This window comes from the organism of the source record quoted next, unplaced genomic scaffold (assembly GCF_019419815.1).
Source record: "Pyrus x bretschneideri cultivar Hongxiangsu unplaced genomic scaffold, Pyrus_bretschneideri_v1 Contig42, whole genome shotgun sequence".
Classification (NCBI taxonomy): domain Eukaryota; kingdom Viridiplantae; phylum Streptophyta; class Magnoliopsida; order Rosales; family Rosaceae; genus Pyrus; species Pyrus x bretschneideri.
Window position 1 is genome coordinate 76,771 of NW_025999746.1, and position 72,089 is coordinate 148,859.

Consider the following 72,089-nt stretch of genomic DNA (forward strand, 5'->3'; position numbering starts at 1 on the left):
TTAGAAGATATGGTTGTAATAAGATCTCCCTATATATGTGGGATTGTATGGATTACTATTACTAAGAAATTATATACAAAGATTTCTGTTTCTCTCTCTAAGCTATCATATCGTCTTCTCTAAGTTTCCTTTCTCTACAAACTGTGTTCTTCATTTCTGCACTATGGTTTACATGGTATCACTCGCCGAATTAGCTTAACTGCAAGCTTCTTTGATCTGGGTTTCTTACTTCCGCTACCTAATTTCTCTTCTTTGTGATTGTTTCTGTTTATTTGGGTTTTCTCTGACTACCCATTCCTCTCTTCTCTCTTTCTTCGAATTTCTGCACACCAAGTGTTTGTTGTTGGGTCTCAACAAAAGCTAATTAAGATGGTTACAGTGAGTCAATTGCAAATTTTACAATCCCCAATTACTGGGTTGATTTCATTGGTTTCTTCATCTGTTTCTATTAAGTTGGATGATACCAACTATCTTCAATGGCATTTTCAGATGAAATTGGTGCTCGATGGGTATGGCATTATGAATTTTGTGGATGGATCACATCCTTGCCCCTCTCAGTTTACTTCTTCAAGTTTTGCAGATTCAGAGGTTCTATCCATTAGTTCTAATTCCAGAGTTGAATTTGATGAGTTTAAGGTTCGGAAGATGCATGATAGAGCACTAATGCAACTTATCACTGCTACTTTGTCTCCGCTTGCAATTTCTTGTGCAATTGGAAGCACCATTGCAAGAGATTTATGGGTGCGTCTTCAGGAACAATTTTCTACAGTTACAAAGACTTCCATTTTCCAAATGAAGTCTGACTTACAAACTATCAAGAAAGGGGCTGATTCTGTGAGTCAATATCTTCAGCGCATCAAGGAGACTAGAGATTACCTTTCTGCAGTAGGGGTTACTTTTGTTGATGAGGATATTGTTATCTTGGCTTTAAATGGTTTTCCAGCTGAATATAACACGTTTCAGTGTGTTATTCGTGGTCGTGAAAATGTGATTTCCCTCAAGGAGTTTCGTGCTCAATTGCTTGCTGAGGAAGCAACTCTTGAGAGTAACTCTTCTGTTAATTTTCCCACTGCTTTGATGGCTCAGAATCAAAATTACAATGGCAATTCTGGGTTCCAAAATGGCAGTAATGGTTTTACTAATGGGAATCACAATGGTAATTCTGGTCATCAAGGTAGGAATTCTGGGCAATCCAATTTCTTCAATGGTGGCAATCGTTCCAAATACAAAGGCAAAGGGAAATCGAATAACAAGCAGGGCAACATATATTCTAATAATCACGGCTAGTGGTCCTACCATTCTAAACCTATTGTTCATGATTACGCTCTTGGTATTCTTGGAAATCCTTCTCAACAAGGTCATTCAGCTGTCAATTGTGCTTATAGAGATGTTGAACCTTTTGAGTTCTGTCAGATTTGAAATAGAACCAATCACACTGCCAAGAAATGTTTCTATAGAAATAAAGCCAAGACTTCTAGATCCTAAATGACTGCCATGAATGCAATTTATCCTTGTTCAATGCAATCTCCTCAGTTTATGCATACTATGCATTCTATGATGAATAATATGCCGTCCATGATGAATATGCCATCTTCTTAGTTGCCAGTTTCTATGAATGCCTCATCTTCTTATAATATGTCATCTATGCCATCATCTTCATCAAATTTAGCTTCACCACAAGTATGGTTGATAGATTTTGGTGCTACCAATCATTTGACAAATGATTTGCACAATTTATGCTTGGCTTCTCCATATCCTCAGAATGAGACAGTGCAAAACAGCAAATGGTGAAGGTTTATCAATCACTCATTTTGGGCATTCCATTCTCAAAACTCCTGTGCAGTCTATCAAATTAAATTCTATTCTTTATGTTCCCAGAATTACTCATAACTTGTTGTCAGTTCATTGAATTTGCTTGGACAATAATTGTTGTCTCATATTTGATGCATTTTGTTTTTGGATTCAGGACAAGGCCACAGGGAGACACATATATAAAGGACTATGTAATAATGGACTATACCCTATACCTTTTGTTCCTGTTCTTTCTCATGTGGCTGAAAAACAAGCTTATCCAATAATTGCATGCCTTGGACACATTGTCAAGACTACAATTTAGCAGTCATTTAGGTCATCCTTCCAACTCTATAGTATCTCTTATGATTAGTAAATCCAATGTTATTGTTGTAAAAGATGTGAACCCTATTGTTTGTCAAAGTTGTTTAGAGGGTAAGTTTAGTAAACTTCCCTTTTATCCTGTCTCCTCCAGGTCTGTTATACCTTTTGAAATTGTTCATAGTCATTTGCGGGGACCTGCACCATGTACATCAATTGATGGTTACAAATACTATGTCCTATTTGTTGATGATTGTACCAGATTTTCGTGGATTTTTCCCTTAATAAATAAATCAGATCTTTCTTTCATCTTTGTCTCATTTTACAATTCAGTGTTGACTTAGTTTTTTGCAAAAATCAAAATTTTGCAAAGTGATTTAGGGGGGGGGGGGGGGAATATATTGGCAAATCATTACAGTCCTTTCTTGTTGCCCATGGTATATCTCATCATAAGTCCTGCCCTTATACACCTGAGCAAAACTGTTTGGCCGAAAGAAAACATAAACATATTGTTGAAACTACAATTACCCTTTTGCAAAATGCTCATTTACCCTTAAAATTCTGGACCTTTGCTTGTAACACTGCCATTTACTTAATTAATATAATGCCCTCGTCTGTCATCAGCAATAAGTCTCATTTTGAAATGCTATACTCTACAATTCCAGAAATTCAACATCTTAGGGTCTTTGGGTATGCTTGTTATCCATTTTTGAAGCCTTACAACAGTAACAAATTACAACCTAAGCTTGCTAAATGTGTGTTTTTAGGTTATGCCTCCAATTATAAAGGCTATATTTGCTATGAACTGAGTCATAAGAGGATTTATATCTCTAGGCATGTGATTTTTAATGAGAATGATTTTCCGTATGTTACCTTGGATACTAAACCTATATCTCATCCCAAACCTGATTCCCATACTTATCCCTATGTGGTTCCAAACCTTCAAAATATCCTAGTAACACCTCCTACATCACTGCCCTTACTTCCATATACTACATTATCCTCATCCTCACCTCAACCAGCCCCTCACTCATCATTTCAGCCCTTATCTCAACCAACCTCCCAACCATTATCGCAGTCCATTGTTGCTCAAGGATCTCTAGTCTCTGTGGCACCTGAGTTTTGTCCTGAGACCTTATAAGTGGTTCTTACTATTCCACCACTGAATTTGCATCCTATGCAAATGAGGTCCAAGAGTGGTATTGTTAAAAAAAAGGGTGTTTTTCACTTCTGTTGATACTGCAGCATCTGTGGATTTAACAAAGACTGAGCCTGCCAATTATAAATGTGCTTTAAAAGTTCTTGTGTGGTATAAGGCAATGCAGGAAGAGATTGATGCATTGTATTTGCAGAAGACTTGGAGTTTGGTTGATCTTCCAGCACATAAGAATTTGGTTGGGTGTAAATGGATGTTTAAAGTGAAAAGAAATGTTGATGGGACTATTACTCGGCACAAAGCTCGATTGGTTGCCAAGGGGTTTAGTTAAGAACAAGGGTTTGATTATGGTGAAACCTTTAGCCCTGTTGTGAAGCGCACAATTGTGAGATTAATCCTTGCCTTAGCAACTCATTTTAATTAGCCATTGAGACAATTGGATGTCAAGAATGCATTTCTTCATGGCATTTTGCAAGAAGAAGTCTACATGTCTTAACCTCCAGGTTTTGAGGATTCTAGGTATCCACATTTTGTTTGCCGGTTACATAAATCTCTTTATGGCCTGAAACAAGCCTCACGGGCCTGCAATGATCGCTTTACACAGTTTTTGCCTCAGTTGGGATTTAGTAATACTTACTCAGACTATTCTCTCTTTGTTAAGCATGTTGATGGTTCAATTGTTGTATTGTTATTGTATGTGGATGATATTATCATAACTGGGAGTGCAACGTAGCTATTCAACAGGTTATTACAGATCTTACCAAGGAATTTGATCTTAAAGATCTTGGTCCACTGCATTTTTTCTTGGGTATTCAAATTACTCGTACTTCACAGGGCTGTTCTTATCTCAAGAGCAGTATACCATGGATTTATTGAAGAAAACTGATGGTCAACCATTTAATAATCCAGGATTATACAAAAGCATAGTTGGTGCATTACAGTATCTTGTCTTCACTTGACCTGATATAGCTTTTTCCGTTAATCAGGTTTGCCAGTTTATGCAAGCTCCTATGATTGCTCATTTTACTGCTGTGAAACGCATATTGTGATACTTGAAAGGTTTAGCTTTCTATGGTGTTACGTATAGCTTAGGAGATTTGATGATTAAAGCCTTTAGTGATGCTGATTGGGCTGGTGACCTTAATGATAGACGTTCTACTACCGGCTTGGTTGTGTTCTTGGGAAATAATCCTATATCTTGGTCTTCTAAAAAGCAACAAACAGTCTCTCGTTCTTCAACCGAGGCTAAGTATAGGGCATTGTTTTCAACAACTGTAGAGTTGGATTGGATTCAACAATTACTTACTTTTCTACAAATTAAGCTTTTATATACTTCTATATTGTTTTGTGATTATTTGTCCGCTATAGCTCTCTCTTTCAATCTCATTCAACATACAAAGCACATTGAGATCGATGTTCACTTTGTGCGACATTAAGTTGCAACAAAGAAGCTACTGGTTCAGTTTGTGTCTTCTTCGGAGCAGTTTGCTGATATTCTCACAAAGGGTCTCAGTTCACCTATTTTCCACACTCATTGTTCCAACCTCATGCTTGGTTTCTCCAAACATGAGGTTGAGGGGGGATGTTAGAGTATATAAATGAATGGTTAGGATTGTGACACTTGGCAATCTATAAGAGAGGAAATTAGTGAGTTTGTTAAGATTAGATAAGGATGTTGTTAGAAGATATGGTTGTAATAAGATCTCCCTATATATGTGGGATTGTATGGATTACTGTTACTAAGAAAATGTATACAAAGATTTCTGTTTCTCTCTCTAAAAGATCTCTTTGGCTTTCTCTCTAAGTTGTCATATCTTCTTATCTAAGTTTCCTTTCTCTAAAACTGTGTTCTTCATTTCTGTACTATGGTTTACACTACGGTGGTCCAGAAACATGGCTAATACTCTACTAGGTTGATTTTCCATAACTGATTAGGATTATGTTGCCTACTTTACTTTAACTTATTTTGTTTCTAGTTTTTAGAAAACCTTTTCTAGGAAAGATTTTATTTTATAATAGTATAAATAAGGCTATTTAGCCATTACGGTTCTCTACGTACTACTTTGGAGAACTCTGCTTAGAGAGTTTTTGAAGATTCAACTTTATTTTACAAGGTGTTTTCTATCAATTTTTAATGATAATTTTTTAATTATGATTATGCATAACTAATTCTCTTTTGGTAAGGCGAGGCCACAAGCCTTCGCAAGAATATGTAGTTTCTTTTTTATTTACTTATGATATTATGCATGTTGGTTTAAAATTATTAATCACCGTGTTTGAAACTATCTATTTATTTTAATGCTTAGCTACCATTAGGATATTTAGAAAAGTAATTTTATGTGGTTTTGGTTGAAGGGTTGTCCCTGAAATTAACAAAGGCTTTTTGTGGTTAGCAATTGTAATTTCACTAAGGATGAATACAATATTTTAGGAGTTGCATGGCTTTTCAAGGGCTTTCATAAAGCTTAATAAGTCCTGATATTTATATTTGATTTAAATACCACAGATGGATTGTATGTTTTATATACATTCTAGATTGGGAGTCCAAGCAGAATATATTTAGGAAAACCTAACCTTCAAAATATGAAATATGCATGTATAAGTCATAAGTAATTGAGAGAGTTACGTAGGATTGTTAAGGTGATGACGGAACCCTAGTGCTTTTACAACTTGATTTTCACAAACTATTTTCTTTTAGTTTCTTTAATCTTGCCTATTTCTTTAATACTTTTAATTAAATTCGTTTTAGTATTTTAAGTCATAAAATCCACCTTTTCTAAACTTTGTTTAAATAATTAATTAAGATTTGGTTTTTGCAAAATTGTTTTAAATAATTCATGTGGGAATTGACACACCCCGACCCAGAAAGTCCACTTGGACCCTGAATCGAGCTGTGCTGGCCGACACCTGGAAGGTGACGAAGCCATAAAATGTGATAGTGTATAAAAAGTGAATGAATTTGATTCCAAAAGTGTCTAAATACCAGAGTGCGCTACGAGTGGGAGCGAACCCATTTCACGCGCGATGTCAGAGCATAAGTAAGGTACAGTAATGTGAGTAAGAATCATACCCTCAAAAATATCCATCAATACTAAGATTCGCCACAGATTTTTGTCGATACAAACTCAGCAGCTAAAACCTGGAGGGCACCAAACAGAAGGTGTGAGTAAGCAATAAAACCAAGCTTCCCAAAGTTACTACCTCTCTAAAAGTAATGCCCCTAAATGTAAAACCCGTATCGTTTTCCGTAAGACAGTACAACATATATACATATATCCAAACCATACTCGGAAATGACCAAAACCACGGTTTGCCATCAAATCCACCATACATTAATAAGTAGGCCAAATGAACTAGATCAATACAAAGTGATATATCAGTCAGAGTCATCTAAAATGACATGTACAACTTAACCGTATCTCGTCAATCATGGCTAGTATATAAGTCGGAGTCACCTATAGTGACATGTACGACTTATCCACATCTCGTCAATCCTGACTAGCATATAAGTCGGAGTCACCTATAGTGACCTGTACGACTTATCCACATCTCGTCAATCCTGGCTAGCATATAAGTCGGAGTCACCTATAGTAACCTGTACGACTTATCCATATCTCGTCAATCCTGGCTAGCATGTGAGTCGGAGTCACCTATAGTGACCTGTACGACTTATCCACATCTCGTCAATCCTGGCTAGCATATAAGTCGGAGTCACCTATAGTAACCTGTACGACTTATCCATATCTCGTCAATCCTGGCTAGCATGTGAGTCGGAGTCACCTATAGTAACCTGTACGACTTATCCATATCTCGTCAATACTGGCTAGCATGTAAGTCGGAGTCACCTATAGTGACCTGTACGACTTATCCACATCTCGTCAATCCTGGCTAGCATGTGAGTCGGAGTCACCTATAGTGACCTGTACGACTTATCCATATCTCGTCAATACTGGCTAGCATGTAAGTCGGAGTCACCTATAGTGACCTGTACGACTTATCCATATCTCGTCAATACTGGCTAGCATGTAAGTCGGAGTCACCTATAGTGACCTGTACGACTTATCCACATCTCGTCAATCATGGCTAGTTAATAGCTCAATAAGTATACCTGCACACGAGTCGGAACCACCTAAAGTGGTCTGTACGACAGGACTGTGCACCTAACTTGTATTCAAGCTGAGCGTGTGGTGCGGGAGGTGAACAATACGTGAAGGACTATGCCCTACTCTGGGCGGGAGCACTAACACCGGGGTGCAGGTTTATGAGCTCTCAATGCATCTCAATATAACATGTGCAACTCATGGCAACCAGTACGACAATATCGAAGTTGCCTAACACATAACTATAGTCATGCTAAAACGCAATCGATTCAACTAATATCATAACTCACCTGAACTTACCTGGGTGTCCTGCGTTCACCTTTGCACTTGAAAGCATTCTCAATAATTATATGCAAGTAATATACATATGGATATACCATGATGCAATCTACTACTCAACCATGCCGTAGCATTTTCAATTATAAACAATATAAGGTGAAGTGTACAATCAATAACGCTCTACTCCCAAACTACTTATTTTCAAGGATAATTATTCATGACAACCCAATTAACCCTAATTTAACTAACTAATTCATAAAACTAAAAACTTGCCTTAACCAATTTCCTTCGCATTACTCAATTTCCCAAGCAAGGCTTTTGTCTCGAATATTTTATGGCTGCATCTAACGTCTCGTTAGACTGCCTACGTACCCTAAACAGGGATCAAGCCATTCGTAGTTCACATAGTACTTCAAGCATTCGCAATAATTATACGAAGGTAATATACCTAATCAATTTAAAAGTGTCGATAGAATTCTCAACAATATGTACGATAAAAAGGAAAAGATCTACTCACCTGAAGTCCACGCTATACTACTCTAGCACGCGCATCGAGGCGTCCTGAATGATTGGTCCCTGTGACCAATTATCAAATCACATCTCAGAACTCTTATCTGAAGAATATGCAATTCACATAAAACACAACATCAACGACATTCTAAAATAGGTTGAGACCTATTGACCACAAGTCAACCGTCGATCAAAGATCGACGGTAGGGTTTACAACCCTGTATAACTTGACCCGGAAGATCCGCATATCAGATTTCCAATCCGTAACTCCCAACGATCCACAATATATTTCTAGAATAACATATTAAAATTTCATTACGATCCAACGGTCAGATCTCCGCCAATTGCCTAAAACAAGTGGCCGTGAACATTTATTTTACTAACTTACAAATCCAATTCAGGAAGATCCGTAAATCGGATTCCCGATCCGTAAATTCCTATGATCTTTAAATATTACGTATAATAATATATCCAATTTTGGTGACGATCCAACGGTCGGATCATCGATTCACATTTTTATCAAGTAACGTATCATAACGAATTTAGGTTCCAACTATCAACCTACGTCATTCAAATGACAAAACTGAATTCAAAACATTTGACATAGCCTAAAAATAACATTGGCGGCCCACTGGCCACGCGCCGCCGCACGCGCCGCCGCGGGTGGCGGTCGGCCGCCCCGACTCGCCGGAAAATCCAACTATTTTCAAAAATTCTCAAACTTCACAGAAATGAAGATCTCAGTGAGTGGAGCAACTTTCATACCTGCCACGAAGTCCAAAAGTGGACGGAAGATGGTCAATTTTGCCCACGAAGCCGGCGGGTGCCTAAAACTTCCCGACGTCGATTCGTCGCCTACGGTGGTCCAACGGGGTCAAGGTTGGTTGGGTTTTGCTCCTGGGATGATGGGCTACAAAGCCCAAGTGGTGGCATCGGCCATTGCTTTGCCGATTTGCCGGAAAATCGAAAAGGGTGGCCGGAGTACCATTGATTTTCGTCAACTTTCGCGGCCTCAAACCGCCTCATACCATGGTTAATCAAGGTGGTTCTTGGGTGGGTTTTGTAGAGGGGAATGAGAGCTTCAAAATGGTGGTGGTGGCATCGAAAACGTCCACCGGAGTTGGCCGGAATCGGCCTTGGAAGGTGGCCTCGCGGTGGTGCGGGTATGGGTGCACGGGAAGCCTTTTTCCCTTTTTTTTTTTTTTTTTTTTTTTTTTTTTTTTTTTTCTTTTCTTTTCTTCCTCCTTTCTGATTGGCTGCAAGCTTCACTTTAAATGTTCTAATTGGTTCCTTGTCCCTTTAATTTAATTGGTCCACTAATCCCACAAGGTGGGAATTCAAATATTTAAATAACCAATTTCAAACGTCCATAAGTATACCGTTATAATTCGAACTCGCAAACGGTTTTCGCCTATACGTCCGTACCAATGAGTACTACGAGGATATGCTAAAAGAATAAGGCCCACATCTCTCGAGTCGATGGTCAACGGAAGTCAAAGTCCTTGCCTCTAGGGCAATTTTGTAAATTCACGCTTTTAAAATAAAATAAAAACGTAAAATTTGGAACGGGTTGTCACAGGAATGACCTGACATGGGTATTCTTACTACAACTACCTTGTTCTCTTGTAAGTGTTTTTATCTCTCCTTTTGTAGGTGGTAAAATTCCTATCACACATCTCTTGTTCCAAACGATGAGTTTTAAACTTAGCCATTAGTTTCATAGTAATATTAAAATTAATTGGACATACCATGGTCTTGAAAAGAAGACAAATAAAAGAAATTTGCCCTGCAATTGGAGGTATATTTCGTTCTGTCCACAACATAAATATATCTCTGGTCACAAATTTTATGACCAGTAGGCTCATTCTTATTGCAATATATATGCTTACAATTGCTGTCATGACAGCCATGACCATGCTCATACATTTTCGCATGAGTAAATTTTGTTCGGGTTTAAATTGTAATAATTAGGTTAATTTATATCTTCAATAATCTTTTTGTAGTCCCATTGTATTCTTTTTGGTATTACTTGTATAGAACTCCATATAATGTCCTATATATATTTCCTCCACCATGGAGAAGAATACATGATAGAACATTCCTAAATATTTTGTTCATACTATATATTTACTTCTTCACTAACAAATCAATAACCCCCATACATATGCCAAAATTCACATTGGAGCAACTCCACATGCTATAATTTAAAAGTAGTGCTATTTAGATTAAACTTAATTACCTTTTCTCTACTAGAGATGAAATATGCATTAATAAAACGCACCTATACAGGAAAGTGGCGAGAGCAACATGCATTAGTAGCACCCACCAAGAGTATCAAAATTAATGGTAATATAAATTCTGAATTTTGTTCAAGTATGATAATTGTATCGGCATGTGTTTTCCGTCTACTGGCTATTGGCTATAAGAAGACACTTTTGGTGTTCTGTTGCTATTAGTCTTAGCAGCCGATTGACTCTAATTATATGCTTTGACCCACCTCCATTACTTGATTTCCGTTCAATACTTATCAACTTATTTAAGCTTTAGGTACTTACTTTTCATGTGATTATATATGGTAGCTTAGCTATATTCTACATGCCCAGACAAATATGGGTTAATCTACAAATCCAACCAACTTTTTACACGACCAAAACGCACATTGGCCTTAGCTCTCAGTGATGATCACCCTCCTGCGCCACTACTTCACGTTTTCAAGTTTCAAAGCATTTCCAGGAGACTATAAAAATCAATATAAATCTAGTTTAAAGAGTTAAATTTATAAAAGTCATCTCCAAATTCCAATAGAGTCTATAAAGGACTCTATATAATAGCAAAGTGAACAATTGCTCTATAAGTTATAGTCACTTTTCAAATGCTAATTAACTTAAAAAAAATTAATAAAATTCAAGGGTGGAGCCGTGAGCCAAGGACAAAATAAAGAGCTAAGGTGGTTCTTAAAAATAATTGGGTTGAGATTTTTCTTTTTAAAATGATTAATAATAAAATATATAAAATTTGTTAAAATAGAGAGTATTAGTGAAGATGAAAAATTAAAGAAACTAAATAAAGTAGTTTTTTTGACATTGTTTATCAGCTAAGCTATCAAAAATTTAAAAGAACCGTTGCAGCTGCTGTTAGACCACTACCTCACGTCACTGACTATGCATGAAAGCAATAAATCTAATTTGGACAAAAAAAATACCTTCCCATATTTTTTATTCTTATTAAGTAGCACACCTTCTAGATTCTTAGTAAAATAATACTTAGCTCTCACTCTCCAAGATCTCCGAGGAGCACTTCACACAATTTGAAAGAAAGGAAACTACTTGTATTTATCTCATAGATGGACTTATTTGTTCACTGACTTGTGATTAACGCAAAAGAAATTACCTTGAAATCTATAAAAAAATTTACATATGTGTTGAGAGGGGAGCGTCTCCTCTCCTATTGTATGACGCATTTGTAGACATTTTTTTTTATTTTTTGTTTTTAATCAACTAAATGAAGAGGAATAACTCCTTGGCGAGGAAGTTAATAAAAAATATATAGCTACGACTGATTGAGATTCCTAAAACCAAACCGATCGAAGTTCCCATCAAAGCATAGACAATCAGTTAGATATGTCCCCTAGGGGGTTTCCTCTAATTTTCTTTATTGTTTATGTGTGGAAGGAAGTGATGGGAGTCTTGGGAGAGCCGCCCAGACGAGATGACTCAGATCATGAGATATGCATGCATGCACTTTAAGGCAACCGCGACGCAACCGCACGCAACCGCATATGGGACAGGATCACATCACATAACAGTGTTTAGGATCAGAGTATTCCGGCTGTAGGGCCTCTCCTGAGATATGAGTCACTACTAATTTGAAGAAAATAATAATACAATAGTTATATTATATAACTGGAGACTGCTACGTGCGTTTCTGCTGGTTTAACTCCAGTGACTTGGCATCCAGTTAGGTATCTTAATGTGGTAAATCTTTGACCTAATCTTGACTAGTAACCTAAGCAAATCTAAAGACTAATAAACTAAATGAAACGTGGTGCGAAAGTAATATTACTATTATTGTGCTTCCAGGAGTTCGCTTAATAATATTTACACTTACTATTTATTTGTATTATCATTTGTATTACTTCTTTAATAAAAATAAGACTTATCAATACATGTGAGTATCATCTCTATTAAACAAAATGATATATGATGGTACAAAATAAAAAGTAAGAACAACAATTTTGAATAAGATCAATCACGAAGTAGCTAGATATTATTCAACGGAAGAAAAATGACATGGAAAAGAGACTCCAAAGAGTCAATTAAGTGCTTTGGAGTTTGGAGACTAAGAAAAAACCAAAGACAGATGGTACAATATTGACCTATATTATGCAGATGATGAGGATGTTCAAAGTTTTCTGCCATGCACTTACTGCCTCTATTAAAAAAATGCTCTATAATCCTAGTATTCACATGCAAGTAGAAGGAATATCTCCCAACAAACATTCACTTATTTAATAGAGCGATTCAATTCAAATTGGTGTTTTCAAAATCAAGTTCTACTTTTAAGCTTCTTGCATGATTTCCAAAATTATTTCCAAGCATAAAATAATTATGGGTAAAAGATATTCATCTTATTGTGTCAATATTCCGAGAAATATATTTCCTCTTGAAAAAGATCAAAACATGGATAAGGGCCCAAATGGCCTCTCAAGGTTAAAAGCTCAAAACTCAAGTTCAATGGAGAATGCCTCAACAATCTTTTTGATAAAAAGTGTGAAGTAACGCAATGTAACTCCGCCACCGCATATTTCGTCTGATTTTAATTGGAACTCTCCTCCACTGTAACACAATATTGATTTGTATTGTTCATATATTTATGTATTCAATTTTTCATTTATTGGAGTTGAACTTGAAATATCTTACTTATAAATTAAGATGAATATTACTAGATTATAGTGTTAGTAAAAACCAAGTCTAGTGGTATTTCAGCCTTTTTGCTATTTGGTAAGATTATCAGATTCACTCGTCCGTTGGCATTCGACAATGGGTGGCAACCTAATGCTTAGAACATCTCCACCTGTTTGTGGAGAGCAGGGGCAATTGGAAGACAAGAGCAAACTATTCACTCTAAACAATAATAACCTTTGTATAAGAGCTTCTCCAGCAGTAGGGCATTTGCCCTACCAATTGGATTAAATAGCCTTTGGGCTGCAGAAAACAGCTTCAGCAGTTCGAAAACAAGGGGGCAATTGGGCAAAGGGCTTATGCCCTTGCAATTCTTGCCAGGGCTTGTGCCCTTTGAATCAGCGGGGGTGAGATGGAAGGCCCCACCCACGTGACTTTTCAGCCCATTGTTTGGCTCTACCGACTGTTGGATTTCCTACTGTTCTTCCATCTAGATTATTGGATTTTCAATATTAAAAAAATACAAAAAAATATAAAAAAAGCCAAATAAAATACCAAATTATTCTAAAAAAAAATTCAAACATGTTGTAAACTTTCTTGGTTTAAGTGTGATTGTATAAATCCTAAATTAGATTTGATTTTAGTTATCATTTCCTATTACAACTTGTATTCCTTGGAATGAAGGAATTTCTTCTTTCCTTTGACTACTATAAATAAAGGCACTATATAGGAGGGATAACACACACATTCCCCTACAATTTTACAAACACATCTATCTCAATTTCTCTACCCTTGCCGCTGACCCCCCTTAACCTTGTCAGATAAAATAGGTTATCAGCATGCTCTTACCACTGTGCTTAAGAATTTGACGAGGAGACTTTTTTTTTTTTTTTTTTTTTTTTTTTTTTTTTTTTTTGCATCAAACTAGTTCATCCATATTATCACGCAATCAGGTTCTTTCAAAACAATGGTTTTTATCTCGATATTTTTGCAGCCCTGATAGTATGAACATTCACCATAATTCATGACCTAACTTTACATTTTTTTGAATTTTAGATTCTACATAAATTGTGTATGCATTATATTCATAATTGTTGAATTATGTGAATTTGATATTTGCCATGAATTGCATCAAATATATGTACATGTATTAAAACTATTGAATTGCATATGCATTAAATTGAATTATATATGAATTGAAATGAAAAAAAAAAAAAGAAAAATTGAAATTGGGAAACAATAGGGTTCTTCGAACCCCCGACTTTGCACCGTGCAAGCTGTTAGCACCAGGCCAACAGCCTACGACGGCCTGGCAAGCCAAGCCCAATATCGAAACCCAAGTTGCAAGCCTGAACCAAAAACAGTTCGTTTGAAGCACCTTGTCCCAACCTAAGGCCTGAAGACCAGGTCCTCATCGTCGGTTTTTCCAACGAAACACGATTGGCAGTCGTGTAAATTGGACAAAACCCATCGTTTTCACCAATGATTTCTCGAAATTCTAGAAGAATTTCATGGTTTTTCATTCGAATTCGGTTGAATTCCTTTGGTTCCCCCTCCCCCAACGTCTCCGCCAACAAATAATTGGTTCTTCGACGAACCATAGCTTGCACCGACCATGGAAACGTTGCCTGAAATGACACCGTCGAATGAATCTGGTGGATCCCCACACCCAGCCCCGTTGGGGTGGCCTGGAAATCAGACCCGAGCCCTAACGGGCCTCAGTTTCCTCTCGGTCCATTCACATAGCACCCATGACGTTAGGCCTTGCCTGTGCCGCTAGTTTTTCGATCTACATCACTAGCTCGTTGGGCTTTGGTTATGATCTGGCCCACAGATGTAGTCAAGCCTACTGGGCTCCTACTGTCTCCCATGAGTCGCATTATGGGTGAGTCGTGTCCTTTACGGGCCTTCCTTTTATTTTTTTTGCCTAATTACCTTGTGATGCAAGGGCTTGCATGCTTGCTTGACCCGAGACCAAACCCAGCCCATCTTTGGGCCTGGGATGCATAACACCCATTTTATTAAGCCACTTGTGGGCTTAGGCCTTCTGTTAGGCCCATAGTTTATTTGCCTAATTATTTTAGGCCCAATGGTTTTTATATTTTTCACCCACACTTTAAAATTTGGCCCGAAGTCCAAATAATTAATTTAGTTATAATTGTAGACCTAAAATTCTATTTGCATATATATTCTTGTTGCATATTTCTGTGTATATATTTATGTTTGCCTGCAAGGACATATGAACCTGAAGTTCATAATTATTTCGAAACCTGAAGTTTCTTAAAAACAAGCCTTGTTTGAAAACCTGAAGTTTTCACTTAAAAACATCACCCATGAAAACCCAAAGTTTTTCCATGCAAAATTAAACCAATACATGTCTATTAGAACCTGTATATTCTACTCCTATATGAATGGATTGATTTTTCTCCATTACACTAACCACATATTGTTCATCTATTTTGTGATAGGAACATGTCAAATTTGAACAAACTCGACTTCACCCCTTTGGAGATCTCTGGAAGGAACTACCTTAAGTGGGTCCAAGATATGAAGCTCCACCTCATTGCAAAGAACTTGCGTCCTGCCATTGAAGAAGAGACGGACAACCCTATTGGCGAAGCTGAAAAAGCCACTGCTATGATCTTCATCTGAAGACATATCCATGATGCCTGGCAAATTGAATATCTTGCTGAGGAGGATCTACACGCACTATGGGTCGCTTTGGCTGATCATTTTGATCACCAAAATGACATATTCTTGCCTGAAGTAAGACATGACTGGCAACATTTGCGCTTCCAAGACTTTAAGGCTGTGAATGAATATAATTATGAAGTTTGTTGAATCCAATCACTTCTCAAGTTTTGTAAAGAAACTTTGACTGAAGAGGTCTCCTAAAGAAGACCTATTCAACTTTCTCTGCTTCTTCTAATATTGTTCTGCAGCAACAATATAGAGCTCAGAAGTTCACTAAGTTCTCGGATTTGATCTCTGTTTTACTTCTCGCTGAAAAGCAGAACCAGCTATTGATGAAGAATCATCAAGCTCGACCTATTAGGGCGATTGCTATGCCTGAAGCACATTATAGCACAAATCAAAGCCCAAAATGCCAGCTAGAAGCCACCCCGCAAAGGTCAACACAGTTAAGGCTCATCCAAGGGAGGAAACAAAGCCTAGAAGTGCTCAAACCTCGCTCCCAAGGCCTCGAACTTCAATAATAAGGGCAAAGTACTTGAAACCATGGATGTGGATATCTATTATTGCTGTGGTTTAAAGGACCATTGGTCCCGTGTTTTTCGAGCTCCTTAGAAGGTTGTAGCTGAATATCATTTTCGTCGTAAGAAGTTTGAATTAAACTTCGTGCAAGTGGACAAAGATGGAGGTTTCTAACTTTCAAGAGGGTACCACCCCTATGGAAGATTAGAATCTTAGACATAAACAATTTTAGTTTGTTAAAATTGCACAATGGGGCCGAATTCCACCTAGTGGCCGAACCCCCCCTTTGTTTTTGGTTGACTTTTGAACAATTTTCCTTTATATTTGGATTATTTGTTGGTGATTTGTTCTTGGATATTAAGTTTTAATTAATTACCAACCTTGAATAAATGAAATTATTTTGAACTGCTATTTGTTTTTAGAACTTTTATGCATGTGGCCGATTCAAATTAATTTTTCATTCTAGGTATGACTAGTGGGGAAGTTAGTTGTTTGGCAGATAGTGCAACCATGCACACCGTTTTACGTGAATGCATCTATTTCACTAACTTCATACCTAAGAATGCACTTCTGACAACCCTCTTAGGCCCATCCAACCTAATAGAAGGATACAGTAAGGCACTTATAATGTTGTGTAATGGTACAATCTTGACCATTGCTGAGGCACTCTATTCTCCACGTTCCAGGAGAACGTTGTTAAGTTTCAAGGACATTAGAGATATCAATTACCACGCTGAAACCCACATAGAAAACGGAGTTGAATTTCTGTGCATAACTTCCTATGAATATGGAAAGAAGTGTATTTTAGAAAAGATGGAGCATATTCCAAGTGGTTTGTATACTACGACCATACACCCTATAAAATGCCATTATGTGGCCGACCCTACCATTGGGACCACGTACAAAAATGCACTTTGGCATGATCGTTTAGGACATCCTAGACAAATAGCGATGCGCCGAATTCTCAAATCATTATATGGGCATCCACTAACCCAAAGTTTGGGTTCGATCCAAGGAATCACATGTCAAACATTTTCTATCGGAAAACTTATTACTAATGACAAGATTCATTTGAATCTTCCCATTTTTCTACAACAGATTCAGGGGAACGCTATATTCTCCAAACTATTGGCTTAGGTTATCAAGATCAGGGCTCATTACCCTGATTATCCGATCAAATCTATTCGATTGGATAATGGTGGAGAATTCACATCTAAAACTTTTGATGACTATTGTTAGAGTATGAAGAATGAATGATGAGGATTGTGCCACTTGTTAGTAATTAGAGAGATAGATTACATAAGGCAATTATAAAGGTTGTTAGGCTTAGTTGTAATGGATAATATTGTAATAGAAGGATAAGGTTGTTGTAACAAGATAAAGAAGGATATAAGTGTAAGATTGCACATTGAAGAAAAACAATCGAAGATTTTATGAGTATCTCATTTCTATCTTCTCTCTCTCAAGCTTTCTTTCTTCTCTCTCTATTTTCTTCTTTCTATTTTCTATATTCTTGAGTTTTTCACTATGCTTAGCATGGTATCACTCGTCTGTATAGCTTAGATTTAAGCTTCTTCGATCTTGAGATCTTTTTGCTTCCACTTCTCATCAAGATTTAAGGTTTTCTTTTGCTGGTTCATTTCTGATATTTTTGGGCATTTCTTATCAGCTTCTTGGTATTCTTCTTCTTCTATTTTTCTTGCACACCAGGTGTTTGATGTTTGTTCTCAGAGAGAAATTTCTTACAATGGTTACTGCTTCGCAATTATAAATTCCGCAATCACCGATTACTGGGTTGATTTCTTCGGTTTCGACGTCGGTGACAGTCAAGTTAGACGACACGAATTATCTTCAATGGCATTTTCAGATGAAGCTTATGCTTGAAGGCTATGTTATTATGGACTTTGTTGATGGCACCAACCCCTGTCTTTCTTAATTCTTGTCCACTTCTTGTGTTTCCGGAGTTACTTCTAGTAGGTCTAAATCAAGAATTGAATCTGATGCATACAAGGTCTGGAAGATGCAGGATCGGGCATTGATGTAACTCATTACTGCTACTTTGTCTTCAATGGCTATCTCGTTTGCTATTGGTAGTTCCAGTGTGAGAGAATTATGGGTTCGTCTTCAAGAGAAGTTTTCTGTAGTCAGTAAGACCTCTATCTTTCAGTTGAAGTCTGATTTGCAAACAATTAAGAAAGGGGTAGACTCAGTTACTCAGTATCTTCAACACATCAAAGAAGTAAGAGACTATCTTGCAGCTACTGGAGTCATGTTTGTTGATGAAGATATCGTAATCTGGGCCTTAAATGGGTTACTTACATAATACAACACATTCCAATGTGTGATTCGTGGTCGAGAAAATGTCATTTCCCTAAAGGAATTTTATGCTCAGTTACTTGCTGAGGAAGCACTTATTGAAAATATATCAACTACTCCATTTCTCTCTGCAATGGTAGTTAAGAATTCAGATATGGATCATAATGTTGCTGCATCTTCTAGTTTTCATGGAAATTCTAAATTTCATGGGAATCCTACTTATAACGGCACTTCTAGACAAACAAATTTCTCCAACGGTGGCAATTGATCTAAGTATAAAGGCAAAGGCAAAGCCTTTAATAATCAAGGTCAAAGGTACTATAACAATCAAGGTCAGAAGTACTATAACCTTAAACTAGTTATACATGATTTTTCGCCTGGAATTCTTGGTAGTCCCTCATAGTTTCATGATGGTGGATCTTCTTTTGCTATTATATGTTAGTTGTGTTCACAGTAAGTCCACACATCTGCTAATTGTGTTTATAGAAGTAATGATGCCTTTGAAAATTGTTAGATCTGTGATAGGAGTAATCACATTGCTAAGACATGTTTCTATAGAAATAAGGTCAAGGAGAATAATCCTTCCCACATGGTTGTAATGCATACCACATTATCTGGAGTACAACATCCTACAATGATGGCTTCTTAACCTATGTATAATGTTCCTGCTATGATGTCTCACTCTGTGATGCCTTATTCAATGATGAATATGGTCCTTAGTCATATGCCTAATCAAATGACAGCCTTTACTTCATATGCCATGCCTTCAGTGTCTGCTTCTACATCTACTGGAGTTCCTCAGCAAAATTGGTTAACAGATTTTGGGGCCACTAACCATATGACACATGATCTGAACAATTTATCCCTTGCTTCGCTATATCCCCAACATGATACTGTGCAAACTGCTAATGGGAAATGTTTGCATGTTATACATATAGGTGATTCTCTCTTAAGAACTCCAGTTCAATCCATCAAATTAAACTCAGTTCTTTATGTGGCCAAACTGTTTCATAATTTGTTGTCAGTTCATAAAATTTGTTTGGACAACAATTGTTGGCTAATTTTCGATGCTTACTGTTTTTGGATTCAGGACAAGGCCACCGGGGGAATCTTATTTAAAGGGCTATGCAATAATAGATTTTATCACATTCCTTCTTTAGATGCACTTCCTTCTGCACCAGTGTTCTCAACAAATCAAGCCATTGCCTGTCTTGGGAAACTTGTCACTTCTACCTGGTGGCATAACCAATTAGGTCATCCTTCAAACCCTATTGTTTCTCTTATGCTTCATAAGTCTAAAGTGTCTGTTGTAAAGGATACATCTCCCATTATTTGTCAAAGTTGTCTGGAAGGAAAGTCTACAAAAATTCCCTTTCAATTTGTGTCAACTAGATCTGTAATTCCTTTTGAAGTCATCCATAGTGATTTGTGGGGACCTGCACCATGTATATCCATTGATGGGTTTAGGTACTATGCCATTTTTTTGATGAATGTACCAGATTTTGCTGGATGTTTACCTTAATCAATAAATCAGACCTTTCTCTTGTCTTTGCTACATTTTATCAGTTTGTGTATACTCAATTTTCTGCGAAGATAAAAATATTATAGAGTGATGGGGGAAGAGAGTACATAGGACACACATTTCAATCTTTTCTCACCACAAATGGTATTGTTCACCAAAAATCTTGTCCTTATACCCTAGAACAAAACGGCTTAGCTAAAAGAAAACACAAACATATTGTTGAAACTACCATTACACTTCTGTAAAATGCCAAATTACCATCAAAGTTTTGGTCTTATGCTTGTGAAACAGCTATTTACCTTATAAATCGAATGCCATCCTTTGTTATTCATCATAATTCACCTTTTGAAAGTCTTCATTTTGCCATACCTGATAACCAGCACCTTAGAGTATTCGGTTGTACATGCTATCCTTTTTTAAAACCTTATAACACCACCAAATTGCAACCTAAGACTTTAAAATGTATCTTCTTGGGTTATGCAGCTTGTTATAAGGGTTACATATGTTATGAGCTAAGTCATAAGAAAATCTATATCTCAAGACATGTCATATTTGATGAGTTAGATTTTCCTTATGCTTCTTTTACTGCAAAATCACAACCTTCATAAACATCACATGTTCCAGTCACTTTCCTTCTTTAGTCCCTAACCTTCAGAATATTTTGGTATCTCCTATTGAACCATCTTCATCACTAAATATACCTATTTCTCCATCTCCACCACCACCTATACCTACCTCTCAATTCATTATTGCCCAAGATTCTCCTGCAGAAGTGGCAGCTAAATTTAGTAATGATAGTTTGCAAGTGGTTATGAGTATGCCACCTATGAATCTTCATCCTATGCAAACTCAATCTAAAAGTGGCATCTTTAAGAAGAAAGCTTTTATTGCCTCACTACACAATGACTCTAATGTTGATTTTACACAGAATAACTTATAACTTATAAAACTACTTTGAAGGTTCTTGTGTGGTTTGATGATATAAAAGAGGAAATTGAGGCATTGCATTCTCAAAAGACTTGGAGCTTAGTTAGTCTTCATTCTAAAAAAAATTTGGTGGGTTGTAAATGGGTGTTCAAGATTAAAAGAAATGTTGATGGGACAATAGCAAGGCATAAGGCTTGTCTAGTGGCAAATGGCTTTAGTCAAGAACAAGGTCTTGATTATCGAGAGACGTTCAGTCCTGTTGTAAAACCAACAACTGTAAGGTTGGTTCTTGCATTGGCTTCTCAGTTTAATTAGGAATTAAGGCAGTTAGATGTCAAGAATGCTTTACTACATGGCATATTACAAGATGAGGTGTATATGTCTTAACTACCTAGTTTTGAAGATGTTAGGTACTTTTCATTGGTCTCAAGTTACACAAATCCCTCTATGGATTAAAACAAGCTCCCTGAGCTTGGAATGACATATTTACTTAGTTTCTACCACACTTGGGTTCAGTAATACCTATTCAGATACTTCTCTGTTTGTGAAGCATGTTGGTAGCTCAATTGTGATATGGCTTTTACATGCCGATGATATTATAATAATTGATAGTGCCACTAATGCTATAAAATAGGTTATCTTTGATTTGAGAAAGAGTTTGATGTTAAGGATCTTGGATTCTTGCATTTTTTTTCTTGGGAATTCAGATTACCAAAACCAAGGCTGGTTTATTCTTATCTCACGAGAAGTATATACAAGATTTGTTGAAGAAAATAGAAATGTTAGACTCCAAAGCTGCTGCAACTCCTTGTCTTCCTTATAGTAGACTACTTAAAGATGATGGCTAGCCATACAATAATCATTCTTTGTATAGAAGTATCTTTGGGGCACTGCAGTATCTTGTGTTTACAAAGCTGAATATTGCATTTTCCTTTCATCAGTTTTCTCAATTTATGCAGGCTCTTATAGAGCCTCATTTTACAACAGTTAAGCGTATTTTACAATATCTTAAGGGTTCCTTATATATTGGGATTACTTATACCAAAAGAGAGATGGTCTTAAAGTCTTTCAGTGATGTTGACTGGGCAGGTGACCTAAATGACAGACGCTCTACAACAGGTTTGGTTATGTTTCTGGGTAATAATCCAATATCATGGCCATCTAAGAAATAGCAGACCGTATCCAGGTCCTTTACTTAGGCTGAATACAAGGCATATTCTTTTACAGTTACTGAGTTGGATTGGATTCAGCAAATACTTCACTTTATGTGGATCAAAATTCGATATACTCTAGTCTTGTTCTGTGATAATATGTCTGCCATCACTCTATCATTTAATCCGGTTCAACATCTGTGAACTAAGCATATAGAAGTAGATGTCCATTTTGTCCGAAAGAGAGTTACAGCAAAGAAGCTTTTGCTTCAATTTGTATCTTCTTCTGAACAGTTAGTTGATATCCTTACCAAAGGACTTAGCTCTCCTTTATTCAATACTCATTACTCCAATCTCATGCTTGGTTTATCCCACCATGAGCTTGAGGGGGGATGTTAGAGTATGAAGAATGAATGATGAGGATTGTGCCATTTGTCAGTAATTAGAGAGATAGATTACGCTAGGCAGTTATAAAGGTTGTTAGGCTTAGTTGCAATGGATAATATTGTCATAATAGGATAAGGTTGTTGTAACAAGATAAAGAAGGATATAAGTGTAGGATTGTACATTGAAGAAAAACAATCGAAAATTTTCTGAGTATCTCCTTTCTATCTTTTCTCTCTATTTTCTTCTCTCTGTTTTCTATATTCTTGAGTTCTTCACTATGCTTAACAACTATTGCATGTCGGTTGGGGTTGAAGTTGAACATCCCATACCTCATGTTCATACCTAGAACGTCCTGGTAGAAGCTTTCATTAAGCGCTTACAAATGATTGCTCGATCGTAGGTGATACATACCAAGCTCCTATTCGTTGCTTGAGGCCATGTAATATTGCATGCAACAAAGTTGGTCTGCCTGAGGCCTGTTGCGACACAACCATTTAGTGCCCTTTAGTTGGTTATCGGATACGAACCCGACATATCGCATCTGCATGGTTTTGGTTGTGCGATATATGTGCCGATCTCGCCGCTTTTACGTACAAAATGGGGCTTCAATGAAGGATAGGAATTTATGTCAGATATGAAGCTCCTTCGATTATTCGTTACTTAGAAACTTTGACAGGTGATCTGCTTATTGCTCGTTTCATGGATTTTCACTTCTATGAGACAATCTTTCCGTTGTTAGGGGAAGATAAGAATGTCAACGTTCCTAAAGAACGACGCGAATTATCATCGACGACTCCAACTTTGTCTCATTTAGATCATCGCACTGCTCAATCTGAAACAGAAGTGCAATGCATATTAGATCTCCAAAGCATAGCTTAGAGTATACCAGATGCTTTCATCGATCTAGCGCGAGTGTCAAGATCACATATTCTAGCTGCGAATACGCCTGCAAAGATGGATGTACCAAATGTATGATGGACTTCCCTCATGGAGGCCCAGGGCGTCAATTTTGGTGATCTACGTACATTAGCAGCTAGCCAATCATTTTCCCTTACACAAAAGCGTGGTAAACCCTTTGGTTTAAAGGATTCATACCCCCGGAAGAGGAAATCCATGGCACAAGGTCCCACAGAGTCTACTGCAAATCTGACTATCACTTACTCATTCTATCCAACTTATGAGGAAATTCTAGATTATGGAAAAGTCCTTGAAGAGACAAATCCTCCTCCTGAGAATCGTGAGATTTCAGTCTATTATGCTAGGTAGATGATGTGTAGCATGGAAATGAGATGATCGTCAATGGTGCATTAGCATATGTGCAGGAGTTACTGAGATCGTGTTGAGCGATGACATTGAACCGCATTCTGTTAATGAATGTCGATGTAAAACTAAATGGTCAAACTGGAAACAAGCAATCCAAGTCGAGCATTCCGTTAATGAATGTCGATTTAAAACTAAATGGTCAAACTGGAAACAAGCAATCCAAGTCGAACTCGATTCACTTGCGAAACGTAAGGTGTTTGGACCTGTAGCTCCTACTTCTCCACATGTGAAGCTCGTTAGCTACAAGTGGGATTTCGTTCGGAAGCGTAATGAGAATAATGAAATTGTGCGTTACAAAGCTCGTCTTGTTGCACAAGGCTTCTCACAACGCCTTAAGATTGACTATGACAAAACTTATTCACCGTGTTATGGATGTGATTACTTTCCGCTAACTTATCAGTTTGGTATTTTTCGAAAAACTGAGTATGCAGTTGATGGACGTAGTAACTGCATATCTCTATGGGGATCTTGATTCGGAAATTTATATGAAAGTTTCTAAAGGACTTACATTGGCTGGTTCAAATATTTCCAAACCCTGGAACACATTCTCAATTCGGTTGAGGCGTTCACTTTACGGTTTGAAGCAATCCGGAAGAATGTGGTATAACCATCTGAGTGAGTATTTGACTAGTCAGGGATATGTGAACAACGAACTATGCCCTTTTGTGTTCATTAGGAAGTCACATTCCGGATTTGCAATTGTTGCAGTATATGTCAATGACATGAATCTCATCGGAACTCCTAAAAAGCTTGCAAAAACTGCTGAGCACCTGAAGTTAGAATTTGAGATGAAAGATCTAGGTAAGACTCGATACTATCTCGGTCTCGAGATAGAGCACTATTCAGATGGAATCCTAGTACATCAATCAAACTACACCTAGAAGGTGTTCCATCGCTTTAATAAGGATAAAGCGAAGCCTTTGAGTACTCCTATGGACGTTCGATTGCTTGATGCAAAACGAGATCCATTCCATCCGAAGGAGGATGATAAAGAGATTTTAGAGCCTGAAGTTCCTTATCTAAGTGCGATAGGCGCTTTATTGTACTTAGCTCAATGCATTAGACTCGACATCTCCTTCGCTGTTAATCTTTTGGCAAGATACAGTAATGCATCTACATGCAGACACTGGATTGGCATGAAATTACTGATGAGTCTACATTATACCATATATTTTACCCTAATCTTAGTTATAATTTATTTGTTATTTTGGTATAATTTTGATACTTTGTTATGTATTTTCAATGTAGGACATTCGACTTCCTCTAGAGAAAAAAAACGATCAAACGGATGAATTTTGGAGTGATTCCATTTAGAGGATGTTCGTGAGTCTTTCAAGATGATTGTATCAAAATTCTAGATTTTTCTACCAAGCCGTTTGACTGTGGCGACGAAATTAAGGCCCAGCATGCACCTTTCTCAGATTGATGTTTCTGGACGTTTTGGGTATTTTGGAGGTCAAGCTGGCATATTTTGAGGAAGATTCCTTCTGAGGATTTGTAGGGGACATCTTCAACTTTCAAAAGAGAACTTTTGGAACCAAATTGAAGTTGATTTTTTTTGCCAAAAGTGTAATTTTCTGAGAAGTCTGAATTTTAGTTTAAATAGGAAACCTTTTATTTTATGTTTTATTATTTTATTATGTTTCCTAGTTTATTCTAAGACCTTTTCGAGGAAGGATTTTATTTTGTAGTAGTATAAATAAGGCTTTTTAGCTAGTAGAGAAGAGAACAGAACGCACTACTCTAGAGGGTTTTTGAATTTTATTTTCTAGGTGTTTTCTATCCTTTTTCTATTTCAATAAAATTCCTTTTGTTTTATAATTGTTCGTAACCAATTTTCTTTTGCTAGGGCGATGCCTTGAGCCTTATGATGAATATGTAGTTTTTATTTTATTGCTTATGATGTTATGCATGCATACTTTAAATTATTAATCACTGTGCTTTAAACTGTCTCTCTATCTTAATGCTTAGCTACCATTAGGATGTTTAGATAAGTAATCAGATGCAATTCGGTTAGAATGCCACCGGGGAATTGAGTATTGCTTCTTGTGATTAATAGTTGTAATTTCATATAGGGCAAATGCCACGTCTTGGGGGTTGCATGGTTTTTCAAAGGGTTTTCACAAAACGTAATGAGTCATGTGTGTTTATATTTGATCTAAATGCCACAAACGGATTGCATGTTTGATATACATTCTAACTTGAATGCCACAAGTAAAATATGCATAAGGAAAACCTAACCTTCAAAGTTGCATGTGTAATTCATATGTAATTGGTAAATCTACATAGGATTGTTAAGGGGATGGCAAAACCCTAAGCTTTTACAATTTGGTTTTCAAAATGTTGTCTTTACTTTGTTGATTTATTTAATTGTTTAATTTAAAATTCGTTTTTAATATTATAGGTCATAAAATCAACCTTTTCTAAATTTTGTTTTCAAATAATTAATTAAAATTTGGTATTTACATAAATGATTCATTCAATCCTTGCGGAAAACGACCTTGCTTGAGCCATTTATACTACAACTACCTTATTCTCTTGCAAGTATTTTTAAGTGTTTTAATCCCTACTTTTGCAAGTGGTAAAAAATCCTATTAGTTACCTTAAGGGTACTACGGATTTGGGCTTGTTCTATCCCTACGGATCCTCGAGTGATGCTGCACCCTTTGCTTCTTGAGTCGATTCTCGCCTTATTGCTTATGCCGAAGTAGGATACTTGTCTGATCCGCACAAGGCGCATTCTCAAACGGGTTATGTTTTTACCGTTGGAGGCACTGTAATATCTTGAAGGTTAACTAAACAGACTTTAGTTGCCACTTCATCTAACCATGCTGAAATTCCCGCCTTACATGAAGCAACTAGGGAATGCTTTTGGTTGAGAGTAGTAGTGGGCCATATTCGAAGCTCTTGCGATCTTTATCCCACAATTGATGTCCCGACGACGATCTTTGAAGACAACGCAACATGCATCAAACAACTCAAGAAAGGTTATATCAAAGGAGACAACACCAAGCATATTACGCTGAAGTTCTTATTTTCACATCAACAACAAGAGCATCAGAAGATTGAAGTCACGCAAATCCTTTCACAAGACAATTTGGCCGACCTCTTCACCAAATCACTGTCGAAGACGACTTTTCAGAAGCTTGTTCATGGAATTGGTATGCGTAAACTTTCTGAGTTGTAAAATTGCTATTTCTCTTTGGAATTGTGTCAAACTCAGGGGGAGTATCCTGAAGAATACTTGCTTGATCTTAATGTACTATTTCCCCCTACTATTAGGTGCATTTTTCCCACTGGATTTTTGCTACCTAATTAGGTTTTAATGAGGCACCTACCTTGGGCTGGTCATATCCCTGATGATGTCCCGTAGACGTTTCTTTTGTCTTTGCATTTCTCACACATTTTTCCTTAGACTATAGATTTTGTCCCTTCTCGGGTCTTTGTCGTAGCCTTAGGGTTTTTTAGTGAGACTTACTTACTTATGCAAGTTCCTACCTTATTAAGAATAAGCGTTGTTCCTTAGAATTAGTGCTGATGAGTCGACTTCCTCAACTTTTGCATGACGCTAAATCTACCTTGAGTATTTACACACTCAAGGGGAGAGTGTGATTGTGTAAATCCTAGATTATATTTGATTCTAGTTATCCTTTCCTATTACAACTTGTATTCCCTGAGGATGAAGGAATTTCTTCTCTCCTTTTACTACTATAAATAAAGGCACTATGTAGGAGGAATAACCCACACATTCCCTAGAATTCTAAAAACACATCTCTCTTAATCTCTCTACCCTTACCGCCGCCCCCCTTAACCTTGTCAGATAAAATTGTAGACATCGAAATTTCAGTAAAAAAAAAAAAAAACAAATGTTCACCAATGCATTAAAGTTTTGACGTGTCAAGGCATACATGGCATACGCCACGTGTTGTACAAATTGTACACATGGCATGTGACTCAACAAAATAGGAAGAAATACCCTTGAAGGATTAAACAAGTTTTTCTTCTCATTTTGGGCAATGACAAGGCAAGTACATTTCAATCCATTGAGGATCAAAACAAGTTTTTCTTCTCATATTGGGCAATGACAAGGCAAGCAAACTTCAATCCATTACGGATCAAAGCAAGTTTTTCTCATTTGGGCAATGACAAAGCATACACATTTCAAGTTTAAAATGGTATTAAGTGGGAAATTATGCCATAAGTTACACCACTTCAAGTTTAAAATGGTATTAAGTGGGAAATTAGGCCATAAGTTACACCACTTCAATTTCAATATTGCATTAAGTGGGAAAATTAGGCAATGGTGCTTGGAAAGGAAAAAAATATTTTGTGGTGGTGATTCATTCTCAAAGCCTATAAATAGGCTTCTCCATCAAGGTATCAAGCATCAACCAATTCACAAATACATTTCTCCACACACCAAAACCTTGAAGCCTTAGAGTTCTAAAGCTCTCAAGAAAATCCCGAAGGATCAAGAAAGCACTCTTCGTTCTTCGTCAAATCCTCCCTCAAGATCAAGCCCCAACGGCCCTTGAAGAACTTCCACCAACTCAAGATCAAGCCCCGACGGCCCTTGAAGAAAGTGTTCATCCGTTCATCCCAAGATCAAGCCCCAACGGCCCTTGAAGAACTTCCACCAACTCAAGATCAAGCCCCGACGGCCCTTGAAGAAAGTGTTCATCCATTCATCCTAAGCTCAAGCCCCAACGGCCCTTTGGATCAACAACCTCAAACAAATCCACACATCCAATCGTTCTTCAAGATTAAGCCCAAAAGCCCTTGAAGATCCACTCATCCATCAACCTTCAAGATCAAGCCCAAAAGCCCTTGAAGAAATCCACACAACCATTATTCAAGATCAAGCCCCGACGGCCCTTGAAGAAAGTGTTCATCCGTTCATCAACTGTTCATCCTTAGATCAAGCCCCGACGGCCCTTTGGATCAACAACTCATCCACAAACCTACACCCTACGAAGATAGAATCAGAGGACCAAATTTGAGAGAGATCGTAACCCCAAAATCATCAAACAAAATATTATTTTGTACACGTATTCTTGTTTCTTGTTTCAAGGAACTTTCGTGTTCACAAAAATAGGTGACAACAAAATGTATTTTTTAACAACATACTTAAAATTAGACGCACTTAAGAAACTCAAAAAGTTCAACCATCTTCTCGTTTGCCTTTATTTTAATTAATTATGCTTGTTTGTAATGTTATGTTTTGATTTTGTATTTAAAATTAAATTATCAAAGTTAAATACGAAATTATATTTTCAAAGAACAAACTTAATAAGTACACAATTACAAGGCACAAAATATTAAAAAAAAAATTATGAATAGTAATTGTCCTTACTTTTATCCTTCCTCTTTCCAAACTGGTGGACTTACACAAAGACAATTACTCTTTAGAGGGAAAAGTAAGGGCAACTTTATTGCCCTTGCCCTCCAATTGCCATTGCTGTCCACCAACTGGTGGAGGTACTCTAAATCTACATGTTTGGAAAGAGGAAGGGCAAATGCGATTACTATTCACAAATATTGCCACACTCAAGACTCAATGTAACATTCCACATTGCCCAGGGGAGTGGATCCTGTAAGCCTTATATGTATATTCTCATCTCTACCTAGCACGAGGCCTTTTGGGAGCTCACTGGCTTCAGGTTCCATAGGAACTCCGAAGTTAAGCGAGTAGCGTGCGAGAGCAATCCCATGATGGGTGACCCACTGGGAAGTTCTCGTGTAAGTTCCCAGAAACAAAATTGTGAGGGCATGGTCGTGGCCCAAAGTGGACAATATCATGCTACGGTGGAGTCTAGCCCGGGATGTGGTGAGGGCCCGGGCCGGGATGTGATACTCAAGGTCGGTGGAAAAATAAACTTCACGCCCGGCGCGTGAGTAAAAATAAAATAAAATATGAAAAATCAAACTGCTCTTATAAAAATAACTCGAAAATCCTTACAAGGTGTACAAAAATAAATAAAAACTCTTCAAATCCCTCGTCTAACACAACCTGAGCTCATCTACCATTCTTTAATCTTTTATAGAACCTGCAAGGTCTAAAATGTATAGGGTGAACAAAACCACAGTTCAGTAGAGACATAAGTCTTATCAAGGATAATTGTCATGGCTAAACCAAGTGTCATACAACACGTAATCAATTATAACATGGTATCAAATATAAATTATAGTCCATGAATGCAGCTTAACTTCAATTACCTAGCCCATTAATTTATATAATAAAACACACGAACTTGCATGTCCCATACCATGCATTTTACCACTGCAGTGGTGGTCTAAATGCTCTATTATATAAACTAACCCCCTAAGTCAATCAACCAAAATTTCCCATTTTGTTGGTCATCTTATTCTTCTTTCAGTCGCTAGAGTCCCCACTACTTCATACCATTCCTATAATTTCAATTTTGCCACCCTTGTTGGTACCTACGAGAGTCGAACTCAACCACACAAAATATAGTTCCATTTCCATAACCCAATCTCAAATATTCCAATAAAATCCTTCCACTACAATATGCAATGATATATGCATTTAATCATCATTATCTCAATATCTACATTATTGACAATAATAGTAATATGAATATTCCAAAATACACACTTATATCACTTATAAAGATATATCAAGTATAACACATATTTCACAAAGTTTAAACAACACAAATACCTCAATGGTGATAAGTTCCCAAAGAAACCCCTACCTTAATTCCAAAGGTTAAACGAAAATCCACGTCACTATCGCAATAACTAAGCTCCACGTACTTGAGTGTTTTCCTTGATCACTCCTAATGCCATGTTTTCTTTTCTAATCTCTCTCTCTCTCTCTCTCTCTCTCTCTCTCTCTCTCTCTAACACACACACGCGCACGCGCACACGCACACACACATGTACACGGACCATGCATGCATACATGCATGACTTCTTAGTAGCCAACATATGTTTCCTAAATCGGTGAAAGAAAGAATGAAATATAAGCCTTTATCTATAGTAGAATTAGGCGATGTCAAACTTGCTTCCAATTGGATGATTTTGCAGCTAAAGATGACCAAGGCATTGCATGTACAAGGTGTCGAAAGCATAGCTAATATGATTGACACGTCCAACTAATAGCTTCAAATAATATGCCTGCTAGAGTGCTCTGTCAGCACTTCTCATACAAACTAGGCACGTTGCAACATGATCAACGATTCTAGAGACAAGAAAAAGTAACTGAGAATGGTGGAGAGGTATCTATTTTGGATGGGCTGAGAATAATAGGTATACTGGACTTTTAAATCAAACTAGATTTCTAATACACCCACCATAAAAATAATAATAATAATAATAATAATAATAATAAACATTTAATTTTAAAATACGGGGTCCCACAAATATATATTTTTATTTAATTTTGTTTTCTTAGCATTGTACACCATATGTCATAATTCTCAAATAAAGTCTAATTCCAATAAGTATTTGGGAGGTAGAGAACAAATGTAAGAGATTGTAGTAAAAATAAATATTGAGTGGTAGTGTGAAGAATGAAGAATATGGTTGGTTATTTATAGAAAAAAAAAATTTGGGTATATTTTAGAATTTCTAAGTAATTTTTTAAATTTTTTACTGTTGGAATAATCTTGGCTGTTGATTTTCAAAATTATAACTGTGGGAAGATCAGAATTGTGGTACGTTACAGTTGACCCGAAAGGGCAATTTTTTTTTTTAATCGTTAGAAAACCAATGCTCCAGATGAAAAGATTGTTGGAAATCCAACACATCCAAATCAATAACAATGAGCCGTTTGGCTCTTTTGTGCACCATATTGAGGGGGGTGGGGGCACGTTTGTCTGCTGTATGCTTCTCCACTCAGACGCGAGCCCCTACAATTGTTGCCTGGGCAGCTAGCTGGATATATGCCTTTTTCCCAATTGCCCTCTCATTTTTTTTTTTCTACCGGTGGAGCAATTTTTTATGGGCAAGAAGGCTGTTTCGCCCAATTACAAGGGCAATTTAAAACTACTAGATATGCTCTTATGTTTGGCTAAAAAACAAGGCTTGGCCATACCTTTCTTAAGGAACATCTCACATACGATACGAGTCATCAATTAACAACAAAAAAACAAAACATACAAGTCATCAATTTCACTGCAATCAGAAAGTTTACGGTTTCTGTTTTCAACTATCTAAACTTCCTATTTCAATGATGTAGAATAAGAATTAATTTAGCTTAGCTTCCAACGTAATTGAATAATAAATAAATAAACTAAAGTTTATCGGTCAAGAATAAAGAGTATAGTGAGATTAATACCATGCATTTCGATTAGTCTTTGATAGAATAAGTTGAAGAATTGTAAAGTCGTGTACATTGTATATGATATATGAGTTTCTAATGAACTAGAATTTACAAAACTGACATAGCAAGGGATATGTAGGATCGATCATTATCAAATCTTGGAACATAGCTGAAGTTGAATTGATAATGACACGAATGATTACAAACTTAAGGCCAAAATCAGTGACGAAAATCAGAATAGGCCAAGGCCCATCCTGAAGTTTCAACCATTTATAAGTATTTTCTCCTAATTTTAATAAATAAAAAAGTACGTGGTCCATGGGTGGAACAGAGTTTCAAGTTTAGAGCAATTTATGGGTTTGACCTTCTTTATGCCAACAATTTTCTGGTTTATCATATAAGCCTTATAACTAGCCTTTTATTTTACCATATAAGCCTTTTGATGCCAACATCCTTTTGAATTTTAAAAACCGATTCCCCTTTTTGTTAATTCATATAAAACACGATCTATATAGTCTAAAGAGAACTATATAATCTAATTTTATTCGAATCTAACGTATTAATCCTTTTTTTTTTTAATTTTTTATTTTATCAAAGCTTGTAAACAAACTCTATTCTTATGATATAATCATCTTAATATTAAATTTTGCTTACAAATTTTACAGCTCTATCAGTCCCAATTGATTAAAATTTTCATGACCAAAAAAAAAAAAAACACCTTTAATTGATCTCTGTTGTAAAATCGACGATGTGTGTACAGTGGAATAAATAAAACAAGACACAAAATTTACGAGGTTTCTCTACAGTCAGTGTGACTGGAGTACGTCCTCGGGCAGCAGTGATGCTTTCATTATAATTTGGAATAATAGGAGTACAAAGATAACTCTATGTATTCTCTCCTCTCCTCTTTCTCTCTTTCTTTCTTTGCTCTCTATTCAAAGCATACGGAGTGCTCTATTTATAGAGCAACTCCAAGCACTCATCTTTGACAATATAATCTCCACATATCAATATTCTGCCAAGGTTTTCAACACTTTGGCAATGTTTTCAATGTTGTGGCAAGTATTCAATACTGTGGGCATTCATTACCCACTAGTATTTTCAACACTCCCCCTTGGATGCCCACATATCAGCATTAGTTGCCTCGTTAAAATCTTGATCTATTTTTGGATGCTCCCCCTTAATGAGTTTCTCCCCCTGATTTCAAATTCTTTAGGCTGATCATTGATCCTGCTGCTTTAGTCTTTTAGCGGTGATAGTTGTCGAATGAGGTGTTTCACTTGTTGTTAACTTTCCACAGGCTTGTTCTTGAACTGGGTTAGAGGGTCTTCTACTAGACTTCCTCCAAAGGTCTGAATTTACCTATTTTATCTGGAGCTGAATTTGATTCAAGGGTGGTGGACACTTGATCTTGAATCGGACTTGTGATTTCTTCAAATGACGTCTAGGCTTGATCTTGAATGAAATTAGACCATAAGGAGCTTCATGTGACAAGTGATCTTAGTCTTTGTCGGGGATAAACTGACATGTGTTTGTTGTGCTTGTTTCCACATGCTTCAATGTATCATTTTCACTTGCCTTACTTGCTCCCCTTGCAGAAGTGGTATTTTCCTTATGCAGGTTTGACATCTTCTCTTGTAGTATTTGTCCTCTGATACAAAAGTGGAATGCAAACCTTGCATTTGAATGGACCATCACTTCTTGGTGGCAGCGCAAGTTTGAGTGGAGGTTCCGACATATTGCTTTCTCTGTCCTTGTCTTGGCAGGTAAGAACAAGGACAAAGGAAAGGGCAGGGAGATTACATGATATGAGATACTCTTACTCTCGTCCCTGATGATATGAGATACTCTTGCTCTGGTGTGACTTGTTTGTAGAGGTATTCTCAGAGAGGAAGAAAACTGAGTATTTCGAGATACTTTGTGAAAGATGCATTCTCGGAAATGAGGAAGAGTTAGATATTTTTCAGTTCTGCCTTGCCGTGGAAGACAGAGGTTGACATATATATGGATTTCCCAATAGCAGGTAGTAGTGATGTACCTTTACTCTTGTCAGCAACTGTGGTGCAATTAAAACAGTAAGATTCACGCGCATTCAACTTTATCAGAGATTTTTGACAAAGTTGCACGTGATATCCAAGAGCTGAGATTGCGTCTAAGAAATGTTAACAGACGTCATGCAGGGAAATCCAGCTTTTGAAATTCGAAAATCGGTGTCTCTTCGATTTTTGAATAAGTGGTCCTGTTGCCCCTCCTTTTATAGAGATATCAATTTTGTTCAGAAACACTCAGAAATTGTTGCCTGCAGAAATTTCCCTTTCTTGCACTTATGAGATTTTATCTGACTTCCTTCATCATTTCTGAAAATGGCTTGCCCATCTAACATTTGCTTAGATTTGAGTCTCAAGATTGATACAGACGAGCAGCGTCAGGATAACATATGGCACCCGTCCTTCTCATCTTCTAATGGTCCTCTTACGGTTGGGGACTCTGTGATGAAGAATAACATAACTGCTACAGTGGTAGCCAGGAATCTTCTCACTCCAAAAGACAACAGAATCCTTTCAAACCGGTTTGATGAGGCGGCCGTTCAAGACTCATTGGCTCTCAGTGTTCAATGTGCGGGCTCTGTATCCAATATGGGCTAGCGCTTGCTTGCTCGAACTCACCAAGTTGAATCATTAATGGCTGAGGTTGCAAGTCTTGAACAAGAAATTAGAGGGCTCAAGCATGAGAATAGAGTGTTACACATGCTTGCAAATAATTACTCTACGAGCATGAAAAGAAAGCTCAACCAGCTACTAGAATCCGAAGGTCGGACTCAAAATGACAATCGGGGGTTCGAGTCTTTATTCCAAAGACATCCATTGTCTTAGCTGTCTGGAGTTCCACCAAGTATTGAGACTTCAAATAATCAACTTCTGGTGTTTTCCCCTTCTGGGGTACTTCCGAGTACTAAGGCTTCACATGAGTAACCTTTGTGAAGGTTCCCTTCTGTTTGTTTGTTTTAACTCATGTGTATGTAATTTCTCGGAGATATTAATATATAAACTTTATTTCATTCAGTGTATTGTGTTAAATACAATAAAGCATATATTTCACTAAGATGTGGTACTTCTAGACCAAATATCAATTTATCTTTACCTTCGCGAAGATAAATGATCATTCTTAGTGTCTAAATCATTTGAGTATTCAACTCATAATCTTCAATCCATATGATTCTTTAATGTCATAAACATCATGGATAAGATTCATGTTGGCATATTGTTCGATTCTGCAGTTCGGGACAATATTTCTCTCAACACTTTATAATCTTTCTTGACTCTTCAGGAGTCCCAATTTAATATTATCAACTCTTGCAAGAGATTTTAGTATGTTGCAACAATACCATAATGAAAGTGCTCACTAAGGTAATTTATACCACCATCCATTGGTATTGAGTACATATTTTATGCTTTACCTTTCCGGGGCTTACTTCAAGCAATTTAAATCCTTCAGGGATTTTCTACACTTCATGACACATTTTCCTTTAGAATTTATACAGAGCAATTCGCTTCCATGTATATTTGAGGGATTTACTCATGGAGATATGATGTGGGCGGCTCATAACCCTTCGTATATAATTCTCCATTCATATGAACTCTTTTACAACCTTGTGTCATATCATGTGAGTGTATTTCATAGTATTACAAATGCTCATATGTAACCTTCTAGGTTCAACATCTTTTGGCTATTTGTATTGTATCCAAGTATATAGGTCTATTTTTCCACGTTCTTACAAAATTGTAATGGAATTGCCTATTTCCATTTTGGCCCATAATTTCGTTGATGGAAAAAGAACGGGACTTAATATCACCACAGCTCATTGATGAATTTAGTAGCTACTTGTAAAAACCAAAATTACCATTGGTTATCATCAATTTGTGATCCCATATTCTCATGTGCATACGCATGCATAAAAACTTTTCATTTCTTTTAGGATATCCATTGCCTCTTCAAGGGCATTACACTGTCTCTTCCAGGATAGTTATAATTAAGAGAATGTGGATCATAACCTCCTCTTGAGCATTATAGAGCTTGGATTTTAATCTCCACTTCGGGAGTTGAGTCATTGGAACCTATACGTCTATCATGCTTCATGCATGAGACATCAATATTCCCATGTCCGCGGATTGATCTTTCCGGGACAAGTATCCTTGCGGCAACTGTCATGCGTCTGACATGTGACAGTTATGCTTCGGGAATGCAATAGATTTAGTAGTGCCATATTCTTCTTCTTTTGAAGGACTAAACCTTTTGAGTTTGAGGATCTGCCATGCTTCAGGAGTGCAACAGATAAATCATTTGCTGCCATATTATTTTGTCCAATAGGGACATTAATTCTTGTAGGCACATTTGCAGCAAGCATATGTGATTTTATCACTTTCGTTGTCATTAAATGCATCTGGCATTTGATTTGCATATCATTGCATCATTCAATTATTCTCACTTTGTTTGTATATTGATTGCTTCATGAATCAAAATACGACAAATTCTCTTCGTTCTTCTGGAACGGTTTTTTCTCATCATTCTTCTGGAATGATATTTGCTCATCGTTCTTCTGAAACAAAGTTATTTTCTCCCCCTAACGGCGGGAAAATTGTCTTATCAAAATGACAGTCCGCAAACCATGCGGTAAATATATCCCCAGTCAAGGGTTTTAAATATTGAATGATAGATGATGTTCAACATCAATGCCTAATCCGCAATGATGCTTCATTTCAGTATGTTGTGGCAGTGTAATAGGCACATAGATAACACAACCATAAACTCGTAAATGTATAATGTTTGGCTGGTTCCCAAACACGAGTTGTACTGAGAAGTATTGATGGTTGTCAACAGGTCTTAACCAAATCAATAATGCATCATGTAAAATGACATGTCCCATGTAGAAACTTTGGCAATTTCATTTTCATCAGCAGAACGCGGGTAATTAATTTCATCCGCTTAATAAATGCTTCTGCTAAACCATTTTTGAGTATGGACATAAGGAACTTCTGGTCCTTATTTAACAGTCTGTAGACTAAGATTCTTATGGCTTTTATTGCAATTAAGTTGAGGCACTGCGACACTTCAAACTTAAGGTACTTATCAAAGAACTTCATGTCCTGATCTTGAGGATCAAGGGACTTCATGCCCGATCTTTTTGTTTGATGGAACTTCAGGTCCAATCATTTTTATATGATGAGGATCAAGAAACTGCAGGTTTTGATCTGATCAAGGAACTTCAGGTCCAGTATGTACTCATCGTAACAAAAAGAAGTACAATAAATTAAAGTAATAGACGGTAATTCCAGCTATAATGAATAAATTGCATTTAAGTAAATAAAGCTTGTGACAAGGGCTTTAATTCAGCACCATTCACATAAATCAAAACTTAAAGCAGTAGACGGTAAAACCGTCCATGATAAATAAATTGCTTTAAAGTAAATAGAACTTGTGAAAGGGTTTTAAACCAACACCAATTCACATAAATAACAAGAAGTAACATACCTCCTTTTATTTATTATTTTTCTTTCTTTTGTCAGCATTTATTCAAACTTTACTATTGTTACTTTTCTTATTTCTGCAACATGGTGCCATGCACCAACAGAAACCATTTATATGATTTTGACCAAATGGTGTCATGCACCATTCAAATCCTTATATATATATATATTTTCTTAGGTTGCAGTCAACATCTCCTTTTTTCTTCTTTCTCTGTCTCTGCCAGTCTCGAAATGCAGGGCCAGCTGGGTAGTTATGGAGGTTGCCCAAATTCAATTCAATCCAAAAGGCTACTAGAGACTGGCGTTGTTCTTCCATGACCCAGGGAACATGTTATCGTTAAGCAAGAACTTCCCTACAGAGACATAGATGACAGTGGGGTTGACGGAGGCACAAGAGAGGGAGGCATGTGTGGATTCATTCTTGCCATCACCATCTCAAACAACCAAGTATTCATGGGAGTTCTTAAGATTCGTTGAAAACAACGTGATCTGGGTTTCCAAGTCTGATGAGATTCTTCTGGATCTCTGGAAACTAGTTGTCAAGTATGAGTTTTCTCATCTCGTGACGACTTCAGGTCGTAAATTTCAATTCTCACCGGAATTCGGTAGGGTGCTTCTGGCGCAGTGGGAGAGACGAAAAATGGACATACCTTTTATTCTGTGAGATTTTAGATGACGGAGGTGAGAGGTGGATAGTGCTTCATCGGATTTATGGCGTTGTGCTTTCCACTGACATAAGAGCTTTTCGTGCTGATAACGTGTTGTAAAATCGACGATGTGTGTATAGTGGAATAAATAAAACAAGACACAAAATTTACGAGGTTCCTCTATAGTCAGTGTGACTGGAGTACGTCCTCGGGCAGCAGTGATGCTTTCATTATAATTTGGAATAATAGGAGTACAAAGATAACTCTATGTATTCTCTCCTCTCCTCTTTCTCTCTTTCTTTCTCTGCTCTCTATTCAAAGCATACGGAGTGCTCTATTTATAGAGCAACTCCAAGCACACATCTTTGACAATATAATCTCCACATATCAATATTCTGCCAAGGTTTTCAACACTTTGGCAATGTTTTCAATGTTGTGGCAGGTATTCAATACTGTGGGCATTCATTACCCACTAGTATTTTCAACAATCTCCAATTAAGGGTGATTTTGCATAAAATCAATCAAATGTTATGATATTGACAATATGTCAATCAAATTTATTTCAATTATAAATAGGTCAATGAGACTTTAATGTAAACTATAACACCTCAATCAAATAAAATTTACAGTTCATGCCACTATCATTCAAAACCCTTAACCTTTCCATCTACCTCTTTCATCACACATGTTGCAACATACTTCAACCCCCCACAACCTTTAAGCCCATCACCTCACACCACCTTCAACCTCCCTTTGGTGGCCTCAAATACCTGCCTGTCACCTTTGTGCAACTATTTCGCACTTCGCCCTGATTTTAATTATTGATTTTGTACTTTTGCTTGAGAAATCACGATCAACGTACTTTTTCCTTCCTATTTTCTTCTTGTTCTTCAATTTTTATGGTTTAGGTTATTTGAGTAAGATTTGGTGTAATTTTGCTCACTACAACTTTTGGTTTTGAATTTGAGTTTATTTGGATGTTAAAATTAGTTTGGGCATATCAAAAAGCATATGCATGTCACAGATTTAGTTTTCTTTGCATTATTGGGGCTTTTGCAAATGGTATATGTTGTTTAGTACTTACCTTTTTTATTTCAGGTTGCACGGCATTGTGAGGAATAGGAAAAAAATAGTTGGGTAGGTTTCCATTAAACCGATGGGAATGATTTAGTGATACATAGCATTTGTGTTTGGATTAATATTTGAGCATTAGACTTAGATGAAGAAAAGCCTAAGAATACCTAATTAAAGGAGACTTGCTCGAAGCCCAGAAGTAAATTGAAGCCTTCTTAGCCAAAACGCAAACCACGTGCTTACCACTGAAGTGACAAGTGATGGAGACTAACCTACTACTAGCCAAAGAACACTTTCTAGTGGCATTGCAAGTAAAAAGATGATGACTCATTACCCTCCAAAGTGCTTTCAAGCAAGAACAAAACTACAACAGTCTGACTAATTTGCCTATAAAATGAGGAAGAGGTCCCAAAGACCAGGACACTCAACCAATCAAACAAACAAACAAACAAACTCTACTCTCAAACTGGATTTGCATCCAAAAGCTCAAAATCAACCCAGATTCAGTCATTTTTAGCGACAAGCTATCTCTTGCCCAGTTTAAAAGCTCTGCTATCTCCCTTAGTGCCGTAGTATTGATTCCCTTGTGTAAACTTGTTTACCATCCATCTCTTTTTAGCGTATAAACCCTTGTTAGTTCAAAGAGAAGCGATTGCAAAAGGTTCAACCTTGCCAGACAAGGTGAAATCTTGCCCGAAGCTCTTTGTTTGCTTTTTGAATTTGTAGATCTATTACTTAATGCATTCTCCAATATGTATTTAAATCATATCCACCTGCTTTCCTACTTTAAGAGTCTTATTTGCATCTGGATCTGGTCAGTTAAATGAATATGTCTTCATTAAAAGCAATCTAGGACCAAACAAATGACTTATCTGGACTCCCTTCATTCTAACATACAAGACTATGAACTAAAAGTCCTTGTTTACAAGGCAAGAAAAAGAACTTAATATGGACTTAACCCATCCACGACAATCCTTTGATAACAAGAAGTCCGAGTAACTTAGGGAGCAAGTAATTGACTAAACACACTTGTTCTACATTTGCTATACTAGGATAGCAGTGGCACGCCTAGCACTTAGCTAGTTTTCATTGTGAGCTTTAAGGCCTACACCTAAGGCCCCACAAAGGCACATTTCAGAACTAACTTTGTCCTCTTTTTGTAGCACATCAACAAGTAAGAGCCCGGCTATACATCTAAAGTGCCAATCCCTTAGGGAGCTGTGCTGAGGTCCGAGGATCCTTCTCCAGAGAAATCTTCGCCCGAACAATTTGGAATGTTATGTTTCCATGCTAATTCTTGCTTTGTATGAAGTAGTGGTGTGAAATTATGGTTTTACCCTGCAACAGTGTTATATGCATTTTGTCTATGGTGATTGGTTGTCATCCATTCAATCTCTTGAATATATGCATTTGATCAGGGTAGGCCTATTTCGGTATATTTGTTGGCTTTGTATATTTTTATCCATATTGGTTATGTCGCTTAGTCTAATCGCCACTTCTCGTGCTTTTTTCTTAGGTTCTGTGCTCTTTTTCAAATTCTAGGTGCTTATGAATTGAGGTTGAAACTAGTTAGAGTCTTGGTTATCATGTTTACCTTTTCAAAGAGTATCCAGTTGGAAACTTGAGATAATGAGTTAGTGAAAGTCCTATGATGGGTACTAGTTTGACCTAGACGAGGGTGAATAGGTTCCAACTTAAAAATCCAATTCAATTTTCAGTTTAATTCCACATTCACAACACACATCAAATTATCCTACACATATGCAATTAAAACAATAAATAAAACGTGCACACAAGATGTAGGATTTAACGAGGCAAAACCCACCACTAGGAAAATCCTCGGACTCCCAAGCCATGACAAACACTAAGAGAAATAAGTATAGAAAGACTTACAAAACTTATCAACTAGACACGCATACTAGTAGGCAGTTTTGTCTCTGCGCTTTGCTACTCGATCTCTCTTTAGTCTTCGAGTGGAAGTGGTACGACACTAACGCGGCCGTCAATCACCTTCTCCTCAAACTTTGCAAGATACTAACATGATCATGCAAAATCTATGAAATGAAATGATTATTGAAAATCAACCAATTACGAAAATCACGAGGCACAGTTTCATAATTGATTTCTAAGTGCTGAAAAAAATCAGTGAAAGAAAACTGAATTTGTCATTTAAACCACATGGACACAAAACAATCTTTTCTCAAATGAAAACTCACCGATGACAAATCACATTAAAACCCTTACAAAACCTTTACTGTGTTGGCATATAAAGGTTAGCTTTACATGCAATTTTTTGTTGCAACAAATGCAAAGCATGAATATATATTGGACTCCAAAAAAATGCAGCAACAAAAAAGAAGAAAACCTTTTAATGCATGAGGTTTTTTATACGGCAACCATTCCAACTCCCTAAATCATGCATATGACAGCACCAGCAAAATGCCGATAAAAAACATGAAAAATGAAGCTCGACTGTGTTGCTGCTCTATTCTTCTGTGTTAAGCGACAGCCACTAAAATGCTCTAATAATGATCTCGGTATATTTATGCGGCAACATACACATATGAACCTAGACCTCTATATATATATGCAGCAATTAGGTTAACGTATGAACTTGAAGATCACGTGGACCAAATAAGTGATAGACTTAATCACTAATTCAGTTAAAGATGATGGGATAAACATGTACCCTGATAAGGCTGAAAACCATTTGACATTATCAGCATGTTAATTATGCATAAGACACCCAAGTATTGCGACAAGGACCTATAACATATATATGCTAGGGTTTATTTTTATTTTTATGCTGACTTAAAACATGGGCCTTTAAATATTAATAAATTAATTCAAATTAGCCCATTAAATACAAATTTAAATGATATGAATGTACATGCATGCCGAACTTACCTCATAGAATATATTGTCTCTGAAACACTTGTCATTTTTGTGATCGAGAGCACGAGAGACAAATTTAGACTAAAATAATTACAATTGAAACACGCACTAGTCTAAGATATTACAAACTTAGGCGTTTTGTTGAGGAATTTCCGATTGTACTCTAATAGTTACTGTATTATGCATGGGGCAGAGTTCGAGGTGCTTGTTTTGAGCATATCAACAAATATATGCAAAGCACACTACACCGCAAATTTAGTTTGTATTATTTGTGATTTTGAGAATTGAGTTGTTTGGATGCTAAATTGGTTTGGATAACAAACATTTAAAAAACACACTACATTAGTTTTTATGGATTCAAACATTGCGTTGCAGTATTTGACATTGTGATTAGATGCTACATCGTAATATCTGTTTCTATTTTTTATAGTTACAAGGATTGATCTTTTGATTGGATTAGATGAAAAAAAATGAAGCTATAATATTAGTATCGCTAACACAAACTCCATATATATATATATATATATTTTTTTTTTTTCTTTCTTTTACAGTTGAAACATGGCCCAAAAAAAAGTTAAAGGAAAACATAAATAGGTGAAAGGTAGTACTTAAAAAACGAAAGCAAAAGAGAAAGGAAATAGAAAGGCATATAATCGAAAAGCTAAGCACCCAAACCATACACAGTTTAGATGCAACATGACTGCCTTCAACACAATTGTTTAAGAGGTGCAAGGCATCCTCAACAGTAAGCAAATTGACTTGCTAAAGAAAACTCCATTTTGGCCTTTACTAAAGGCATTCTACAACAAAATTATAAGCAAGGATGACATAGCCAAGTCTGACCTTGACTTGAACGAGATGGTGAAAGTTTTCAACCATCCAACCAAGTCAATCAACTTCGGGAAACAAAGTATCAAAATAACCTCCAAATAAGTGATGAAGGTTTTGGGCTACCAAATGAAGGAAAGATGCTTAAGATGATGGGGTCAAGGTACAACTCAACTTTCCAATAAAGATATATATATATATATATATATATATATATTTTTTTTTTTTTGTAAATGAAAAATATCCAAAGTCAGACTTGATAATGCACTTTGAAAAGCAATTGGATGGGCTAGAAATCCTTGTCAATAGAATTCAAATAAAGCAAAAGGAAAAGGAAAAGGAAAAGAGTGAAGACGAGTATGAAGTTGTTGACTTCAACAAGGATGTTGTAGTGTTGATCCTTCTTGAGTTATGTCTCACAATGATTTTTAGCAACTTTGCAGGCACGCTAAATTGGAAAATTGTGGAATATTGCGAGAAGTTAGAGGATTTATCTAAATAATCATGGACTAAATTTGTTTGCAGCTACATTTACACTCCATTAGTTAAACACGCTAAGGTGAAAGAAACTAAAAATAAACCAATGGGATAAATTGGTGATGGCATCGTTATACTTCCAGTAAATCCAACAACTTTTGTATTGATGTTTAAATAGTATAAAAATTATCTTCTAACTTATCATTATATTCTATTATTTTTTATGTAGTTTCTATTGTGTGAGAGGGCTACTCTCATACAACCAATGATAGGCAAAGAGAGCAGTAATGACAAGATAGAGCCTTCAAGAACTCCACACCAAGTTCAATCACGTAGGGAATGTTTAAATATTGAGGTATAACATACTCATAGCATTAAATGCATGTTTTACATTTGATCATACATATGATAACACAACAAGTTTCATGGTGCAGCCAATTTCCAAAGCACAAAGTGAGATTGATGACTGTGATGATGTGAAAGATGAAGATTATGATTACGGAAATTATGATGATGCTAGGGATGAAAATTTTGATAGTGCAAAGAATGAGGATGATGAAGAGGATGAGGGTGACAAGGATGAGAAGGGTGATGAGGATAAGAATAGCAAGGATGAAAACATAAGTAAACAGTAACTACAATGAAGTTTCTTAATTTTTATGTTAAGTTTTAGATGCATTGCAGTTTTCAATTATTAAATTTTGTATTTTATGATGAATGTTAACATGAACAACAAGATGTTCAACAAACACATCAAATGACAAAAAGAATGGAAGGACACGTAGAAATATTGAACAAGAGTATTGAAGAATTGGAAGATATAAATGTGGCATTGCAAGTTGAGAATGATATGTTCAAACAAGAAAATGAGAAGTTGAAGAAAAGAATAAAAGAGTTGGAAGCCAAGATAATTCAAGGCAATTAGGGACATCAGAAGACAACACTGACAACCAAATGCCTGAAAAATACTGAGAGGATTATCATACCACTAGTGTGGACACTGTAGCAAAGTTTGTTAATCATATGGATGTTGAAACTCGGAAAAATAAAGCAATTGCTTAGGAGACTGTAAACACAACTCCAGAAGGTTCCAAAGTTGATGTTGTGCAAAAGAGTTAAAAAGAAAAAAAAAATCTATTTTGCTACAAGTACGAGACTACATATATGAAAAGAAAGAAGCAAGATGATGATTTAGCCAGTTACACCCCAGAGAAAAATGTTGAAACTCCAAGGAAGCTACCAAGGATAATGGTGGTAAACTTGAGCCACTGGAGCATGCTAATAAGAAGCCTAAAACGAAAGTTCAATTGTCAAAGCCAAAATGGAGAAAAAGTCTAGCTTGGGATATGCTTACTTCAAGAGTAAGTTCATTACACTTTGATTTAATGGAACACTTCAGTTACAACTGGATTTAGTACTAATGTTTATAGATTTTTGACTTCGAATACTTAGTCAAATTTACTAGAAAGGAAAAAAAACAGCCTAAACAAGTTCGACGTGAGAGAGGTTGTAACCCAAGTCGCAATAACCCAAAGTGTAAGTAACAAGTAAACCTACTACAACAATAATTCAAAGTGTACATTGCATTGCCTATACTAACACTTCACTTTCTCAATGAATGTGCAAAAGGTTGTTGAAGTCTACATTGAAATGGAGGAGGAAAATTCAATAAAGGGAAGTTACAAACAACACAATTCATGTCAACCTATACTTGGGTAAGTATCCTAATTTACATTAATTTTTACAAAATCAAGAATTAGACAATGCAATGTCTGAATCCAAAGAACCAATAGAACCAGAAATTAGACATCGCGTTGCAGTGTTTGAATGTACAAAACTAAGAATATATACAACAATTACTAAAAATTAAAAACATATTTCAATCTTATAGGCTCATAACTGATGAATTTTGATTTTTGATTTATTTATTCTTTTTTATAGCAAATGAAAGATTATGTGGAGCCAACTTGAGCCAAAATTTATATGAGCCGATGTGGGAGAAGCTTGGAAATGCCGATGATATATTCTTTCCAATAGTTTCTAAAAAGAAATCTCACTACACATTGCTTCTCTTCCACAAAAGACTACAAAAGTGGATGCACTACAATCCATTGAGGACCCTAGACATCAACAATATTGAAAGATGCATTGACAAGCTAAGTAATTGGTAAGTATTAACATTTTGCCATTATTTTTTAAGAGAAAACAAAAAAAAGAAACTAAGCTGATGATTATTGTTTTGACATCAAGAAACAAATTGTCGAATAATGGATTCTCTATTTGAAACCTCAAGCCAAATAGATGCTTGAAAGTGGGAAGAAGTCGGTGCTAGAAAATAGGAAAAGCCAACTCTTAGGTGAAGGAAACAAGGTGCCTACAATGACAAAGAAAGACCTGAACAATTTTGAGGAGCAACCTTTATCGTGAATTTTGTGTAACAATTGTCAGTTGTGTTTGAAGAAAGTGGTGATTGTGCACAACATGATTCAATTAAGTACAAAGGCTCACTTCATTCCTATAATTACAAACACAAAAACAAATTGCATGATTATATACTCACATCTTGTTTTGCAAATTATATCGTGGGATGTTTATCATTTTCTACATGGACTTTCTTGCACAAGGAATAGTTGTTCCAAATACAGTCACATAAAAATTTGTAGCAAAGTATAGAGCATTACCGATCCAAATGCTTCTATGCCACAAGAACTGGACTTCGGAGCTTGAAGAATGACTTCATTGGAAAACAATATCATGTTAATTTGGTTAACATTTTAAATATTGTTAGTCTTTTTGAAGAATGACTTCATTTGAATATTGTTGTTGCGGAGGCTTCTAAGACAATATTGTTACTCTTTTTAAAGAATGATGATATGTTTCTAGGATATCAAGGCACTTATTTGATATCACACTATTGGATATATGGCTAGTTCTCAAAATTAGATGAATTTATGTTGATAATTGTCATGTGTTTGTTTATATGATGCATGTCTTGTTACATTTTGAATATGAAAATGTCTTAGACAAAATAGAAAATGCAATCACTATTTTGTAATCCAATATGTCTTTTTTTTTTTCACTTTATTTTTTTACTTTACTTGGGCTTATCACTTATATCTTAGGGTTTCACTCCCGAGTTTTGGTGTTCGCCCAAAACCCAAGACCTAAACTCTAAGCTATAAGCTCCATTACACACCCAAATCGCCCAAATCGCCCAAAAATCCCCCAAAACCAAGAATTCATATATGAATTCAAATCAATTTATTAATAAAAACAAACAAGTTTGAATATCCAAAAGAAATCCAATATTAGATGCGGCTAGTCAAAATAGACATTTGGAAAGCAAAATCTAAATTCAAAGGTAAAAACTGAATCAGGAAACAGATATTTCAACACAATGTTTGAATCCAAAGGAAAAAATAGAAGCACAAAACGGAAAATGCATATGTCTGAATTGAAATGGTAAAAACAGAACCAAGAAACAGACACTTCAGTGCAGTGTCTGCATATAAAGGAAAAAACAGGAGCAGAAAATGGACACTGCATTGTTGCGTTTGAATTCAAGTGGTAAAAACAGAATTAGGAAACAGACACTACAATGCAATATCCCAATGTACATAAACTGAAAATTCAAATTCAATTAATAACTGCCTTGCATGTCTTTGTAGTACCCTTTCACTAAACCACATCAACTGAACTTTTAGACTCCTTTCGTATCACAAAAAGAGTTGATCCTCTTTGTTGTGGGCCTTTTGGGAAGCCTCTTAGTAATTGGAGGGAGCACAACCTTGATCTTAATCAATTGACCATCATCGTCCAATCATTTCTCAATTGTCGATACAGGAAAATCCAATATGCATATGCCTTTCGATAGAAATCTGCCTTGAAATAGTCTTTAATGTAATCATAAACACAAGCTCTAATTGATACCATGGTAGTTAATGCATGCGTACACAGAAACCCATAAATCTGCCCAAGATGACAAGAACATGTCTTCGACTCTAAAATAATGGTTATTATACAAAATGGTCTATGAGATTTGCATGATCAACATAAATGGTCCCTGAGATTGTCCACCATTCATGATTTTGGTCCTTCCGTTAAAACGATTTTGGGCAATTTTCAAAGCTTTGTAACTCAATCATTTCTTAACCAAAGTCGACCCATAATATATCAAAATGAACGTAGTAAAGTGTAGAATAAGATCTGGAAGCCTAATGGTTTCCAGAGATGGCCGGAAAATAGCCTAAAATGTAACTAGTCTGTGGGAAAACGGAAAACTCGCTGGAAACTAGATAAACTTTAAACGTTCATAACTTCTTCAATACTTCTTGACGAGATGAAAAGAATGGTATCTTTTTCAAAGGCCAACTTGCTGTGGTTTGGTCGAACAACGACTCAAAAGTGGCTAACCATTTTTTAGTTGGGTAGTTTTCCGGCCAAACCACTACGAGTTAGCAGTAAAGAAAGATACCATTCTCTTCATCTTGTTGATAAGTATGATTTTGGTTTTTGAATGACTTGTTGAGTATTGAAGAAGTTATGCACGTTTTAATTTTACCCAGTTTCCGGTAAGTTTTCCAGTTTTCTCGCTGACCAGTCACCTTTCAGGCTATATTCGGGCCATCTCTGGCAATCATTGGGCTTCCAATAGGTATAATCTTGTTCTTCCCTTTTTTTTTTTATCTTCATTTTGATATATTATGGATCGAATTTGTTAAAATCGATTGAGTTACGAAGTTTTGAAAATTACCCAAAGAGTTTTTAACGGAATGACCACAATTATGGATGGTGGACAATCTCAGCGACCATTTCTATTGATTTTCAATATCAGGGGCCATTTCTATTGATCATGCAAATCTCAGGGACCATTTTGTATAATAATCCCTAAAGCTACCATCATAGACCACTCGTCAATCACTTCTAAAATTGTCTCAGTCGAACGGTGAATAGACCAACGCCTACCAACCTCTAATGCACCTTTCAAAGTCTTCTCCAGCACCGCACAAAGCATTGTAGTCCATTTCTCAGCTAGAATTCAACACCATCAATTTCTTTCAAATGTCTTCCAGCAAATGCAAAACAAGCGAGTCTCAAATCTCTAGAATTTAATTATTGAATGACTGTTAAATTATTAGCTATCCCACTATAGCGCATCCCTTGAAACTAAGCATTAGAATAATGTTCTTTAGAAAGGTCAATAATAAATGACTTCACTCTACTATTTCCTATATTCAAGAATTGATCTTTAACATTATTAAACTTGACTTTAGTCACAACATATGCACACTTTGAAAACAAATTCAGTACATTTGTTTGGAACATCTGACCATAGCCTAACTACGGAAACTTGATTGACAAATTTTGTTTTAGGTGGAAATATCAATGCGAGTGAGGCCAGCCAGGAAAAACAGTTGATATAACATTTAATAGTCTTGGGTAACGATCAGAGAAAAATGTTATCATTCTATTAATAAGCATAAAATACTTTCCAATTGCTGAAGAAACCAAGTCCAATTATCCACTGTCTCAGAATCAACAATGCTAAAAGCTAGAAGAAAAAATCTTAACAGAAATAAACAAAACAAGAAAACAATAAATAATGATATAATAATGGATAAAAACAGATAAACCATCTTTTGAAAGAAAACGTAATGTATATGGTTAATCACTTATAGCTCTAGGTTTTGGGTGTATAGGGTTAATCACTTATGGCTTAAGGTATAGCTTCTGAGTCAACGGATCACATTCCAAGACAAATAGAACTAGAATTTGTCGAAATTTAATAGCCTCCGAATACCAAGTTAACTCATTGAAAGACTTAGACTCATCACCATGAACTTCTAGCTCTGCCAATTGTTTTCCAAACCACGCATGGTGGTAAGAAATATCAAGCCCATAATATCCCTTAAACTCTTTTATCATCTCAATCGGTTTAAGTTTTGGTTTTGCACGAATTCTATCAACAAAAAGTGAAGACACAACTCGGGAACTCATCATTTTACTATTAGATTCACAGATCTGACTGCGTTTTGTGTGGACAATGTTTAGTGTCTTGATAACAAAGAAGCCAGTAGCTTGACATTGGGAAGCATAGACACGCCAACTGCATCCCTCACTACTCTTTTTTGGAGCACATTGCAATGACGCGACTTTTGTCATTGTTCAAATACACAAAACTAAATCCTGCCTCAAGAGCATACTTACACAATTTTATACGAAAAGCTTCTACCCTATCCTCAAATTTTTGCCCAACGTGATGAATATAATGCAACCATTCGTTAGACAACAAAGCCTTGCTAATAGCTATCTTTGACCTACCCAAGAAGTTATTACGGTCTTCACTACTAGAACTTGTAGCACAAGATGAAGAACTGCCGTTATTCCATATACTACATCACTAACCGTTGACAAAACCTTCACTACACATACTAACATCGTTTACCAATATATCAGCTGATTTTGCATTTTCTATTGTCAAACATGCCAACATCATAGCAAAATCATTCTCTTTTTCTAGTACACAATTAGAATAATCTGGCAACCAATACCTAAGCATGAAGCTCCCCGTAGACCACAAACAAATCACTTTGCAAATGTCAACAAATGAAGAACCACATCAAACTGAAACAACATAGTTTTCATTTTGTATGTACACTTTGCTATCACACAAAACTGCATCATCCTAAACAAAAACAAAAAGACAGAAATCACTAACACAAACATAAATAGACACTGCGATGAAGTTCTTTCAAGATTGAAAATATGACACAATCAAACAAGCACCAAAACTCTACCTAATGAACATTAAAGCCGTAATTAACTGAGAATTCGATGGAAGCTTAAATTTTAGAGCAACAAAATTATCAAATCAAATCCACAACCATAGGCAAAGCCAAAATTTGAAAATTTCAAATTCAAGTTTAATACAAAATCATAAAACTACATTAGTTCAAACGCAGAAAAAAAACTGAATCATAGAACATAATCGAAATTAAAAAAACACATACCTCAATCTACAAAACTCCAAATATGATGGATCTCCAAACACCACAGAAATATGAATACCTTAGAAGATTTTGAATCATATGCATAAACCAAGCATCATGGTTGAACTCAGAGTTAAAAATTACAGAAAAAATTCCATCACCATTGAAGCTCTGTTATGCTGGTTCAACTGTTGAACACGATGCATCATTTGCGCAAGTAAACTCGGAAAAAGGAATTATGTAATGACTTATAGTTAGTTGGGCCTCTTTATTAACTTATAACTAAATAATGTAAATAGCCCATTGATTAAGTCCAAAGAAAAACTTATGCATTGATATATGGTTAATTAGTAAACTTTTTATTGATTTATGGCCAAATTTGCTTCCAATTAATTATATTGCTTTTTTACTTTCTTTCATTTAGCTTAAAGGCACCTCCTGGATGGATCTATAGCCCTGGCAAGATGGCCTATTTATAATACATCTTAACCCTAAAAATCCTAGGAGTCCAAATAGAAACGTAATTGGAAATAATAAAATCATGAAACATTCCTGTAAGAAAAATTAAAAAAAAAATTATATATATAAAGGTTTATGCCGAAATGGTTTCAAGACTTATAATACAACAGTAGAACCTAAATTTCTAAATAACAAGTCCTGAGACGAATAAGGCAGAACTTCTTCAAAATTGATTCTTCTTTTTCATTATCATACTATCCGAAAAGTCTCGAACATTATCTTTCGGGATATGGAAACAACAAATAATACTCATCCTCCGAATTTTTGGTTCTCAAATCACTTTATTTCGTTGAACGTCGCTTTTCTATGTACATAATATCATTTGCTAAAAAAAAAAATCAACATTGAATTTATACAATTTTTCTTCAATAGTAAGTAGAATTTTGATGCACGAAAAATGAATGACTAAGATTAAAAATAAAAAAAATAACAATTGTAGAAATCAAAACTTGTTGTAACCTATTTTATTTGACAAAGGAGAGAGGGTCAGCGGCAAGGGAAGAGAGAGAGGAGAGATGTGTTTATAGAATCGTAGGGGAACTATGAGTTGAGGATATGTTATCCCCCTTATGTAGTGTCATGCCATGATCCCGACCTACGTCCAGGATCGACGTGCAATAGAAGATTATTGGGGGATGCCTGGAAATACAAACTGAAATACGGAACTGAAATCAACAATAATCACATCTGTTTGCGCCCACATGTTCTTATCGACAAGTACTATCCAAATATATAAAGATAAGTGGAAAAATACATAGGGATCAAATAAGCCGTAAGTATAAAAGCATCGAAACTAAGAATACGAATATGATATACAAGATAAGTAATTTTAAATAGTGAAATCCAGGGATGGAATTTCATATCCTTCCCCCTTATAAAAATTTCATCCTCGAAATTTCCATTGTCATAAGAAGCTCCTCCACATCTTTCAAAGCAGAAAATGTACTAACTCTGGACACGCTAAGAACTTCTCGGCAATATCGTAGCTCTACTACTTTGAGTTTCAACTTTGTTGATTGACGCTGTCAACTTCTTTTTCGAACAGATCTATGCTGACCTGAGCCTGAGCAGCTCCCAATGACTTACCTTGAACTGAATGTGCAACTAGACTACCAACATTGGCCGTCACTCTGCTCGTATCAATAATTGCCACATCTGGGTACTCGCTTATGAAATGACCAACCTGGTCACATTGAAAAGAAATGAAAGTCTCATCTCTGCATGGACCGTTATGTCGACGTTCTTAGTGTAAACAAACTAGAGATATAGTAGTACAAGACTGCGTTTGTGATCCTTCCCCAAAAGAACTATGGGGTCCATGCCTACGAAAGCAATTATGATGACTCTGCCCAGTAGAACGATGAGAATATCTCCCAAAAATAGTTGGAGAGTCACCTCGTGCAAATCCATGATGTCCTCTGTGAGTAAAACCATAAGATCCAGCAAACGTAAATTCAACGCGTCATCGGGCCTCACCCGAAAATGCCTCTGATGTTTGACCCTCTGATCAAGTCCTTTTCTTCTAATCTCAACTCACTCATGCATCACGCTCCTCATTAATCTTCGCAGTATGTGCACAATCAACGGCCTTAGCATAGGATGTCAATCCCTGAACCGATAATAGATTTCGAACACTTGGCTTGAATCCTCTAATCAGCTTCTTTGTCTTCTTGTCCACAGAGAGAGGTTGTGGAAGACGATATAATCTGTTAAAGCAAGCTACATATTTAGGAGCCATATCCGTGACCTACTCGATAGTAACGAACTTCACCTTGAGCTGTAAAATGTTGTTTGAAAATGCTCTTAAGTAACAGATCCACCGACTGTTAATATAGGACGAGTGATTTGCCACCACTCATAAGCCTCGCCTGTCAACATATATGCAACAAGATTTACTTGCTCCTTAGATGAATAATGTAGAATACTGAAAACCCTGGCAATCTAATTAATCCAGGACTCACCTCCCATGGATCAGTAGAATAATCAAATGAAGCTGGCTTGTGAGTGCCAAACTCTCCATACAATGACTTCCCATTTGCCAAACTCGCATGAGTGTGAGCTTCCATAAGCTGAGCTAAATCCTCAATTGCTTGAAAAGCACCATCAGATCCACCATAGTCATGGCTAGCCTCCTGATCAATACTAGGAGCTACGTCATCATCAGGAACATTATCCCCAATCGACTGGGTAGAACCATGTGGAGTCGTCATCGTACGTGTAAAGAATAAAAGAATTTAGCGTAAGCGAATAAATAAGACTAAGGATGAACCTACACTGCTTACGTAAGGGTTTAGCTACCCATAACCTACCCAAGGTTTCCTCACTTTAAGGTAAAGGTATAGGTATCTACTACCTAAGCTTTGATACCACCAAAAGTTGTCATGCCCCGATCCGGACCTACGTCCAGGATCGACGCACGATAGAAGATTGTAGGAGGGTGCCAGGAAATACAAATTGAAATACGAAGCTGAAATCAACGATAATCACATATGTTTGCGCCCACATGTTCGCATTGACGAGTACTATCCAAATATATAAAGATAAATGGAAAAATATGTAGGGATCAAATACGAAGTAAGTATAAAAGCGTTGAAACTAAGAATACGAATATGATATAAAAGATACGTAATTTTAAATAGTGAAATCCAGAAACAGGATTTCACACGTAGTGCCTTTATTTATAATAGTAAAAAGAAGAAGAAATCCTTCATTGCCAAGGAATACAAGTCCATATAGGAAAGAATAACTAGAATCAAATCTAATCTAGGATTTACACAATCACACTTAAACTAGGAAAGTTCACAACACTCCCTTTTGAGTGTGTAAATACTCAAGGTAGATTCAGCATCATGTAGAAGTTGAGGAAGTCGACTCGTCGACACTGATTCTAAGGAATAACGCTTATTCTCAATAAAGTAGGAACTTGCATAAAGTAGTAAGTCTCACTTAAAAACCCTAAGGCTATGCCAAAAACCCAAGTAGGGATAAAATCCATAGCCTAAGGAATAATGCATAAGAAATGCAAAGTCAAAAGAAACATCTATGGGACGTCAGCAGTGATATGACCAGTCGAAGGTGGGTGTCTCGTTAAAACCTAGTTAGGTAGCAAAAACCCAATGGGAAAAATGCTCCTAATTGTGGGGAAAAAAAGTACATTATGATTAAGCAAGTATTCTTCAGGATACTCCCCCTGAGTTTGACACAATTCCAAAAAGAAAAAGCAATTTTATAACTTAAAAAGTTTACGCATATCAATTCCTTGAAAAAGATTCTGAAACGTCACATTCGATAGTGATTTAGTGAAGAGGTCGACCAAATTGTTTTGTGAACGGATTTGCATGACTTCAATCTTCTGATGTTCTTGTTTTTTATGTGAGAAGAAGAACTTCGACCCAATGTGCTTGGTGTTGTTTTCTTTGATGTAATCCTTCTTAAGTTATTCGATGCAACCTGCATTATCTTCATAGATCGTCATCAAGACATCAACGACAAGGTAAAGATCGCAGGAAGTTCGAATATGGCCCACAACTGCTCTTAAACAAAAGCATTCCTGAGTTGGTTTATGTAAGGCGAGAATTTCAGTATGGTTAGACGAAGTGGCAACTAAGGTATGTTTAGCTGACCAAGAGATTGTGACGCCTTCAATGGTAAAGACGTAACCCGTTTGAGAACGCACCTTGTGTAGATCAGATAAGTATCCTACATCGGCATAACTAACAAGGGGAGAATCGAGCCGAGAAGTAGAGGTTGCGGCATCACTCGAGGATCTGTAGGATAGAACAAGCCCAAATCCATAGTACCTTTAAGGTAATAGAAGATGTTTTTCACGCCAGTCCACTGTCTATGTGTTGGTGCATTACTGTATCTTGCCAAAAGATTAACAACGAAGAAGATGTCGGGTCTAGTGTATTGAGCTAAGTACAATAAAGCACCTATTGCACTTAGATAAAGAACTTTAGGCTCTAAAATCTCTTCATCATCCTCATTTGGACGAAAGGGATCTTATTCTGCATCTAGTGATCAAACGACCATATGAGTACTCAAAGGCTTCGCTTTATCTTCGTTAAAGTTGCGCAACACCTTCTGGGTGTAGTTCATTTGATGTACTAAGATTCCATCTGAATGGTACTCTATCTTGAGACTGAGACAATATCGAGTCTTACCTAGATCTTTCATCTTAAATGTCAACTTCAAGTGTGCGGTAGTTCTCATGAGCTCTTCACGAGCTTTGATGAGGTTGATGTCATCGACATATACTGCAACTATTTCAAAACCAGAATGTGACTTCTTAATGAACACACAAAGGTATAATTCGTTGTTCACATATCCTTGACTAGTCAAATACTCACTCAGACGATTATATCACATTCTTGCGGATTGCTTCAAACTGTAGAGTGAAAGCCTCAGCTGAATTAAGAGCTTATTCTGGGGTTTAGAAATATTTGCTCCAGTCAATGTAAGTCATTTGGGCATTTTTATATAAATTTTCAAATCAAGATCCCTATAGAGATACACAGTTACTACGTCCATCAACTGTATACTCAGTTTTTCGAAAACTACCAAACTGATAAGGTAGCGAAAAATAATCACATCCATAACGAGTGAATAAGTTTCATCATAGTCAATCTCGGGGCATTGTGAGAATCCTTGCGCAACAAGACGAGCTTTGTGACGCATAATTTTATTCTTCTCATTACACTTCCAAATGAAAACCAACTTGTAGCCAACGGGCTTTACATGTGGAGGAGTAGGAGCTACGGGTCCAAATGCCTTATGTTTTGCAAGCGAATCAAGTTTAACTTGGATTGCTTGTTTCTAGTTTGACCAATTGGTTCTACGTCGACATTCATCAAAGGAACAAGGTTTAATGTCATCACTCAACATGATCTCAGTGGCTACTGCATATGCTAATGCATCATCGACGATTATCTCATTTCTACGCCACACATCATCTAAGCTAGCATAATATACCGAAATCTCACGAGTCTTGAGAGAAGGATTCGTCTCTTCAAGGACGCTTATGTAATCTCAAATTTCCTTATGAGTTGGATAAAATGAGTAAGCGATAGTCGGATTCACGGTAGGCTCTTCAGAAGCCTATGCCGTGGGTTTCCTCTTCTAAGGGCATGAATCATTGAACCAAGAAGTTTGCCACGCTTTTGTGTAGGGGCAGATGATTAGCTAGTCGCTAATGTACGTGGATCACTAAGATAAGCATCCCAGGCCTCCAAGAAGGAAGTCTTTCGTACATTTGGTACATCCATCTTTGCAGGCACATTTGCAGTTGGAATATGTGATTTTGTTACTTGAGCTAAATCGGTGAAAGCATCTATCATGCTCTGAGCTATGCTCTGGAGATCTAATATACGCTGCACTTTAGTTTCAGACTGAGTGGTGCAGGGATCTAAATGAGACAAAGTGGGAGTCATGCATGATAATTTGCATTGTTATTCACGAACGTTGACGCTCATATCTCCCCCTAACGACGGGAAGACTATCTCATAGAAGTGATAATCTGCGAAACAAGTAGTAAATAGATCGCCTGTCGAAGGTTCTAAGTTATGAATAATCCAAAGAGAGTCATGTTCGACATAGATTTCCATTCTTCGCTAAGGCCCCATTTTGGTACGTAAAGGTGGTGAAATTAGCACATAGACCACACAACCAAAAACACAACATATGTGATATGTCAGGTTCATATTTTATAACTAATTGACAAACGCTATATGGTTTGGTCGCAACAAGCCTCAGGCGAACCAACATGGCTATGCGCAATATTGCATGGCCCTAGGCAGCGATCGGGAGTTTGGTACGTATGACCAACAATCGAGCAATCATTTGTAAGTGATTAATGAATGCCTCTACTGGACTGTTCTGGGTGCGAACATGGGGTATTAGATGTTTAACTTCAACCCCAACCGACATGCAATAGTCATCAAAAGTTTAACATGTGAATTCTCCAGCATTATCCAATCGAATAGATTTCATCGGATAATCAGGGTGGTGAGCCCTGACCTTGATAACCTAAGCCAACAGTTTGGAGAATGTAGCATTCCTTGTGGACAACAAGCACATGTGTGACCAACGTGTGGAAGTGTCAACCAAAACCATAATGTATCTACATGGTCGGCATGAAGGGTGAATTGGTCCACAAATATCCCCCTAAATCTGTCATAGAAAAATGGGAGGATTTGAATGAATCTTGTCATAAGAAGGCTTAGTAATAAGCTTTCCCATAGAACATGCTTGAAATGCGATTTCTTGAATCAAACCTAAACTTCAGGTTAATGGATGCCCGTGTGATGATTTGAGGATATGGTGCATCATTATTCATCTACGATGTCCCAAACGATCATGCCAAATTGTAATTTTGTGTGCGGTCCCAAAGGTAGGGTTGGCCACATATTGGCTTTCTATGGGGCGTATGTTCATAGTATACAGACCACTCGAGATACACTCTATCTTTTCTAGAATACGTTTCTGGCCATATTCGTAGGAGGTTATGCACATAAGTTCAACTTCATTTTCTACGTGGGTTTGAGCGTGGTAATTGCTATCTCTAATGTCCTTAAAGCTCAACAACATTCTTTTGGGGACGTGGAGAATAAAGAGCCTTATCAATGGCCAAAATTGTACCATTGGACAACATTATACGTGCCTTACCGTATCTTTCGATCAGGTTGGATGGGCCTGAGTAGGTTGTCAGAGGTGCATTCTTAGGTATGAAGTTAGTGAAATAGATCTGTTCACGCAAAACGGTGTGCATGGTTGCACTATTTGCCAGACAACTAACTTCCACACTAGTCATACCTAGAATGAAAAAATTAATTTGAATCGGTCACATACATAAAAGTTCTAAAAACAAATATCCATTCAAAATAATTTTAAGTACTCAAGGACGGAAATTAATTAAAACTTAATATCCAAAAATAAATCACCAACCAATAATCCAAACATAAAGGAAAATTGTGCAAAATTAACAAAAAACAAGGGTGGGGTTCGGCCACTATTGTGGAATTTGGCCCCAATGCCATACTTCAACTAAAAAATAAGTCTATGTCTAAAATTCTAATCTTCCATAGGTGTGATAGCCTCCTGAAAGTCAAAAATCTCTATCTTCGAACTCTCCGGTTTATCCACTTGCATAAAGTTTGATTCAAACTTCTGACGACAAGAATGATATTCAGCTACAACCTTCTGGGGAGCTTGACAAACACAGGACCAATGGTCCTTTGAACCACAGTGATAACACATATCTGCATCCATGGTTTCAGGTGGTTTGCCTTTATTCTTGAAGTTTAGGGCCTTGGGAGTAAGGTTTGGACGCTTCTGGGCTTTGTTTCCTCCCTTAGATGGGCCTTGGGTCTGTTGACCTTAATAGGGTTGCTTCTGACTACCCCTACCACGCCTCTTTTGGTGTTTTGGGCATTGGTTTGTGTTATAATGTGCTTTAAGCACAACAGTCACCCCAATATGTTGTGCTTGATGATTTTTCATCAACAGCTAATTCTGCTTTTCAGCAAGAAGTAGAACAGAGATCAAATCTGAGAACTTAGTGAAATTCTGAGCTCTATATTGTTGCTGTAGGACAATATTAGTAGCTGAGAAGCTCTAATAGGTCTTCTCCAGGAGATCCTTTTTGGGTTAAAGTTTCATTACAAAACTTGAGAAGTGATTGGATTCGAGAAACTTCAGAATTATATTGACTCACAGACTTAAAGTCTTTGAAGTGCAAATGTTGTCAATCTTGTCTTGCTTTAGGCAAGAAGATGTCCTTTTGGTGATCAAAGTAATTAGCCAAAGTGACCTATAGTGCAAGTGGATCCTCATCAGCAAGATATGCAGTTTGCTGAGCGTCATGAATATGTCTCCAGATGAAGATCATAGCGGTGGCTTTCTCAGCTTCGCCAACAGGGTTGTCCATCTCATCTTCAATGACGGGACGCAAATTCTTTGCAATGAGGTTGAGCTTTACATCTTCGACCACTTGAGGTAGTTCCTTCCAGAGACCTCCAAAACAGTGAAGTTAAGTTTGTTCAAATTCGACATGTTCCTATCACAAAGAAGATGAACAAGATGTGGTTAGTGTAATGGAGAAAAATCAATCCATTCACATAAGAGCAGAACATTCAAATTCTAATAGACATATATTGGTTAAATTCGCATGAAAAGGCTTCGTGTTTTCATTGGTGGTGTTTTTTAAGTGAAAAACTTCAGGTTTTCAAACAAGGCATGTTTTTAGAAACTTTAGGTTTCAAAATAATTATGAACTTTAGGTTCATATGTTCCTGCAGGCAAATGCAAATATATACACAAAAAAAAAAAAAAAATGCAACAAGGAAATATGCAAATAGAACTTCAGGTCTATAATTATAATTGAATTAATTATTTGGACTTTAGGCCAATTTAAAGTGTGGTAAAAAAAAAATATAAAACCTATTGGGCCTAAAAATAATTAGGCAATTGAACTTGGGGCCCAAAATGAGGCCTTAGCCCACGGGTGGGCTTAATAAAAGGGTGTTATGCATCCCAGGCCCAAAACTGGGTGGGTTTGGTTGATCAGGCCAAGGGGGCTTCAGGCCTAATATATCAGAGGCCCAAGATGGGCGTGGATTAGGTAGGATGCGGTGCAGTGCACCGGTTTTCTAGCTGCAGGTTGGGATCTGGTGCAGCATCGTGCACGGGAGAACAACGAAGCCACGTGGGCTGGTGTTGCTAGCGGGTCAAAAAGGAGCTGCTATGGGCTGCAATATGCAAGCCCAAAACCAAAGCTGGGTTTTAGGTTAGGCTGAGACAAACCAAAGCCCAAAGGGCTATGTTGTTAGACCAAAAGAACATACCAGCCGTATGCTGGGTGTGCTTCGCCGAGGAAGAACACTAAACATGTCGTTTTTGGTGGCGGTCTGGGGTTATGGTTCACTGTAGAACCTCTTCCCAGGTGACGGAGAGTGAAATCTCGATGTCGTTGAACCCAGAAACCCTCGGGTTCGAGTTAGGATTTTCGTACTCCGACGAGATTACAAAAATCTAGGCCATGATTTTGACGGGACGACTTTAGGTCGTCGGAAAAGGCAGCCGCGATGGCTGGGCATGGCTGCAGGCTATGCAGTCGTCAAAAAATTAGTGGTGACGCCAATGGTGGCTTCGGGTTCTGATGTTGGAGACAAGTGGGGCTACATGGTCTTGGTTGGCTCGCAAGTGTGGGTTTGAAGAACCTAAATGGCTTTTTTTTTTTTTTCTTTTTTTTCAATTCAATTTATTCAATGCATATTTAATTCAAATATTTTAATGCATGTACATATATTTGATGCATGGCAAATATCAAATTCACATAATTCAACAATTATGAATATAATGCATACACAATTTATGTAAAATCCAAAATTTGAAAAACGTAAAGTTGGGTTATACATTATGGTGAATGTTCATGTTATGAGGGTTGCAAAAATATCGAGATAAAAACCGTTGTTTTGGAAGAACTTGATTGCGTGATGATATGGATGAACTGGTTTGATGCAGAAAATCTCCTCGTCAAATTCCTAAGCCCATCGGTAGGAGTGTGCTAATAACGTGTTGCATGTTGTAGCATATTTATCTGACAAAGGAAAGAGGGCCGGCGGCAAGGGAAGAGAGAGAGAGAGAGAGAGAGAGAGAGGAGAGATGTGTTTGTAGAATTGTCGGGGAATTGTGTGTTGAAGATATGTTATCCCCATACGTAGTGCCTTTATGTATAGTAGTAAAAAGAAAAAGAAATTCTTCATCCCCAAGGAATATAAGTCCATATAGGAAAGAATAACTAGAATCAAATTTAATCTATGATTTACACAATCACACTTAAATTTGGAAAATTCATAACAAAACTAACCAATAAAACACTCTAAACTCTGAGTAATATATAGCATTGAAGCCATAAATCGAACGATATGATTATTTTAAAGGTTCTGAATCTTCCAATGCAAATTAGACTTGTGTGGTACAATACCACAATGATTTTTGTTTCCTTATCTATATATATAAACGCAATGCAATGAATGGCGGCCTGCAGCTTATACACAAGATATTGGTGGACTTGACGGCAGACTAGTGTTTTTGAAAAGTCTATGCCTGCTGGGACATCCCCTTAACCAGTAGAAAAGTAGCTAGAAAGAAATTAAGAAAGGGAGTACACTCAGTTGCATATGAGGTAATGGATACGTGGTCTATTTACGTACGGCATCAAGCAAAGTGATAAGCATGGCTAAGATAATGAGCATCTGGAAAGTTTGTAGCCCTACCAACCCCCCCAGAGGGAAAAAGACAAGGCTGTAACCGGTGAGACACTGACTAGGGGGTTCACATAGACCGCCAGCGACTGCTCTGTTTGTAAGGACTATCAATAGTTGTTCCATCTTGCTCTGAAAATTTCATTTCTTGCTGCCTAAGAGTCTTAGACACTGCTCAAATTTTCTTTTCAAATGGCATTTTAGTTTTCACAATCACTTGACTTGAGTGCTTTCCTCAAATCAAAATAAAGTCTTCAATACATAATGAATGTCATTTTTCAATTTGAGGCCGACGAGTACAATTATGACATATTAGGTGAAGATAAATTATTTGGTGTGATGGTAGAATTAACACTTTACGTTGTCTCCAACCATACATTTGACATGAATCCAAGCTCAGTCAAATTTTATGGCTACATAATTGAAAATTCTGATATTTTTTTAGACGCTGAAAAATTCTGACATCAAGAGCTCTTGAGCAATTGACTTTTCATGTAGTCTCAATGGTAGAATATGCGGTACTGTTGTACGTAAAATTGTTCTACAAAATAAGAAATGGTAATAAGATTTTCACAAAAATAAAACTCGTCACTTTGATTGAGTCTTCTTAGCATTTCTCATTCCCATTTTTTTTCCTTTTTGACAAAAAAAAACCCACCTATTCATTACGACCAAAATTCTTGCCAAGTTATCATCTCATTTATGTGCATTATGACTTAGAAATAAAAAATGGTCTGAACTTTCATTATAACTAAAAAATAAAAAATGGTCTGAACTTTCATTATGACTTAGAAAATTAGTGACTCTTGGTTTTTGGGAAAACTTTTAAAATGTCTAATCAACTTATACATATTTTTTTAATTTGTTATATTAACTAAAATTTTAAGCAATTATCATATGAATTTTCTGAAATAATTAATTAGTCATCTCACTCAAATCTCGTTAAGTTTTTCATTCCAAAGAAATTTATTTTGGACTTTTGACCTCATTTTTCACAAGTTTATTTATTATTTTTATACAAAGATATATGTACACTAGTGTTGGGCTATAAATTGGTTTTCAACTTTTGATTGCCTTTTTACAGGTTTACTACTTATCTTTTAGTACCAAAAAAACAAGTCACATTCTTTTCATAAACTTATGGTGAACTATTAAAAAAGTACATAATGTTTACTGATATGGAGTTTAACTAATTACAGCCTTTGAGAATTCAACGTGGGCAATCATATTCATTAAAAAAAAGTGAGTTTAAAGGTCTGAAATAACTTTGAAATGTCCAAAATTATCTTGAAGGGGATCAGAGTGGGAAGTTAAAATGTCCGAATAAGTAGTTTGTTGTGCATGTAATCTGACTGGTGACAAATGAATTAACATTTGTATATGCACAACAAATTACAACTTTAATTTATTTTAATAAATAAACCTCAACTAAATATAGATAGAGATATATAATCATCTTTGTAATTATCGCATATGTTATAGGAATGTATAATTCCCAAATGTACAAGGAGTCATATATCTACATGGTATCAAAGTAAGTCGCTTCATGTGTAAAAACTAACGGTCACACGTGCTCCATATCACTCGATTTGTGTTGTCTACGTGTTAGGCTTGAAAATTAGCCACATTTGAGAAGGCGTGTTGAGATTGTGAATTCCACATCAAAAAATTAAGGGACTTTTATACGTATAAATAATTAAGCTACTCTCCATATTATCAATTAATTTTGTGATTGTACCTCAACTTTATTCAATTATTTTCAACATCAATCTGGGGCTCGGGGTAAGCAAAATATTCGTCGACGGAGTGTAATGTAAAAAAAGTGGGGTCAACTTGGTGGAAAGGCCGATATTGTAACAATCCATAACTTTATACTAGTAAAGTGTCAATTTTTTTTTTATAAAAAAATATAGCCAAACTGTTACATGCCCTAAACTATGAAGGTACAAAATGTAACTTACCCATAAGTTAAACATCCTCCCGTTCCAAGTAATTAACATCCTGGAGGCTATACCATATTATATAATTGAGTATTGCCCGCAAATTAATTGATATCATTGACCATCATGACAAGGAGAAATAGGTATAATTGTTAAACAGTTAGACATATACGAGCCAAGCAAATAATCATATATAAGAATATATTGTCTTGAAGGTTAAAGAGACTAGTTAAAGTATTTATTTGACACTGTTCAATTATTAAACTAGTAAAAATTTAATAAAATTGTTAAAGATTAATGGTCTAACATTATATACAGTGTGAGATATACGACAATGGTTAAGTCCGCATTTTGGTTTGGACTGTGAACTAATGTTTTTATTTTTTAGTTAATGGAGCAATGTTCATGGATACCATTTTTTTTTTTTTTTTTTTAGAAACTATGTTCATCGGTACTTATGTATCAAATGGGCATGTTTTTTTTTTTTTTTTTTTTTTTTTTTACACAAGTAAGAACATTTTCTTTGGGCTTTGAGAAATCTTAGAGGACAAGTTATACGTTGTGGTTGGGAGGAACTGAAGTTCGTGTATATATCCACATGCCTTGTCTATCAAATTTAAAAGTCAACGTCATGTAATTGACCCCGTTAACTTGGTCAAGTTCCATTTTTTTTTTAAGCCAAAAGAAACATATATTAAAGAGAAAACCTTATAATACAATCGTTCCTAATAGAATCAAAACGAAGAGCACCTAAAGTAAAAGGAGGAATGATGAGTCAATTTTTACTATATATTTTACCTTATTCTGGGAAATAAGAAATTTTAGGCTTTTTATTTTTGTGTCAGTTAATAAATTTTCGTTTTTAAGTTAATATCCATAGATGATTTCAAACGTTAGAACAAATGGACATGGTGAAAGTTAATCCCACATTAGAGTCGTTTCTATTTATCGTTGCTTAGACACTAATTCATGAATTATACTTTGAAATTTGCATATCACACCAACATGGTTTGTGGGGAGTGAGATTGAACGCTTGCTTTTTGTCAAAATGTATTTTTATTTTTGTTCTATATAAAGTAAAGTTTAGTTCTTATGAGTAAAGTAATAATTTTCCACCTGAGACTTTGCTTAGTAATCGGGTCAGTCCTGCCTAATCAACAATGATTCTTGCGTCAACCGGTAAGAGTCCCGGCATGGGGCAGAGTGGTTAGTTGGTTTCGTAGCCTTTTCAGCTCGAGTTAATAAGTCCTTAGGGGTGTTCCACACCTAGTGCCCTAATGCTTTTGTGGTTTGGGAGTCATTGACTTAAAGCTTGCTACATAGGTTGGATCAAAAGCTTAAAGGAACCGACATTGCACGACCATTACTGTTACTAGAAAAAAATTATTATATGAAAAAAAAAATCGAAAAGAAAGAAAATAATAATGATTATATAAGTGTGTGAAGTGTTGAATAAAAAGGACGAGAGATAGGGGTTTTAGTCGAGTCTCCTTAGCTATGTTGGTTCACTTTACATCAAAGGAAGTTCATGAATTCTTTTCTAATTGATTCTAAATGGCTTAGACTCTATGGTGGGATCAATTGGAACTGTTGGAAAGATGTTCTGATTTTTAACGTGTTCTATGGATTGCAACTTGAAGATAAAAATTTGGTCTTAGTTGAGTTTTAATAAAGTTTATAGTTTGTTAGTCTTTATTTTTGTTTTCTAGTTTTGTTTTGCTTGAGGACAAGCAAAAAGCTAAGTTTGGGGCTATTATATGAGTCAATATTTTGCTAAATATTTTACCCTGTTCTTAGTTGTCACGCCCTAAATTAATTTTTTTTTTTTTTCAGGCATGAATAAAAGGAGTAACTTAAAGGTAGTAACAGGTGACTGAGTTGAACTAAAACGTTTCATTAAACAAAATAATTTACATAGTCATTACACATAAAAGAAAGCAACAAGACTCCTTAAAAAGTTTAAAATTATTTATAAGCAGTCTCTTTCTTCCAAGTCAGCCACTAGATTCATGTCTCATCTCTTGTGACACAACTAATAAGGGGTGCGCTAAAAGCTCAATAAGGGCCTAAGGCCTCAAGTGATTAATATTATTAATGTTATGAATGTTTTATGAGTAATGTAATGCAAGAACAAAACTTCTTTTCGACCCAACCCGTTAATCTATATATTGAAGTAGCCAGACCTGCATGTCCCATACCATGCATTTACCACTATGGTCCCGAGTTCTTTAATATATAGAATAACCCCCATCAACTAACCCAAGTTCATAACCCTTTTTGCTAGTCATCTTATTTGATTCATTGATCTCTAACCCAAATCACCCACATCGACAATTCCCGTCGATATCCTATTCTACTGTGCACATCAGGCTCACCTGGAACTGGTTTCACAATGAATAGACTCAACTACACAAAAGCTAAATTCCAGATTTTCCCGCAACATAAGTACTCCTTTACTTTGTTGACAAATGATAATGAACATGCCAGTATATAATATACCACATAACAAATCACATTTAAGTCAATAGTTAAATATATCTCAAGTTCACATAACAATATTTCACGAAATACAAGTAACAAAAACAATCAGTTAATTCCCCAAATTCCCCTACCTCGAATCCTTACTTCTTACTCCACGAGTACTTCTTTTGCTTATCTCCTTTATCACTCTCTTACACACTTTTTACATAGGGTATGTATTACATGTCCCCAGGGAAAGAGCAAAGATGGAGCATTGCTCCTATTTATACTAGTAGGAGACGGCTAACTATGACCTCCAATTGGTCGGTTTTAGCGGCCAGACAATGGTTGCATGCAAGGTGTCAAATGGATGGCTTAAGGGGGACAAGTTCACGAGTAGCTTTCATCATCATACTAGAGTGCTTACTCACTCAATCACGATAGGAATGCATGAATGGCTTCCACCTCATGCTAATTGAAATAAACATCTGCTTTGGGAGATATCTATGGAATACTACAACTTATAAATTAATATCTAATAATATAATGCTATGGCAGGTTGTTGTAGCTTAAGGATATCACGTGGAATTTTCATGTTAACCTATAAACTTGCTTAGGAAAAATACATATTGGAAAATACGGGTCCTTACATTAGTATTAATTTATTGGTTATTTTGTGAGAAGTTTGATACTTTGATTTATATTCTTAATGTCGGACATTCGACTTCCTCTGAAGTAAAAAGTAGCCAAACGGATGAATTTTGGAGTGATTCCAATTGGAAGATGTTTGTGAGTCTATTGATTTGATCGTGTCAAAGTTTCATAATTTTCTACCAAGCGGTTTATTTATGGCAAGGAAATAAAGAAGCAGCGTGCAGTGCTGTGAAACTGACGTTTTGGGATTCTTTGGGCTTTTTGGCGTCCAAGAGGATGTCTTTTGGGTTCGAGGCCTTCTATAATTATGTTCGGGACATCTCAATCTTTAATTTTAGCCATTTTGGGCCTATTTTAGAGCCCTGAAGATAAAAAAACGTGGCTATTTTAAGACTACGCAGATTTTGGGCGAATTTTAATAGTTGATATACACAAATTATTTAAAACAATCCTCAGCAGCAATGCCAATTTCTTGATAGGGATTTTTACCACCAGCAACAACAGGGATAAACACTAAAATACTTGCAAGAGTACAAGGTAATCGTAGTATAGTAGATCAAGCAAGGTCATTTTTCATAGGGATTGAACGAACAATCTGTGTCAAATCAAATCTTAATTAATTACTAAAACAAAATTTGAGAAAAAAGTTGATTTTGTGATTTAAAATTATAAAAACGAATTTAATAAAAAAATAATTAAATAAAGTGACAAAATAAAATAAGCTAAAAGAAAACGGTTCTTGAAAATTAAATTGTAAAAGCCTAGGGTTCCGTTATCACCTTAACAATCCTATGTAGTTCTTCCAATTACTTATGAATTACACATGCATATCTTGAAGGTTAGATTTTCCTAATATATGCCCAATTGGACCCCCAACATAGAGCGTATATCAAACATGTAATCTGTTTGTGGTATTCAGATCATATCTAAACATGCATGATTCATTAAGCTTTATGAAACCTTTTGAAAAACCATACAACCTTAAGAAGTGGTATTCATCCTAAATGAACTTGCACATATTAATCACAAGAAACCTTCGTCAATTTTAGGGACCGACCTTCGATCAAAATTGCATCAAATTACTTTTCTAAAGATCCTAATGGTAGCTAAGCATTAAGACAATTAGATAGTTTCAACCGGTAATTAATAATTCAAAATCTGCATGCATAATATCATAAGCAAATTGAAAATAAACTACATATTCTTACTAAGGCTCGTGGCCTCACCATAGCAAACGAGACTAGTTACTAACAATCATACAATGAAATATTATTAAAAACAAGGACAGAAAATACCTTGAAAATAAACTTCAAAAGCTTTCTAGAGGAGTGCATGCGTTTTCTCCCTTTTTCCCCTCTAAACCCTAATGGCTAGAAAACCTTATTTATACTACTAGAAAATAAAACCCTACCTACAAAATGTCTTAGAATAATACTAGGAAACCAAATAAATTAAAATAAATTAGGAGACATAATCCTAAATTGACTACTAAAATTCGTTCAAAATCTGCATAGTCTCAAAACAGCTACATTTCTGGATCTTCAGGCTCAAAAATAGGCCCAAAATGGCTAGAATTAAGCTTGAGATGTCTGGAACATAATTGTAGAAGGCCTCGAATCCAAAAGACATCCTCTTGGACGCCAAAAAGCCCAAAGAATCCCAAAACCTCAGTTTGACAGCACTGCGCGCTGCTCTTTTATTTCATCGCCATAAATAAACCGCTTGGTAGAAAATTATGAAACTTTGAAAAGATCAAGCCAATAGACTCAGAAACATCCTCCAATTGGAATCACTCTAAAATTCATCTATTTGTCTATTTTTTGCTCCAGAGGAAGTCGAATATCCTACATTAAGAATATAAATCAAAGTATTAAACTTCTCACAAAATAACCAATAAATTAATACTAAGAATAGGGTAAAATATACAGTAAAATATCGACTCATGAATGAACTTGATGCTCCCACAATTGACAACTAGTTAAAAGAAGACTCTGATAAGTAAAGGCATCAGCAACAAAATTTGCCACTCTAAAGATATGGTTCCAAGAGATAATACTAAATTTGGTAGCATCCATTTAATATCTTCAATGGTATACTCCAAATTCCACGACATCGAGAACATTCCCTACATAGCCTGAATGACCAGCTTGGAATGGCCTCTTTAAAGATATTTTATTTCATGTTAATTGTTTCCCGCTATCAGTTCTCTCTCTTGTCATGTGATCATAAAGTTAAGATATTTAAACCATCACATTTGTAATTTGAAAACCTGAATATTTGAGCACCTTTCCTAATCTCTACTATTTTGGATAAATCCAGGGTATCCCCCACACGTAGGTGAGGATTAATCCCTCGAGTCGGGTCGGACCCCATTCGGGGGGCAAGCTCTCCCAATGCTGGCTTCTCCATTCACAAGGCTTGAACTCGAGAGCTTGCTTAAGGGAAACAAGCTCCTTACTACTTGAACCACCAAGCATTGGTAAACTTTGTGGGAGCAAATGTGGAGAGAAATGTTGATTAATTTGGTTTTTATGGATTTTTTTTTTCATTTTTGAGAGGGAGAAAAAGCGCGCGTGAGAGTTAAATATCATTTTCCTAATCTCTACTATTTGATATAACCTTCTTTATCAATAAAAGAATAAAAAGACGATTTAGTTCTCTAATTCATAATGAAATAAGAATATAGAAAAAAAATCATGAAAATTAAAGTAATATCGCATAAAAAGATTTTACTTTTTTTTCTCTTCCCTCACCCACATCTCATCAAAGAAAGATGATATTTAAATCTCATGCGCGCTCTCTGTAGGAGTGATCCTTATATGTTTATTCACATCTCTACCTAGCATGAGGCCTTTTAGGAGCTCATTGGCTTTGGGTTCCATGGGAATTCTGAAGTTAAGCGAGTAGTGCGCAAGAGCACTCCCATGATGGGTGACCCATTGGGAAGTTCTCGTGTGAGTTCCCAGAAACAAAAACCGTGAGGGCGTGGTCGGGGCCCAAAGCATACAATATCGTGCTACGGTAGAGTCGAGCTCAGGTCGAGATGTGACAATTTGATATCAGAGCCTAACCCTGGCCGTGGTGTGTCGATGAGGACGTCAGGCCTTTAAGGGGGGTGGATTGTAAAATCCCACATCGCCTAGGGAGTGATCCTTATATGTTTATTCCTATCTCTACCTAGTACGAAACCTTTTGGGAGCTCACTGGCTTCAGAGTTCCTACCCATCTCTACCTAGCACGAGGCATTTTGGCAGCTCACTGGCTTTGGGTTCCATGGGAACTCCGAAGTTAAGCGAGTAGCGCGCGAGAGCACTCCCATGATGGGTGGCCCACTAGGAAGTTCTCATGTAAGTTCCCAGAAACAAAAACTGTGAGGGTGTGGTATCAGAGCCTAACCCTGGTCATGGTGTGCTGATGGGGACTTTGGGTCCCTAAGGGGGGTAGATTGTAAGATCCCACTGTTGGAAATGTGCCCTAAAACCAATCATATGATGATACTTTACGGACATTTCAAACTAATGTAGTTCATTTCAAACTAATGTAGTTTAAATGTAAAGGGCAAAGATTATTGTTTGAGCCGTCTAATATAAATGTTATATGCTTAAACGATAAGTCCAAGGAATATGTGATTGGAAGAATGCGATCTAAAGAAGTTAGATTCATGAGACCATTCTTTCGTTGACACATCCTAAACGTTCCTGATCATAGGATTGTCAATTGGGCATTAACAGTCCGTTAAGATCAGTACGTGCTATGTCTTCTCTCAGGGAGAGTGACTAGTCTCGAGTCATTGGTGTGTGTGACATCAAGACAAGTACGTAGGTGCTCAATAGAGAATGAGTTCACTGAACACGATCAACGAAGAGTTCTCATATTCATGTCACATGAGAACTCATGGTTGGGATAATGCAAATTAGTCTTTTGACCTGAGGCATCACAGTTGTCTTGTGGTTAGGTCCTTAATCTTTGATTATGTCAAAGTCACTCTATCAGGGTGTCCACGGCATCGTCGGGGTTAAGCCACTTAGCCATGGAGGCAAGTGAATGCGCAACAAGGGATCTCTAACCTTCAAACTGTTTGAGGGAGAATACTCTATGATATGATTTGGAATCTCTGGCCAGAGTATGAATGAAATGTTGGAATGCGTTCCAGATCACATTCAAGGTAATCATATAAGCACAAGATTCACATTGGATAGTAGACATGAATAAACTATCAAACCAAACAATGTGGCCAAGAGTATTGTATTAGAGAAAGACCGTATTGCATTTGTAATCCTAAACTGAATAGGTTCTCCACCTCTTCTGATTAGCTTGGGTAACCATGATATGCTGCTAGGTGTCACTCATGGTTTGTGGAAGCCCTAAAAGTGTATTATCACTAACGGGAGAATTGAAAGTAAGTTTCAATTCACAATCGATTTGAAAGAGTTTGAATCGCCCACTGCCTCGCTAAAAGGAACCTAATGGATCGTACACCGTGTAAGGTAGAGTTTGAAGATTCAACGAAGATGAGTAAGAATAATTAAATGGTTTAATTATTTATCTAAGGCTAGGATTAATTAATATGTTAATTAATCAAACGAATAAGTTCGTTAAAGACCTCGGGTTAGTTTTGGGCCGCAAGGCCTAATGGGATTTGAATGTCAAGCCCATTAACTCAAGTTGTATGACAACTTGAATAAAACAAAGGGCTTGAAAGCCCAATAAACCTATAGGCTAGCCATGTGTAAAAGAATAGGGCTTTTGGTCCATTAGGTCACTTATTTGAAGGGACTATATAAAGGACTTTATAGCCTAAAATTTACTAAGGATTATTTTTGGGGGAAAGGATGAGAACACAAGCTCTCATTTCTCTCTAAAATTTTGGCCAATCTAGAGGGGAAAATCTAGCAATCTTACTTCCTCTAGGTCACTCATTTCTTCTTCAATATACCTTGGTGTGGAGACTTAGAGGTTCTCAATTTTGGGAACTTGGAGAAACCTTTTCATCCATCCAAATCCATGGATCCAAGATGCAAGGAATGAAGGCCCTCTCTTTGGGTGATTAGCCTTTGCTTATGCAAAGAGGAATCTACAAAGGTATTGATTTCTCAACTCACTTTGTTTTGAGTTGAGTCTTGATTCACCTATCTACTAGGCTTTGAATTTCATGGGTAAATGTTTTGTTTTAAGTGCATACAAGCATGATTCCGCCTTTAATTGTTAATTGCATGCTATTGATGTTGCTTAAATGAACATGTTTTTCACAAATTTTCCTTCAAGTGGTATCAAGAGCCTAAGTCTAGTAGTTGGTGAATCCTTTTGTGTTTTGTAGTTCATAGTTTATGATTTGAATGTTGTAATTGTTACAAGCTTTATTCTTGCTTCTTTGAATGTAAATTTTGTTAGAAAATTTGCCATCTCAAATGTTGTAGATGTAGTTCATATGAGCATGAATTTTGGAGCTAAAATTTGGTGCCATGTTTTTTGGGAAATTCGGCCAAATCCAAAGGGTGGAATTTTGGGTTCTTGTTTGACTTGTTAAAATTGTTTTAAAGTGACTTTTGGAACCCCTATGTACCCTAGTATGGTTGTATGTTATTTCCCTTAAGTTTGAGTGGTTTTGGTATGTTTTTGGGTGAAGAATGTTCAT